The sequence below is a fragment of the Aotus nancymaae genome, unplaced genomic scaffold (assembly GCF_030222135.1).
Source record: "Aotus nancymaae isolate 86718 unplaced genomic scaffold, 86718_ANA_hifiasm-v0.15.2.pri h1tg000019l, whole genome shotgun sequence".
Taxonomy (NCBI): Eukaryota; Metazoa; Chordata; class Mammalia; order Primates; family Aotidae; genus Aotus; species Aotus nancymaae.
The window spans coordinates 29,786,974-29,858,033 of record NW_026988431.1 but is presented as its reverse complement, the minus strand read 5'-3'; the positions used below and the strand labels follow the sequence as shown (position 1 = coordinate 29,858,033).

The 71,060-nt window shown below is 48.4% G+C and overlaps 1 protein-coding gene across 3 annotated transcripts; it reads left to right on the top strand.

Moving 5' to 3' along the window:
- Positions 1-14,339: 14,339 nt before the first annotated feature.
- KY (kyphoscoliosis peptidase) lies at positions 14,340-69,965 on the top strand. 3 transcript variants are annotated; one of them, XM_021666632.2, is made up of 11 exons: positions 14,340-14,537; positions 18,064-18,126; positions 22,214-22,276; positions 40,097-40,171; positions 41,933-41,995; positions 44,591-44,673; positions 48,824-48,932; positions 50,403-50,520; positions 59,474-59,662; positions 61,024-61,214; positions 65,414-69,965. In XM_021666632.2, exons 1-11 carry the CDS (start codon positions 14,402-14,404, stop codon positions 66,307-66,309), a joined length of 1,986 nt encoding a protein of 661 aa, XP_021522307.2. In that variant the 5' UTR covers positions 14,340-14,401; the 3' UTR covers positions 66,310-69,965. The 3 variants fall into 3 exon arrangements, with proteins under 3 accessions (XP_021522307.2, XP_012306598.2, XP_012306599.2); XM_012451175.2 differs by lacking the exon at positions 22,214-22,276 and having other exon boundaries at positions 14,344-14,537; XM_012451176.2 differs by lacking the exons at positions 14,340-14,537; positions 18,064-18,126; positions 22,214-22,276 and adding an exon at positions 27,999-28,324.
- The last annotated feature ends 1,095 nt before the right edge of the window (positions 69,966-71,060 follow it).

Sequence of the window (71,060 nt, the reverse complement as noted above, 5' to 3'; positions counted from 1 at the left end):
GTGAGGGGAGCCTTGCTTGCAGTAGGCTTTTCCCAGGTCCAAGGGCAGCACCAGGAGACAGGGGTCCCCCATGGACCTCAGGCCAGTCCTGACCTTTCTCACTGACAGGAAGTGGTCATAGCAGTTTAGATGCCCCAGACCCATTCCCCCAGCCCAGTCCCCTTCATACCAGGAGATGGGGAGAAGAAGCCAGTCTGGAGTGCCCTGAAGCCCCCAACCTGACTTCTCCCAGACCTACTAGATAGCACCAGAAGTGGCCTTATGTAGCTGACCTGAGGGTGGCCCTGCCCACCTCAGTCTGCAGAGCGTGCAAGTGTCTGCTGAGAAGCCTAGGATCCCTGCCCCTGTTACCCTCACCATTCCTTTCCCTTCTTTCCTGGGTCAGACCCCAAAGCAACTCAAGAAACATCTCTGCACTGGTGGATATGGGAAACAGATGTCAAGGAACCCTTTACTTACTGCAGGCCATGTAGTGGGCCAGTGCTGAATTCAGAGCAGCGCTTTAGGCAGGAATCAGTATACCCATTATTCAGATGAGAAAACCAGGGCCCAAAAAAGTGAAAAGACTCTTCCAACATCCTATGGCACTAGTAGGATGGTTAAAGTTTGAATGGCCAGGTTACACACATGCACACACGCAGGCGCTCGCACGTGGAATTGCTTAAAGGAACACCTGTCATGTGCCAGGAGGTAGGCTGTTCTAGGAAAACACAAACAAATGGCCCCATTCTTGCCGTAGACAGCAGCCCCACACAAATTCCTGTGCATACGTCACCACCCTGATGATTCTGAGATCCCAGAGTGAGGGGCATGTACAGGGGGCTATCTCTGTCCTTGCTCTTCCCATCCAGTGTTCCAGAGAAACCCCCGAGTGTGAGGTCGGCCGCCAGGCTGCATGTCTGCGGCTGTGTCTGGTTCAGGTTTGGGCTGGTGCTGCTTTCGAGCAGTCGCCACTGTGTGCCTGGGTGTGTGCTGAGGGCACACTCTGCATTGCCTCATTTTACCTTCCACCCTGGGCAGTGGGCATGATTGCTACTGGGGTACAGGTAAGGAGGCTGAGGCTCTGACTCTCCTGAGAATGCTGGGACTTCAATTCCCTGGCTCCTAGACGGCCTTTTTAGGATGAAAATAAAAATACCCAGCAGGGGCTCTCCAAGACACAGGGAAGCAAAGGGTAGGCAGCAAATGGAAACAGCCTAACAGGTGTCCAGATGCCAGAGGAGGCCAGAGCAGCCCCTAGGCGCCGGCTCCAGAGGGAAGGCCTGAGTCTTGTGGTTCCCACGCCCCCGCCCCCTGCCAAGCCGCCCAGCACCATAGCAGCCCAGCAGCAGCAGCTAGGCCTAGAAGCTCTCCCCAAGCCCTGCCCTTCCCTGTCCCCACCCTGCCCTCCCCTCCCTTCTGGCTGTAGGGAGGACAGGATGGCAGGATGCAGCGGGAGAAGGCCTGGCTCAGGTTTCCCTCCCCTCTTCCTGGCAGGGATTACATGGTGAGCAAGGAGGACAGCTGAGCTGGCCAGTGGGCGGCCCCACCGTGCCAAGAGGAAAGCTGGGGAGGAAGGACGGCTGAGGTAACTCAAGCCTGGGGCAGCCACTCTCCCCATCCCCATATCCCTCCTTCCTGGCCCCTCTCAGGCCCTGCATGCCAGGGACTGATCCACGGGACTCCGAAGCAGGACTTGAGAACCTGCACTCCCTTCCCCCAAACTCTGCTCTCTGGAATTGGCAAAGGCAAAGCCAAATAGGTTTCTGAACAGACAGACTGACTTCGGAGAACAGGAGGCCCCTGGGGTTTGTGGGCAGCAGCAGGGCTCACGTGAATGAGAGCTCTATCATTCTAGAATAGCGAATTAGCACTGACACTCTCCCCCAGCCTCTGCCATATCCTTACTCCACAGGCTCTGCAGCAGTGAGAAGGCATCTGTCTAGTGAACTGCTGGTCTGCCTCCCCGCAACCAAGCCCTTCACCCTGGGATGTCACTAGAGCTCTTGGTCACTTGAGCCGCCTACCTCACCATTTGGGAGCACTCCAGCCATGGGACAGCAATTGTCAATCAATAGTCCTCAGAGACTCTTAGAATGCTCAGGAACAGTTTGGTGGTGCCAAGCAATGAGCACGGGGTGTGGATCTAGAAAGTGCCAGGAATTATGTACCTGCAGAAAACTGTGCACATAACTGGGTACCAGGGGCCTGTATCTGGGGTGCATGGAGCCCTGGCTGAAGCACTAGCAGTGGGAGGCAAAGCTCCTCTCCTCTCTGGGGTTCTGCTCTACCTCCGCCCCATCCCCAAGAGGAGATCCTGGACCAGAACAGCGAAGCTGGACATTAAACTGGCTGTGTGAATGCCCATGGATCTGGCCTGAGGGTACCTGGCAAATTCTAACCAGAAAGCCCAGGGTCAGGAATCTTCCAGTAGGACCCTGGATCTGATATAGCTACCAAGGGATGTTCTAATTCCCTGTCAAACAGGTACAGCCTGGCATCACTCCAACAGCTGTGCATGCCCACCACCTCCTTCTCACTGGGCAACAGACTTTGTGGTTCCTGACCATGTGCACCTTCAGGCAGCTCAGTCCAGAAGCTATCTGTCAAGTAGCGTGCTTTCCATTGTCCTGGACATGTTTGCTTCAAACTCCATTCTGATGCTCTGTATTAGCAAAAATATTTGAACTACCCTGCTGTTTGTGTTTTATTCATGCTGAACAGCTGCCTTTTCTGAGCCTAGTTCCTCATCTCTAAAATAAAGGTAACTAACCACCTCAAAATGTTGTTGGGATGATTAAGATTGTGAAGGCACCTAGCATAGGACCCAGCATAGAGTGAGTCCTTCTTTCCCGCGGTCTTAGTTCATTTGGGCTGCTATAACAAAATACCATAAACTGGGTGGCTTATAGACAACAGAAATTTATTTCTCACAGCCCTGGACACTGGGAAGTCCAAGAAGAAGATGCCAGCAAATACAGTGCCTCTTGAGAGCACACTTCCTGGTTCAAAGATGGCAACTTTTTTTTTTTTTGAGATGGAGTCTCCCTCTGTCTGCCAGGCTGGAGTACAGTGGCATGATCTTGGCTCACGCAATCTCTGCCTCCTGGGTTCAAGCAATTCTCCCACCTCAGCCTCCCAGGTTGCTGTGATTACAGGCACGCACCACCACACTCAGCTAATTTTTGTATTTTTAGTAGAGACAGGGTTTGCCATGTTAGCCAGGCTGGTCTCAAACTTCTGACTTCAGGCGATCCACCCCCGTCAGCCTCCCAAAGTGCTGGGATTACAGGTGTGAGCCACCATGCCCGGCCGGCACCTTCTTGCTATGTTCTCACACGGTGGAAGGGACAAAGGAGGTTTTTTGAACAGCTTTTACAAGGACACTAATTGCATTTATGAGGGCTCCAGCCTATGACTTAATCACTTTCCAAAGGCTCCACCTCTTGATATTATCACTTTAAGGGTTAGGATCTCAATATATGAATTGGGGAGGACACAAATATTCAGCCCAAAGCACCCTCATTCCCTACTTCTTCCTTCCTTCCCTTCATCCTTCTTTCCTTCCTCCCTTCCTCCCTTCCTTCCTGCCTTCCTGCCTTCCTGCCTTCCTTCCCTTTTTCCCTTTTATCTCCTCTCTCTCTCTCTCTCTCTCTCTGTCTTTCTTTTCATAGTATCTTCCCAGAAAGGAGAGTGCCAAACATTTCAATTGCTCCTCTTTCAGCTCTCTCTTCCTCTTTAGCCAGATTCTTTGTGTTGCTTCTCTTAGGACCCTCTTCAATTCCACTGTTATCTTCATAAGTGGATCTATACACTATCTTATAGGTCAACTACGAGAGAGAGATGTGTTCATCTGTGTATCCCCACAACACCAGACACAGGCCTAGAACACAGTATCGGTTACAGATGGAATGAAGGAATCGTAATTGGATGGGAATGGGGGGAGGGGGTAAGTGAATGAATAAAGAATGGGTGAATGGACAAAGCATATTAGATGGAAGGAATAGAAGGGTGGGATTGGCTGGTGGTTTGCCATGTTGGCCAGACTGGTCTCGAACTCCTGACTTCAGGTGATTCACCCGTCTCGGCTGTGTCTAGGTTGCGATGGGAGGCATAGCTAAGTGGGATGGATGAGAGTGTGAATGGATGGGTGGATAGATGGAGTGGATGGATGGATATGAAAGAGCATGTGCTCAGGTATGTGGCGCAGTGGAGGGATAAATAGATGGGCAGAAGCACATGCCATGGCTGGCTTTGGGCTGGGCAAGAAGGCTGCAAGAAACTAAAATGCTTTCACTCCAAATCACAATTTTCATTCTCTCTCCCGTTGCTCTCAAACCATAAAGATGGGGTTAGTGAGGAAGAGGGTAGCCGACAACAACCAGGCCCGGGTGCTACCTGCATTCCAGCCTTGCCCACATCCTTGCTAAGGGAGTCGTGCCACAGACCGCCACAGCCACAGGGCCCAGAAAAGGGCTGAGGACTTACTTGCCCCTTCCTAGCCCTCTCTCCAGTCTCACCCTCAGGAGAGGGTGTACAGAGGGAAAATAGATGGTACTAGTGGACTGTACGAGACTGTACTAGCCTTGACCGCCCTCACACTCGATACCAAAGGTTGGAAAGCTGCCGATTTCACTTCCCAGTCTGCTTTTCCCACAGGGCAAGCTTTCACACTCATTGCACCAAAGTCCAGCTGAGAGTGGACTCTATGTTGCCCTCACTAATCGAGAGCTCCTCGAGAGCAGGAATTGTATCATCCTCACTGCCCCATTCCAGTGATAGAGTTCCTGATACAGAGTTGGCATAGAAAAAAGAAAGATGTTCCTGAGTTAAGTAAAATGAACAGTGAGTCTTACACACAACTGCCTGTCGTTGGGGGCACATAATGGTACACCTTGGTCTAGGACACTAGACGTGAATCCTAGCTCTGCCGCTTCTGAACTGTGTGGCCTTACCAAGTCCCGCACCTTGCTGAGCCTCTATTTCCTCATCTGTGAACTCAGGTTAATAGCTGATACCATTCAACTATCCCCTGTGGCTTTCAGCATCATGTTAGGAATTGGTTTCTAATCTAGTCCTTTTCGAAGCGCTCTCCTCCACCCCTGGAGCCTTGACAGCCAAGCCCTAAAGCTGCTCATCCCTTCATCCCAACTTCCTTGCCTGGAGGGCAGAGCAGAGCCCTGTAGGGAGGAGGCCCACAGCCCATAGGACCTGAACATGCCCCACTTTCAGGGTTCTGCAACTGGGCCTGTGCGTAATCACCCTGACCTCAATACTTCTCTGTGAATTACGGAAAGAGAGTTTTCTGAAAATGAAACGTGTAAAAAGTTCCACCAGGCTCCCCCTCCTCCCCTCATTTCATCCTTCCCAACTTAATAAGGACCAAGGCTTATTAGCTGTTCCTGTCCAGCTCGCCTTGCCCTGTGCCTGCACATGTGAGACTAAAAATACCCACGGCTCCTATTAGAAGCTCTGCCCTGGGGACAGGCAAGCCTGGAGTCTGCGCTGACACTGACAACTGGCTCCCACATGTCCCCTGGGATCCAGGCCACTGGGCACGTCCTGCTTGGGACCATGAACACCAACATCCTCCTGCCAGGCCCCTAGTGGTCCACAGTCCTAATCAAAACACTGCTCTTAGTTCATTCGTGGTTTTGTTCAGATCCTCCACAGCCCTTTTCTGTGTTCCTGCTCACAACCTGATCAGACAATCTTGAACCACCAGAAGAGATTCTCTCTCAGGGGGCTCCCACTGCTAGGAGTCTTGCCTGGGCTCTGAGAGTGGCTGGCCCACATTGCAGCCTGCTCCCAGAAGAGATGCCTTTTCACTGAAACGTGCAGAATGGCAAGCACATTAGGCTTGATGGGAGGACTGGGCCCATCCAGAAGCTACTGGAGAACTGTGTGAACTGATTTCTCAATCCTCTGTTTCTCTGTCAATAAAATGGGCATAAAGGCAACAGCCCAGCTTTGGGCTATTGTGAAGACTATGTCAGTTCATGGAAATGGAAATGCAGAATTCTGCACAGAAGGAGGTGACCAGTATGGAGCAGATTCTGAAGCAGAGACCTGCAGAGGACACCCTGTTTATGTCAGAGAGTGGGGCGGATCGAGGAATATGCAAGGGGCATTTCAATAGCTGGGAAATCAGCACTTGGCTAGGTTGAAGAGGTAATCTCTCCATGCACTCTCATATGCCACTGGATACCTCTCTTGGCATTGCCCAAGAGATTTTGAAAGTGGTGGTGAGAGACAAATTGATCTTCATCATTTCCCTCCCCAGCAAAGGGCCAAGAATGCCAGAGTGTAAAGACTCCAAACTTCAAAGTACCCGAAATTTGGAATGCAGAGCTTCGCACACTTGCACATCATTATATGCAAGAAGATGGGATTTTAATGAGCTCTGGACAGAAAAATATGGAAAGTCAATTAAGGTGTCATGAGCAGAAATACTTTGAGAAAGGGAGTGGCCGACAAACTGATCAGGAAGAGACAGACCAGAAAGGTTAAGAATGGAAATTGCTCCTAACAGCATGAATCATGGCTTATGACTTCTGATCAGGGCAGGGGTCAGGGCTGGTGCCTGTGTGGGACTGAGCAGCACTGTCTCAGAACCAAGCTCTCGCCAAACTCATTAGGTTCTGTCAATGTGGAGGACAGTCCCTTCAGAGCTGCCTGTCCTCGTTTAACCTTCTTCTTCGTTCCCTGCAGGTCTGTGAAAGAAACATAGAAGAGCAAATGCTACATATCTCTGGAAGGCTCAATTCTACCTCCAGGCTAAAGGGAGAAGTCTCAGCTTGCTGGGAGCCATTAATTCTGTCCAATTTGATTCAAACATTTGTTGAGCACTTTCTGCGTGCAACACACATTGGCACAAAGTGTTGGGGGATGAGGGGGATTTAGGACTGAGTAAGACCATGACCTGGCCCTCAAAGAGCTTCAAGTGGTCAGAGCGATGGCCACGGCTCTGCTGTAGACTTTGCTATGAAATACAACAGCTCTGAGGTAGGTTGGAAGAGTATTTTTTTTCCAACTGACATTTAAATATTTGTGCCATTAAAGTAGGAAAAAGGAACTAAGGACATGAATTTTAAAACACAAATACATGCACCCACACACACAGGTAATTTTTTTTTTTTTTTTTTTTTTTGAGACGGAGTTTTGCTCTTTGTTTTCCAGGCTGGAGTGCAATGACGTAATCTCGACTCACCGCAACCTCCGCCTCCCAGGTTCAAGCGATTCTCCTGACTCAGCACCCCCTGAGTAGCTGGGATTACAGGCATGTGCCACCATGTCCGACCCGACTAATTTTGTATTTTTAGTAGAGATGGGGTTTCTCCATGTTGGTCAGGCTGGTCTTGAACTCCTGACCTCAGGTGATCTACCTGCCTTGGCCTCCTAAAGTGCTGGGATTACAGGCGTGAGCCACCACGCCTGGCCCACATAAGATAAATTTATGCTTAAAAATTGTTCAATCTCCATGGTAATAAAAATGAAAATTAGAAAGGGTTACCATGTATCAATTATCATAATGGCAAAGGTTGATGTACCGATAGTTTTCAATGCTTGTGATGGTGTATGGAAAGGCTGACATACACAGCTAGCGTGTGTAAATAGGCACAGTCTTACTGGAAGATAATTTGTATATATATATATATATATATATATATCAATTCTTAAAATAGTCACAGCTTTTGACTCAGTAATTCCACTTCCAAGAATCTATTCTAAGGAAATAACCAGATATGTAGTCAAAGATATTTATTGTCATATTATTTATAAAAGTAAACAATGCAAAACAAACTGAAAGTCCACCAATAAGAAAATAGAAAAATGGATTGTGGCACGTCAGTATAACAAGGGACTAGGCAATCTCTTCAATTGGGTTTTGAAGGGTTTGTAGTAAACTCTTCACTATATTTTGAGCAAAACTAAATCATACCAAACTATATATGATGCAATACCAATTATAGTTTTTAAAAATATATATTCATTTTTATTTTACACCTATTGATATGGTTTGGCTGCGTCCCCACTGAAATCTCAAGTTGAATTGTATCTCCCAGAATTCCCACATGTTTTGGGAGGGACCCAGGGGGAGGTAATTGAATCATGGAGGCTGATCTTTCTCATGCTATTCTCCTGATAGTGAATAAGTCTCACGAGATCTGATGGGTTTATCAGGGGTTTCCGCTTTTGCTTCTTCCTCATTTTCTCCTGCTGCCACTATGTAAGAAGTGCCTCTTGCCTCCTGCCATGATTCTGAGGCCTCCCCAGCCATGTGGAACTCTAAATCCAATTAAACCTCTTTTTCTTCCCAGTCTCGGGTATGTGTTTGTCAGCAGCATGAAAACGGGCTGTAACAAATATTCATTTATTATACTCTATGTTGTAGTAGTAATGAAAGGGAGTAGTAAATAACAAAATGTTTAGAAGTGATTATCTCTAGATGGTGGAATGATGGGATTTAGGTGGCTTTATTTTCTTCTTTATATAGTTCCTGTACTTTCTAACATTATTATATTGTTAATAATGAGCCTGAATTTGACAGAGCATCTTGTCTCCTGATGCCCTGTGGGACTTTATGACCCAGCTCACTCAGAGGGGTCGCCTGAGCCTGAGGACTGAGCTGGGGCCTGGCCCTTCAGCTTGGGTGGAGGCTCTGTGTCTCCCCTGCCTGTTTTCTCCATCTGAGCCTAGTTCCCCACCTCACCCAGGCCCCTCACTCTGCCCCACGCTCCCAGATCCTCCTTTTCTTACACAGCATCTGTATGTGGTGCTTGACTGTCTCTTCATACCATCACCACCCTTGCCTTGCATCTTCTCCAGAAAGCCAGTCTCAGGTGGCAGTGGTTTTGATCATGCCTAAGGCAACTGTAGGACCTGTACCCTCACCCTTGTGAATATCCTCTGCTCTCCCATCCCTGCTGACCAGGACCAGTGTCGCCACTCAGATAGGCAGCTGAAGCTTCACCACAGACTGGCCCTGGCTGCTCTTCTGCTCCCCTCAAACCTCTTCCCCTGCACCATAGCACCAACCAGACTGCCCTGCTTTCACTTCCTGAGACACACCATTCTCCCTCTCACCTCCAGCACTCCTTCCAGCCCCTCCTATTTCCTGCCCAGGCTCCTCCTTTGCCTGGAAAGCCCTGTCCCTCTCTCCTACTTATTCATCCCTAAGGACAGTGTTTTCCGATGTAGCCTTCTTGGCCCCTCCTCTCTGGGAGGACAGGTGCCCCTCCCCTGTGCTTCCTCTTTCATTTTATCCTATGGCATTGCACATAGTGGGGTCTCAAGAACAAGCCGTCATCTGTGCTGGGAAACATCTTCATGGTAAACCTAGTAGAAGTGGAATGCTGTCTTTACAGTGTAACCATCCTCACCCCAGAATGGTATGGAACTATCGCAACACAAAATTTCTTTTGCTGTCTACAAAAATGGCAGTCTTCTGCCTTCCTCTCCATCCCTGGCAGGGCTACCTCACTACTCCTGAAGACTGCTGAATGCTCCCAGCCACCAACTTTTCCCTACTGCCACTGCCACAGTTTCCGCCCCACCCAAAACAACTGAAGCCACAGAGCCTGTAAAATCTGTCCCCAAAGGCCCAGCTCATGGTTTGAGCTCAAATAATTTTTCCAAGGACCTCAAAAGAGGTCTTGAAACCCCAGGTCAAGATGTATTCCTCACGATTGTTAAGAACATGCTTTCCACAAGCTGACAGCTGATCTTTTCCTTGGCCTGGGCACTATGCAGCCTCAGCTCATGGGCATGTTATGGTCATACAGGGCAGGGGTGGGCAGGTGTCAGTCAGCACATGAGTACGCAGAGTTAGATGGGGTGTCAAGCGTTGGGTGTCCCCTGCTATCTGTGAGATACATGTGAGACCCTGAATAGGTCACCTTAGGTTTCTAAGCCTCTGTTTTCTCATCTATAACACGGAGATAATGCAAAGGTGCATCCTACTGAATGCACAGAGAGAGTTCACAAGTGCCATCGGGGTGGGAAGGAAGCAGAACTGTGCCGTGCCATAACTCCTGCCAAACAGGCTGCAGCCACACAGATCTGATGTCAGTTCAAGGAATGGATTTTGTGGCTCACTGAGTTTCTCTGTGATGGTAGAACAGTGGCCACAGAGCAGTGATACAGGAAGGAAGGCAACATGGGAGGTCAGGGATGCCTCTAGTTCCTTCTACACCCACTCTCCAACTGTGAAACTACATCCATGAGAACTTCCCCAGAGCAGGACCCAGCAGGGGGTCTGACAGAAAGTTGCCATAGCTATAACTACCCATAGCTAAGTACTTTATCTCATTTAATCCCATCAACACCCTCACCCACTTGATGGATGAGGAAAACTGAGGCTCAGAGAGAGGTTAAGTACATTGTTCAATATCACCCTGCTAGGAGACAGTGTCTGGAAACAGGTTTGCCTGGCATAACTGCTCCAGAGGGGATTGATATGTTTTCCAAATTTGGTGGGTGTGGGACAAGAGCAGAGGTGAGCTTCCAAATTAACTATCGGGATTGTAAAAAGAGGCACCACAGAGAACTGGCATTCCCCAGGAGCTCCAAGGACTGGGGTATCCAGGAAAGCTTCAAGGTAGAGAGGAGGGAATGGCTCCAGTTCCTTCTATCCCCGCCCTCCAACTCTGAAACCACAGCCATGAGACCCTCCCCACAGGGTCTGGAAGGATGCCTAGACTGTACTTGCCAGGGAAGTCCAAAGGGATTTTCCAGGCAGAAGTCATAGCAATAGCAAAGGCTCAGAAGCAGAAGCAAGCTAAGCCAGGCCGGTCAAGAGGCCATGAGAAGCCTACACTGGCTGCGGAAAGGTTTCTGGGAAAAGTATCCAGTAATCCAGTACCCGGTGTAAAGATTCACCCATCTCAGGGGAGGCTGAGGGAGTTATAAGACTGGGACTTGGTCTGTTACTCTTCGCCAAGCCATGCCACTCTCTGTGTGCCTCTTCTCCATGGCATCAGTGGAGAAAATTCCCTGCCAAAAGCCTTTCTTGCATTGACTTACTTACACTACCTCTATAGAGAAAAGAGAAACTTGCCTCTTGGAATCTCAGGAGTGGTAAAACAGCCGTGACTGATGGTCCCTGCAAAACTACTACTTCTGAGGGAAAACTGAGAGTCAAAACACACTCCTCTCTGGTGACGGTTTCAACTGCCAGGAGTAAGCACTGCCCTGGGGAACACTCCTCGTCTCCAAGATAGCAGAACCAACTCAGGTCCCAGAACCACTCAGACAACTGACAAATCTCACCTTCCAGCAAAGGAGTGGATGCAGGGTTGCTGACAGCTGGATGTATGTGTGTTAAATTTGACGAAGGTGACAATACAGCTATTTTGACTGCTCTTTGTCTTTCTGTATCCCGGAATTTCCCACTCATTGTGATTAAAATAAAGTTTTGCTCAAGAATGGAGAAAGTCTCTGATTTGTCAGATGCTAAGACAAGGATACAGATTTTATTTATTTACATCAGAATACAGAGAGCCTTGCATCTTTTTTATTCAAGATAGTGGCAGGATGGAGGGGCTAGTGTGGTGTGTTTGGGGTGTGGAGTGCATGGCTTTGGCTGAAGCACGCATGGATTTGGTAGGGAAAAGGGAAGAGATGGGTGCAGGGATTTGCAGGCTGTGGGGTTCTGTCATTTGTCCTGTTGATAGGGTGAGCAGCTGGAGGAAGGGTTTGAGCAGAAGGGATACAGCCTCTGCCTGAATGATATCCCAGCCACCTCAGTCTTCCCTTGTCTCTCCTTCTGCTTTTCTGATACATCCAAATGCCCTCAGCCACATCACTTTCCCCGTGGTGTCTCCCTCTCAGCCCAGGAATGGATAGTGGGGAAGAGGGAAAGCAGCTAGGTCAACCCAGGTCAAGGATGGGACTAGAGTTGGCATTAAGAAGAGCATCTCAGCTATGCTCCTGGCAGGCCCCAGAAGCCAGGCTGTTGGACTGATGGCCCTGGGCAAACCTCTGGGGAGAGGGTCTAGGTGTCAGGCAGCATCAGGAGCCAGGGTCAACGGCATCTCCCGGAGCAGCCGAGACGACTCCAATTTCAGGAGTTTGCTCCAAAGCATTGTTCACACTGCAGTTCTTCCCAAAGGAAACACTGGTCAGCGTCTGGAGACAGTCTAAGTTGTCACAATCGGTAAGTGAATGTGATGGGCATCTAACAGGTAGAGGCCAGGGATGCTGCTAAACATCCCACTGTGCACAGGACAGTCCCACAAAAGCGAATTATCTGGCCCAAAATGTCAATAGTGCCAAGGATGAGAGACCCTGCTCTGAGGCTGTCTTCATACACAGCAGAGAGACAGGAGGGCTCCACACCATCTCCCCAGAACCCTGGCAGCACATTCCCAGATCAGAATACCCTTCTCCAGAGGCAGTTCTGGGAGGGGACACCAGAGTTGGCAAGTTCCTAGGCGTGACACTTTCTAGCAGGAGAGCAAGTGTTGGGAGATGGGAACGCAAGTGTAAGGAAAGGGGCCTTCAGCTCCCACCACCACCAGCACTCAGACCCACCCAGCAACCAGGAGTGCTGCATGTGGGCTTCTAGTTGGTTTCAGCACTTCAGATAACCTGACACTTGAAGGGGTTAGGCAACACTGACTGGCCCAGGGCAGTTGGAGGGGCTATGGGACCTGAAATCTGCCTCAGCAATCTCCAACGCCCCAAGAGCTTTGCATAATTCATAGTTCTTACTTCCCCAGTCACATAGAGAGCAGTGTTAGCCAGCCTCCCAGGTAGGGGTGTGTGTGTGTGTGCCTGCACATGTGCAGATGGGACAAGACTCACTTTAGCAGAAGGAAACCTGCCTTAGGAGCCACCCATCTCCACTTGTCTGCCTATGGGCTCAGCTCTCTAGGGACTCCAGTTCAACATTGCTGGAAGCTAACAACCTCTCCTTTCATCAGATGCCCAGTGGGTGATGGGGGGAGTGGCAATGCAATCAGATGACAGCCTTTACATAGGACCAAATTCTGAGCCACTGTCATTGGGGGAGGACCTTCAGAATCTTAGGGTGTGGCTATGACACCTTTCCTGCTCCCCGACTCCATCAGTAACTCGTCACTCCATCTGTCCCTTTCCTCACCCTTAAAATGAAGTAAGAATGACAGCTACCATTTGAAGACCACTTTCTATACACCAGGTGCCGTACATTCACGCCATTCTCACAGCAGCCATGTGATAAATTTTTATTAACCCAGTGAGAAGGTGGCAGGAAATGGCTGGTCAAAGCCCACACTGCCAGGAAGTGGTGGAGTAGGTACTGGAATGCAGTCTGTGTGACACAGGCTGCTCCAAGGAGGATCTGGGAACTCTCAGGACCATGCTATAAGGTGGGGGGCACACACTCCAATGCGGGGAGGGCTCCCAGAGCACAGGCCTCCATGTGCAGGGCATTTATTAACAGTAGAAACCCGAATTAGAGGAGCGCCCCGAGCAGGGTGAGCCCATAGTGCCCAGAGGTACCAGGCAGAAGCCTCTGTAAACACTCCTGAGACCTGCAGCCAAACCCCTGCTGCTGTTGGCTGGGCAGGCCAGGCCCGGCTAAAAATAGAAGGCTTCTCAGGTCCAGCTCCCTGTGCCCCAGCCTCCTCCTCTCCACCTCCCACCTTCCCCACAGGGCAGGAGCCAGGCTTCTAGAAGGAATAGAGATTTTAAGTCTTTGCTTTCAGACCAAAGAGGATCGTTAGCTTGATACTCAGTGGGCATGCTCCAAGTTCTGGAGGGGCTGTAATCGGTGGGGAGCTCCTGACTCCAACACCCCACCCAATTGTCTCCTAGGGAGAGAGCTGTCAACCTCCAAAACCCACCCAGGGAATGAGTGAGGTCGAAGCCAAAACTTGGTCAATTTCTGCACATCTTGCAATTCAATCTGGATCCCTTTGTTGCCTTTCCTTTTCCTGAACCAACTCTCAGTGTTGACAGCACTGTGCGATTTCTGTATTTGCCAGTGGCTTCTCGTGGGAGGTCGGCTCTGGGCCCTCTGGGGAAACCCCCAGAGACCGTGGGGATGAGGCAGCACTCATCCCGCGGAGAAGTCCTGGAGCTCAGGACCAGCGCTCCAAGTGCACCGGGCAGGAGGCAGGGGCGAGGGGCGGGAGACCCTGGACTGGCGGGCCTCTGCCGACTGTAGCCCCGGTGCAGGTCAAGGCTTGGCCCCGGGATTTCCTTTCAAAGGTGACTTAGAGCCGCTTCATTAGGGTAGCGCCCTCCCAGGCAGGCCCTAATGGCGTGTTTGGCAGAGTCAGCGAAACGCGGAGCCCGGCGGCTCCAGCGGTGGGGGAGCGCCCTCTCCCGCGCCCTCGCCCTCTCCCGAGTTGGGCAGCGGCGCGCAGGGGGCCATTTGCAGTGCAAGCAGCCTAGCGTGCGGCCGCGGCGCCCAGGTCGGAAGGGAGGCGGCACCATGGAGCTGAAGAAGGACATCAACACCGTGTCTATCGACATGCTGCTGATCGTGCACTCGGAGAAGCGCCGCGCCGCACAGGGCACGCACTCAGACCAGCAGGCGGACCCGAGCGCACTGCTGCAGCGCCGAGGAGGTAACGCGCGCCCGACCCACGTCCCTGCGTCCCCCGGCACCTCGGTCTCCTCGCCACAGGGGCCCGCCCGCCGGGGGGCGCCCATTGCTCCCCTGAACGAGGTCAGCGAGCCCGACCCTCTCCCCCAAGGCTGCCATCGCTTCCCCGCGGTGTCACCAGTGTCCCGTGGCAACGCGCAGTCCCGTGGCAACGCGCAGCCCCGTGATTGCCCCAGTTTGACTCCCTGTGCAGGCCTGTGGGTGCTTCCGTCACCCCAGGGAGTCTTTTTCCTCCGAGCCACTCCCTGACGGGTATAGAGCAGAATTGGAAGATACCGTGGAGGAAGGGGGCCAGAGCCTCAGGCCTGACTCATGGGTAGCAGAGGCCTGCTCCCCCTACAGCACACTGCAGGGCACACCCGACGCAGGGAAACCTTTGTGCTGAGTCAGACTTTGAGACGGGGAGCTCCCTGTGTGGCCTTGCACGATTTACAGCCTCAGTTTCTCCTTTCTTGAGACTTTCTCGCAGCCTCCTATAGATGGAAGGTATGAAAGGCGTAAAAGGAACGCAGGTTGGGATAGGGTAAGATTTGAAACCTGCTGTCTCCACTTGAACTTATCCATCAAGTTTACTTGTCCTACATACTTTCTGGGTAAATTTGCAAATTGTAGATTGGTAAACTGACTGTTTATAGAGTGATTGTGGAAAGCAGGATCCAGGCCTCTCTGTTCTCCCGACGACAGAACACAATGTGAATAGAGTGCAATGGAGGTTAAATAAGCCCCTGAGAAACCAGAGAACTTCAGGGTCCTGGATCACAAGCTGTCTCGGAGGCTGGTGTGAGGATGCACCAGGTGGACTGTGAGCCAGTTCTTTAGGAGTTAGGCCTGGCAGCCATGCAGGAGGATGATTTCTGCCTCCCTCCTCTCCTCCAGCTCTGGAGCTCCTTGGAATTCCTGCTCCTGCTCTGCCCCTGGTTCTTCTGTTCCCAGAGCCTCTGTGCACATTGAGGATCCACGTTCCACCTGCCTTGCTAAAGCAGTGGTGCTGTGATGTCCTTGCCACTACCAGACACATAGGCTGGAGCTGCGCCCAGAGCCCTGGGGACCTCTTGGGAAGGCAGGCAGGGGAAAGAAACAGATTCTGAAGGGCTGAGTATACTGACCAGCACTCTAGGACTGATTCCTGACTGAAGCAGGAGTTGTTTGGATTGGTTGACTTTTTAGTTCTCAGACTTGCTGTTGGGAGAAGAGGAAATGGCCCGCCCAGGGTATTTGTAGTTAGAAAATCAGCAGAGGTCATCAACTTTTCGATAGAAATGAGACTGCTCTGAATACACACACCACTGTCCAAAAGGCCTTCTCCAGTGTGTGGTGAGGCCTAGTTCCAGGTCGGCCCAGGAGTCCCCTACTCCCAATCCTCTCTGATCACATCTCTTGAAAGGCTCTGACACTAGAGAGGACAAAGAATGCAGAGAAGCCCCAGAAATACCAGGCATCAGGACTGCCCTGAGAGGTGCCCAACACCTAGCGCCAGTTCCCCATGACTCCAGACTAATGTACTCACTCTCATGACTATGGTAGAGAAAAAAAGATCCCTAATTGCTGGGCCCTTTCTGCTGATCTTTTTCTCCAAATATTTTTCTGACAGCGGTTTCTCACAGATGCTTTGAAGGATAGTGTAGAGAGCTGTATCACTTATTCACAACCAGAGCAGAGAAGAGGGAAAGTGCATGGTTTTCGATGCCTGGTGGGCAGCAATGATATTCCGGAGACCCCAGGCTAAGCCAGCTTGCAGACCCACTCCTTGAAACACAGCCTAAGGGAGGAAAATGCCCAAGGCCTCCCTTGGGTGCAAAGATCTAAAACAAACCCATGCTCACTTCCAGATATCTCCTCCTTTCCCCTCCACACTCCAGGTCCTCCACTGGAGAGTGGATTTTCCTTGGCTATGTAAAAGAGGGCCTAGGCTCCATGTCAGAAAAGATAAGAGCTCAGTTATTGTTGCAAAACAGAGGATGGAGTAATCTGTAACCAGTGGCTCTTCTGCTGGTGACCTTGTGGAAGCAAAGAGTCGGGGGGACAAGAAGGCACGGAGAGTGTGGACAGGCTAGGTCACTAGGAATTCAGGCTGCAGAGCCAGCAGATGTTCCCTCCCATTTCTTGAAGGCACTAACATCCTCCCAGTCATTTCCCTAGAAAAATGCTTCTCCAAAATGTTCCTGAAGTCCCTCAACTCCTATCAGAAAGTAGAGTGCATATACTCTTGCGGCGGTAGAGGATATAACCTACAGCTGCTTGCAGCAAGACCCAACGAGCTTTGAAGTCTTAGGTCTTTTTTTTTTTTTTTGAGACAGAGTTTCGCTCTTGTTACCCAGGCTGGAGTGCAATGGCGCGATCTCGGCTCACCACAACCTCCACCTCCTGGGTTCAGGCAATTCTCCTGCCTCAGCCTCCTGAGTAGCTGGGATTACAGGCACGCGCCACCATGCCCAGCTAATTTTTTGTATTTTTAGTAGAGACGGGGTTTCACCATGTTGACCAGGATGGTCTCGATCTCTTGACCTCGTGATCCACCTGCCTTGGCCTCCCAATGAAGTCTTAGGTCTTATCCCAAAAGTCTACATGATTTGTGTATTCTACTCCATAGGTGGGTCATGAGGATTCCAAGTGATAAGCCACTGGCACTGGCTATGGGGAACTCTGCAGAAAAAAAAGGTGTTAAGAAGGGAGTGGCAGCCCCTGAGTGGTTGAGAGGGCTGGAGAATAAGACTCAAGGCTGAGCTTCCAGGAACAGTGCCATAAGCAGCACCACAGAGCTGGTCTGCTGAGGAAACCTCCTCGGCCACCAAGGAGCACTGGATACTCCTTCCGTGCCAGGATCTCAATTTTATTGCAGCAGCTCCTGCTGCCAGAACGTATCCCCATGCTGTGCCAGGAACTCGACCTTGCGGCTACCACTTCCAGCCGCAGCCAGAGTGAGAGCTTTCCTTCCCTTCCCTGTTGCATCACCAGGTCCCAAGGCAGAGTGGAACACAGGTTCTTCTGATTGGCCATGGCTAGACCATACGTGTGCACCCTCTAGCTGCAAGGGAGGCCAAGAGAACAGGCAACCGTCATTTTCAGTTCCCATTGGATTGACGGTCTTTGCCCAATTCCCCCCACTTTATATCAAGACTCTAAAAGTGGGTGATTCAGCACATACAGAAATAGGCAGGCAACATGGATAGCAAGTGACTTCTAAAATAATGCTTTCATATGTGTGCAGTGGAGAGGTGGGAGTGGAAACGGGCATCTGTACTACAGAAATTCTCCCCAAATGAACCTGATAACCAACCCCACTGCCCGTGAAAACTGTTTTGACTTTTAATGGTTTGAATTTTGAGAGTTGCATTCATTCCTTCAAGTGCATCTTATTCATGGGCAGCCTCTCTCAGATTCCAAGAGAGCCAAAATCCACCTCCTCTACCAGAACCAAGATAAGTCTGCAACTGGTACATCACTCTTGCCCTGGGTCTCCCGCCTCAGAGAAACTTGTTATTTTGCAGGATTCCAAGGCGTTGGAAATGGAGTCCGAAGATGGCAGAAGTTAGAAGGGAATGACCTGCATGGTAAATTCTCTTTTTTCTGTCAACCTATAGGATTTAATACATTGAATAATAACTGGAAGCATTGGGTTTCACTTGTTTGAAGACTGGCCCTAGACATCCAACCACTGAACAGATAGTGGCCGCTCCTGAGCCAGCCAGGCCTCTAGGGCTACTGTGACTGTGGGAAATGTTCCCTGGTGTCAGGTACCCTGCTGTCCTGGAGCCTGTAGCTGAAGAGCAGTGCCAGGAACTTGAGCACCCATTTGTTTGCTGGCTGAGCTGTAGGGGAGGACTTAACGTCCCTTGGGATGGTGAGGTTTGAGTGCTCCCGTGAGAGGCAAGGCTGCTTATGTGGTGCAAGCCATCCATCGTTTGAAAATGTTTCCCAACAGAGAGTACAGTGGTCTGCCTTAGGTCAGTATGACTTGAAGCATGAGAAGATGCCACTCAAGGGGTGTATATTAGCTCCCTGCTGGCCTAGGACCCTAAATACAATAAGAAGTCAGCATCCAACGCCTCTTTTTTCTGGTGCCAGGCATCTGCTGCCCTAGGCCGAGGATCTTTCTGGGAACACTAAGGGGCCAACTATAATGGGCTTTATTCTGTTCCCTTTAGAGTTTATTAGCCCAGCCTCCAGGGACAAACATCAGGGACATTGCACAGTGGGCACGTGAGGATTCCAATAGGGGTCAAACCTCTGCTCCCAGAGCCCCAGTAGAAAACTCCATCAGCCCCCAGCTATGTGGGCCTGGGAATCAGATGACTGGCTTATCAAATGCAGTCTGAAGGAACCACTCTCAATGACACAAATGTGGAAATAGGATTGCAAATTATTAGGACTAAATTGCTATGTTCTACCATCCTTCTGACAATAATGAAAGGGAAAGATGAAGTTCTACAAGTGAATTCATTCACTCATTCTGTCTACAAATGCCTATAGTGCTTACTTTGTGCCAGACCTGATTCTAAGTATTGGAAATGAAACAGTCAACAAGGCAACCAAGAACCCTGCCCTCAGGGGGCTACATTAAAATGACTGGAATCATAATACACTGCGGGTGAGTCCTAACACCCTGGAGGTGAAGAGTCTTCCTGTGTCCCCTGCCTTTGGTAAAAGTCCTTGAGACACCCGCCCTGCCATACCACTGCCAGGGAGGCACCCCTCTGTGTCCTAACTGATAGGCACGCATGGGTGCAACGGCTTCCCCAACCTTGCTAGATGGGCCATCAGCTGGTAGACGTGCCAGCTTTAGCTCTACTAAAGTAGACACCAGAGCTAACAGAACTCTGCTGTGGGCTATTGAGAATTTTAATAAGAATCAGACCCTGTTAGCCACAGAAATGGCCATCCAGGGCATGCAAAGCAGGCTTGCTAGGCCATGTGTGAGTGGGTGAGTGGGCAAGCAAGCCACAGGTGGAACCAAAGAAGCACAGCGTCCTTGTTGGCTGCAGCTGTCTTATACCTTGCCTGAGTTGTCTGAAACTCATCTTAGGGCTTCTCAGGCATGTTATTACATCAGGAGAGGATTGAAATATACTGAAATCATTCTATTTTTACTGTCTTCTGGGTTTCTGATTTGGGAGAAGGTTAGTGGGAAAATATCACAAAACACAAAGTGACACATTGACTATTACAAGACCATTATAAGACTCTAGTAAAAGACATGAAGTGGATCTTAGCACTGTGTGTCAGCTGATAGAGGATGATTAAAATAGTTCTTGCAAAACCACCATGAGAACTAGGAGTTTCAGGTAAATGCAGGGCTGGAGAGAAGCTCCACAGAGGCCCTGAGCCCAGAAAAAAATGACGCTTCCACCACTCCACCAACATATGAAAACAAAATTTCATTTATTTTTCAAATGGTATGCTTGCATGCATGCAGAAATTAAAATTAGTTTCTTTCTGTGTTTTCTGATGTTGAGATGCTGGGCGCAGGTATTGAAGCTGACCTTTTCTTATACCTTCCTTACTCGTGCCCAAGGCACCCAGCCCTGGGAACCAGCAGGCCGCCCAGCCCTGGTAACTGGATGGCTTCCCTCTGAGAAGGAAGCGGCTGATGGCATGTGCTGGTGGCATGCACACAGACACTGCTGAGCACAGGGTTGATCCAGAAGGGCACATTTTCCCCCTCTTGCTACCCTGCGCACTGCTTGGGCTGGGGCATTGGCAGGGTGTTGGGGAGACTAGAGAGCTCCAAACTTTTCCAAGCAGCAGGTGTTTGGGTCCAGCCACCTCCTCACCCCCGCCACCCCACCCCAATAGCTTGCCCAGCAACGGGCTTCCCCTGCTGTGATTGGCTGCTTTCCTTGGTCCTGGCTGAAGTCTGCCTAGCAGCACAGGGACTGACGCTCCACAGCTAAAGGGAAACCAATTGTGCAGCCCTGACTATAAATACCCCACAGCAGCTATGCCAGCCAATCACCCTCCTTGAGGATTCCCTTCCCAGATCTTGTTTCCTCCCTCAGCCAGCCGAGGCACTGCCAGCTGTGCCTACAGGAGGTGGCCCTGGCCTCCCTGGCCTCGCCTGAGTCTGGTCTGGGGCTCCAGTCCCGCATGCCACCTCACCCTGTATTGGAATACACAGTGGACCTGGCCCTCAGCTGACTAGTGTGGGGCTTAGGGACCTAGCTGGGCCTGTTCATAGGAGAATGCTGAAGCAGGCAGCCTTTCCAGGGCAAGACCCTGCCAGGTGGATCATAAATCCAGCCTGGCTCAGTACCTCACCCCCTACCTTGATTGGCTTCTGTGTAAGCCCAGGCATGGGAAGCACTGAGTGGCTGATCTGCACAAGAAGAATCATCTAAATGGACCTGTTCAGGCTAAGGCCCCAGAGGCATACTTGTTTCCAGACAGAGGCACTGGTCCCAGAGGTCACTTCCAGTGACAAGCCCACTGCAGGCCAGCAGGAAGCTATAGAGAGAAGATGGCAGGCCAGGCTGGTAGTGGTGAGGGAACCCCCAGCTGCCACAATCCTCCCCTTGCCCACAGCCTCTCCTCCTGCCCTTCTGAAGCAGAGGCTCAAGGGCAGCCTCAGTCAGAGCAGGCCATGGCAGCAGCTGTAAAGAAGGGAGGAACGGTCATGCTTCCTGTAGGAGGGCAAGTAAGCCTGTGAGCTCCCTCTTCCCGGCCTATGGCAGGAATCAGGCATCGCTCCACGGCAGCCTGACCCCACTAGGCTCTGAGGACAACTCTGTCTCAGGGACAGAAATATCCCAGCGATTGGAGAGAATGTGCATAGAGTTCATACCCTGCAAATGTTTGTGAAACAGAAACAAACTACATATCATCCCAACTGCTAGGCTGGAGTAGGAGGCAGGCTGGCCCCGCTGTTCTCATTAAGAAGCAGGAGGCCGGGCGCGGTGGCTCACGCCTGTGATCTCAGCAAGTTGGGAAGCTGAGGTGGGTGGATCACCTGAGGTCAGGAGTTCGAGACCAGCCTGGCCAACAGGGTGAAACCCCATCTCTACTAAAAATACAAACATTAGCCGGGCGTGGTGGCATGCACCTGTAATCACAGCTACTTGGGAGGCTGAGGCAGGAGAATCGCTTGAACCCTAAAGGTGGAGGTTGCAGAGAACCGAGATCATGCCGCCATTGCACTCCAGCCTGGTGGACAAGAGTGAGACTGAATCTTAAAAAAAAAAAAAAAAAGGAGGAGGAGGCTCAACTGGGAGTCAGAAGACCTGGGGTCCAAGTCCCAGGTCAGAACCTCCAAGCCTGCTCCATAGAAAGGTGTGAAGATCAACAAGCCATCTGTGTATGGGACAGGGCTTTGAAACTGTGCCTGGTGACACCAGAGTTGGGAGTTATGGCTACAAAGACCATGGAATACTGGTAGCCTGTTCCAGAAGAAACCCAGTCTGTGCTAGCACCAGCTAAGAAGTGCAAGGGATGTGTGCACATGGGCTTCCAGGCATTTGCCTCCATGCACAGTGTCATTGTGCTGGTTTGCGCATGTGCACACTGTGAGGGTGTGCACACATTTAGGCCTGGGGATGTGCTTGGTACCCACCAGCTCACCTGTCTTGCAAACACATACAGCTCTCTGCTCTGCCTGAGGAAAATTCCCCAGTGGTCACTGCAGGCCTCTCTGTCTTCCTTAAATAGAAAACTTGGTGGAGAAGCAGCACCCTCAGCAGCCCCAGGTCATCACTTCCTACGACAGCCAAGGTAAGTGATTCGCCACTAGCTGTGAGCTCCCCTGCAGATGTGTGCCCAGACCTGATGCTCCAGCCAGCAACAGCCCAGGATGTGGAGCTCAGACTATGGGGAGCAGGGTCCTCTCTGCTCCCATGGATGTTGGAAAACCCTTTTCCTCTACCTGAGTCTCACAGGAAGCAGCAAGAGGCTGCACAGTCTGAGGCTTCCCCTCACCCTGAGATCAAGAAATAAAGCCCGTGGGCCTCAGAGCCCACTGCTGTCATCGTCATACTATCATCATTATTCAACATTCAACATTTGTTGAATGCTAACCATGTGCCAGACACCCTGCCAAGCCACTTACACGCTTATTCTCATGAAAATTAAGCTTCACAGCAATCCTGACCATCCTCATATTATAGATGAGGAAACTGAGGCTTGGAAAGGCTGTCATGTGTCCAAGCTCACATGGCCAGCAAGAGTACCAGCCGGGCAGTCTGACCCCCAACAAGACCTCAGCTGTTAACCTTCACACATCTCTCCTTCCTCATCTCCCCTAGAAACCAGCCTCCCCCTGCTGGCTCATGGCATACAAGCCCTCCCTTGTCCCAAGCTGTAGCGGTTCTTCAGCCTCTCCTGCTGAGACTGAGCCTTCCCAGGGCCTCCCACCCAGTGAGTTTGCCACAGCAAGGCAGAGTGAGAGGCCCCTTCCTGGGGAGTCCTCATTTTTGGGGGACAGGCTCTGGGGACTCAGGGAAGGCAGGCAAGGGCATCACTGACTCTACAGTTGACGGATCTGAGCACATGGCAAGAGAGAGACAGGAGGGCCCCACAGCCGTGGTGATGGGAGGCCATTTAGAGACTCCCGCACCACCTTAGTGAACTGCTCTGCATTAAATACTGGGCCCTGGTGTCTGAGTGCTCTCACAGCCTCAGCCATAAGAGTTCACCATGCTTGCTCTGAGAGCTGATGTCCTAACCTGTAAGGAAATTATCTGATCCAATTCAGAGGCAGCGCCCTCCCCCATGCACCACATGAAACAGGAGGACTCTGGAGGCCCTGGAGGTTTGGAACCTCTCAGGGAGTTGATCTCTGAAATACAGGTGGACCAGCTCCTCTATAGAAAGGCACTGGCAGGTAGTGATGAAAGGCCAGCCAACTGGGGTTACCAGCATGGGGGAGCTGGCTCTCCTCACAGTACAGGCCAGGGTCCTGTTAGGCCAGAATTCCTGGGAATGCAGCTCAGGACAGGCCTTAGAAACCTCTGGGGGCCCAGCAGGACCTGCCACCAGCCCTGAGCACCACAAGGACAAGCCCACACCCTGTGGCTTCTCTAAAATGAGCTCCACTGTACACAGCTCAACACTAAAAGACTCAGAGATATCTGGCTATAATGAGAGTGGATTAGCACCAGTTGGTGAAGAAGACAGATGAAGGCTCCTGTCCTTGTGGAGCTGGCATCCTAGAGAGGGGACACAGACAATCCTAACAAGTCAAGCGCCCTGAGCCAAATAAGGCTGGAGGGGGAAGTAAAGCAGAAAGGATGATACGGGGTGTGTGCGGGTATGGGGGGCTGGGGGTGCGCAGGGTTGTATATTCATTTCCTATAGCAGCTATAGGAAATTTCCACAAATGAGGTGGCTTAAAATACCGCAGATTTATTCTCTTACACTTCTGGAGACCAGAAGTCCAAAATCAGTTTCGTGGGGCTAAGGTCAATGTGTCAGTCAGGCCTGCTTTTTTTGGAGGCTCTAGGGGTGCATTCGTTCCTTGCCTCTTCCTGCTGCTAGAGGCTGCAGGCCCACCTTCGCTTGTGGCTGCCTCACTCCAATCTCTGCTTCCATTGTCACATGGCCTTCTCTGCTTATAGATAGTTGAATCTCCCTGTGACTCCCTTGTATAAGGATATGTGTGATTGTACTCAGGGCCAGCCAGATAATCAGGACAGTCTCTCTATCTCGAAATCCTGAATTCAATCACATCGCATAGTCCTCTTTACCGCATAAGACAACATTCACAGGTTCCAGGGATTCTGGCATGGATATCTTTAAAGACCATTCTTCAGCCTATCCCAGGGGACAATTTAAAGTAGAGTTGGTGAGAAAGGCCTCACTGATAAAGTGACACCTAAGCCAGGAAAGGGGTGAAGGCGTAAAAGACATGGGTATGTGGGGAAGAGCTTCCAGAAGAGGGAGCAGTGAGCATGATGGGCCCCAGGCAGGAGCATGCTGGGTGTTCAGGGAGCAGGCAACTGTGCTGCGGGGGTGGGGGGACATGGGCAAGGTTGTGGGAGCAGGAGATGAGCCAGAGAGGACACAGGGCAGAGTTGGCAGGGCCTGGGAGGCTTCTAATCTGAGTGCGATTGAAAACCATTAGATGGTTGTAGACGTGACAGCCTCCGATGGATAGAGAATAAATAGAGGGGGCAAGGCTGAAGCAAGACAATCCCTTGAGAGGCATCATGATAATCCAGCAAGAGAGGTTTCCCCAAGGTGTGTATTTGGGGTATAAGAGAAAGAGAGGAGTCAAGGCTTGGGACCTGAGCAATGGGGAGGATGAAGGTGAGGGAGATGCAGGAAGAGCAGGAAGAGAAGAAAAAAACATGAATTCAAATTTGGCCTTGCTGAGGTTGGTGCTGGCACCTGCCATTTTGGAAAGCAGTGGCCAGGGAATCATCACTCCGTGTGCCACTTTCCTATCCATCTCATGAGTTTTGACAACCTTTGGGCTCTGTTCTGTGAACCACACCAGCCCCCAGAGAAGCCTTCTTGGAACTTCTATCACAGTAACAGCAGTGACCAGAGGTGGGACACTTGGTGTGTGCCAGAAATCAAGCTAAGCCCCTCTCACGGCTCACCTCATTTAATCTCCACAACCACCTTCTGTGAAAGGTTATCATCCTCATTTTACAGATAGGGAAACTGAAGCTCAGAGAGATTTAGGTAACTTGCCTGAAGTCTCACAGTTAGCACGTAACAGACCCAGAAGTTGAACCATGTCTGTGTGCTCTCGAAACCAGTGGGCTTAACTACTCCACCATACTGTCTCCTCCGTATGGGACAGGAACCAATCTGGTGGTGTGGATTTGGCTGCAGCACCCCGCCCAATCCCCACCCTCAACGTGCAGTCTAAGATTTCAGTCCAAACTTGTTGCTAAGAATGGTTCAACTTTTTCCCTCCTCCTCAGCCTCTTTCAGTGGTAGACTTTATGCAACAGGTGGCAAAGGAACGTTGGAATCTTGGGTCATGGGAAGGGGCTTTGGAGATGATCTATAGATGTGTAGGTTGAATGGACGGAGAGTAATCACAAGGAACCGCTGCAAAGGACATTCTCTTTTTTTGCTGTTTTTTTTAGACAAGATCTCACTCTGTGGCCCAGGCTGGAGTACAGAGGTGTGATCACAGCTCACTCCAGCCTCAAACTCCTGGGCTCAAGCAATCCTCCTTCCTCAGCCTCCTGAGTAGCTGGGACCACAAGCGAATGCCACCACACATGGCTAATTTTTTTATTTTTTGTAGAAACGGGGTCTCACTATGTTGTCCAGAATGGTCTTAAACCCCTGGGCTCAAGTAATCCTCCTGTCTCAGCTTCCCAAAGTGCTGGGATTACAGGCGTAAGTCACCATGCTTGGCCCCAAAGGACATTCTTGAGGAGTCAATTTTCTGTTGGGGCTTCTGTCCTTCAAGGTCATCAGCCCTTATCCCCATGCAAACGCTCTGTGGGGTAGCCTTCTTTGATCATGTGTGCACTGGGGTCAAAGTGCCATGTTTCCAGACCTCAGACCTCCCTTTGGAGCTCCAGCCCATAGAAGGAATCATGAATGGTCGTGTGTTTTCAGATCCTAATGGCAGCCAGGGGCAGTCAGGGCTGCCATCAATGCCCTGCATCATGCACATCAGCCAATGCCCAAACAGTCTCAGCCCTGAGCTCTGGAACACTAGGTTGTCATCTCATAATCAGAGCTGCTGAACGGGGTTTTCATGCTGTGTCTGGCAGTACCCCCTAAGGGTGGTGCTCCATCATGTTCTACAAAGCTAGACAGTCCCTGTCACCATCTAGCATGCTCATCTCTGGGATGTCACTGCTCTCCACTTCCTGATTACTGCATCCTGGGTGGAACCACAGCATGTTTCTACTGAATACCTAACCAGGGACTATTTAAAACTACCAGTGCTTTAGCTAAGGTTTTCCTGACTCTAAGCTACTGCAGGGGAAAAAAAAAAACCTCCAAGGTAGAAAAACAAAGCTGTAAATGTGCCAACCTGTTATAGAAAACGTTAACAAACACCTTAAACCAATGATGGCAAATATTTCACATGAATCCCACGACCTCTACACACACATATACACCCACATGCATGTGCACAGGCACGTGCGCACGTGCACACACACACACACACACTTGACAGTCTTTGTTAATTGATCACTTCAGGCAGCCACTTCCAATCAGTCAGAGTTAATGAAAAACATGAAACCTGTTTGCCATCCTGCGTTAGGTGTTCTGAGCCAATTGGGCCTTTAGGTAAATCCTGATTGAAACCTGAAGAGATCTGGAGAGCAGCTGTCAGGTAGGAGAAACCTGCCTGGGTGAAAGGCAGGCCCAGGGCAGTAAGCATGCGGACATGCTTGTGCTTGCCTGTGTGCTGTTTCTGAGAGGGCGGGGAAGAGCAAGGAGAGCCGGCAGGGTCTAGGAAAGGCGCCAGGGAGCCACTTCTTAGGATTAACTGAAAATAATCACTAACATGCTCTTAACTCAGATGGCCAAAGCTGCAGCTTCAGAAATGTGATTTTGTCGACCACTGGTGGAGCTGGGGAGGGGTGCATGAGAGAGGCCAGCCAACCAGCCTGGAATCCCAGGGAGGGCCTCCTGTAGGTTTGGTTGTGATGGTTAATAGTCAAGATTAGAATATGTACTGTACTGTACTTAAGCTGTACTTAGGTTTAGATCTGACTGTGAATTTTGCCCCAAATGATGATCTACTCTCTGTTAGCGATTGGCCAAATTAATATTTTTTCTTAAATTAAAAGTTTTGCTTGATACAGGAGTGTCATAGCCAGCAAACTCTCTCCACCCCATGCCTCAAGGAAGCATAAAGCTCTATTGTGAATGCTCTTCCCCTTGAGACAGCCTGTCCAGCCCAAGCCCAGTCCCTGGAGCCAGCAAAGCCTCCCAATGGTGCCTTCACACACCTGTAAGTGAGAACAGGAATCACACTCCCACACAGATCAGCAAGGCTGAGAAAGTTGCTGTTTTCCTTGAGGGAATGCTAAGCAGCAGCACAGCTTTGGGGGAGAACCAGGAAGTGAGATTCAGGAGAATGTTGGACATCGACCCCTGTCCCAGAGGGAAGAGGAACTGCAGAAAGGAGAGACGGGATTAGGAATAGTGATGGCTGGAGCTTCTGGGCCAGGGCCGTGCTGCGAAAGTGAGCCCACCTCAACACCCTGCCCTGGAGGGGCTTTAATAAGCAATTTGTTTTTCATTTTGATCACTCTTTCATAAAGAGACATAGCTGAACTGGGAGTACTTGGAAGTACCTGGGCATTATGAGAAGTTTGGGGAAAAGATTTGTTGTTGAACCCTATGCCAGCAAGCTGTTCACTTTCGCAGTTTCTCTAAGCTTATGGAGATTGTTCCAGTTCAGCATTTTCTAAATTGTGTTTGACAAAATAGTACTGGGTCAAACAGAGTTCTTTACTACAGAACTACTCAGTTTGTTGTGTATTGTGACCTACGAGAGGGGAGAGAGTGAGCATGTTTCTCAATTCATTTTTCACAAGGCATCTTGAAGTCAAGTACCACTTAGCACTCATTTTAAAAGACATCTCCGAGGGTTTGAGGTGGAGAAAGTGAAAAGGTGAAGGAGAACAGGCCGGTGCCTCACACAACATGGGAAGACACACAGGAAGTACTTGCTGCTGATGGTGACAGCATCTGATCCTACGACCAGAACAGAATTATGCTGTGAATGCTGAAATGCTTAATGTTTTAGTTATAAACTCAAAAGGCTGATTTTCTCTCAACATTGAATATGCTAGAAACTACACTTCAAAATGAATGTGAACCCCTTCAAAGGTATGCTTTGTGGAGGCCACGTTGTATCTTTTCAAATTGTTTGAGAATGACCCTCTTTGGCATGCAGAGCAAGTTTATGAGCTACACAAAAAAGACAGTATTGTTATTCTATGAAAAAATAATTGCAATGCATTTAGCAAGCAAAAGGTTAGTAAAAGGAGGTTTTACAAAACCAATAAGGAAAAAACAATACAGCAATAGGAAAATAGCCAAGTCACAAAATAAGAATTTAAAATGGCAAGTAAATATGTGCCAAGAATACCACAGTAAAACTAAAGAAATATACAAAGCAACCAGGTATTATTATTCATTGATAAAAATTTAAAGGGTTGATAAAACCAAACATCAGTGAGTGTATATGTGATCTATTTTTGCATTACAAACCACCACAAAACTTATCAGCTTTAAACAATAAGCATTTACTAGCTCACAAATCTGTAGGTTGGCTGGGAATTCTCATTGCAGCCATACCCAGGTGATCTTGGATCTCGGCTGGACTTGCTCATGTGTTTGTGGTCAGCTGGTGGGTTGGCTGGAGACCAGCTGGTCTAGGATAGCCTCACCTGAGAGGCTATGCTTTGTTCCATGTAGTTTCTCATCTACAGCCTGGCTCATTCACATGGCAGTTATGGCTGGGATCCCAAGAATGAGAATGGATGACTTCAAAGTCTCTAGAAGCATAGGATCAGAATTTGTACAACATCACTTCTGCCATGTGCTAATTGGCCAAACCAAGTGAAAAGGCCAGCCCAAATTCAAGGGGTGGAACACAAGACCTCTCATTGGGAGGAAGTGCAAAGTATTGCACTTTTTGACCAATTTTGCAATCAATCACAGGAAGAATGTGCCAAATGAGTATTCTCTTGCATTGCTGATGAGATCATAAACCAATAAAATCATTCATAGGAAACTTTTGCCAATATCTAACAAAAATCTTTAAAATCTCCATATTATTTGATCATACTTAGGAATTTATCCAAAGGATCTGATTTGCAAAATGTGCAAATCACTTTACATACATACAAAGATGTATGTATCAGAGTGTTCTTCGCATCATTTCTAATAGCAAAACATTTGTGAAAAGCTAAATATTCAACAAAAAACGATTGCTTATATGGATTATAAACCATCTACAAAATAGAATACTATACATACAGCCATTTGAAATGATAACATATGGCTATGCTCACTGATATGTAAAGACTTAAATGAAGAAAGCAGGTTATGAAAAATATGTTTACTATAATTCTGCTTTGGATTTTTAAATGTAGAAATGAAGTCTCAACGGATTTTCACTTTCTACTTTATATCTTTCTGTACCATCCAAGTTTTTGTTTTAATTCTGCTTGGGTTTTTTTGTGTGGTTGATATTTTTGCTCTAATTTTTATTTTAAATTAATATACTTTTGTAGTGTATAGTACTCATGGTTAACATATGCATAGATTCATGTAACCACCACCATGATCAGGATATACAGCAGTTCTATTGTCCTCTTAAAATTATATTGTGTGGACTCTAATCCTCCCATCATTCTTAAGAGTTCCTTTATATTGTTGAGAAGTTGGTTTTTTGTTTGTTTGTTTTTTCTTTTGAGTCAGAGTCTCTCTCTGCTGTCCAGGCTGAAGTGCAGTGGCACGATCTCGGCTCACTGCAACCTCCACCTCCCAGGTTCAAGCGATTCTCCTGCCTCGGCCTCCTGAGTAGCTGGGGTTATAGATGCTTGCCACCACGCCAGTTAATCTTTGTATTTTTAGTAGAGATGGGGTTTCACCATGTTGGCCAGGCTGGTCTCAAACTCCTGACCTCAAGTGACCCACATACCTTGGCCTCCCAAAGTGCTGGGATCATAGGCATGAGCCGTAACACCCAGCTAAGAACTATTTCTAGATATGGATGTACCACAGGTTGTTTATTCATTCACTTGTTGAAGGAGATTTAAGTTGTTTCCAGTTTGGGGTGATTATGAATAGAGCTGCTATATAAACATTTGTGTACAGGTTTTTGTGTGAACATAAGTTTTCATTTCTCTGGGATAAATGCCCAACAGGGCAATTTTTAGGTTGTATGGTAAGTACATGTTTTGTTTTATAAGAAACTGCCAAACTATTTTCCAGAGTGACTGTTCTATTTTACAATCCCACTAGCAATATATGAGATCCTGTTTCTCTGCATCCTTGTCAGCATATGATATTATCACTATTTTTAAATTACAGTCACCCCTCAGTATACATGGGGGATTGGTTCCAGGACCACCCACGTATAACCAAATGTGGACATAATCAAGTCCCACAGTTGTCCCTGCAGAAACCCCATATAGGAAAAGTTGGCCCTCTCTATGTGAGTTTTGCATCCTGCAAACAGTACTTTCCATCTGCATTTAGTAGGAAAAAACACAGCATATTAGTGGACTCATGCAGTTCAAACCCATGTTGTTCAAGGGTCAGTTGTATATTATTGCTCTTCTAATAGATGTGATGTCTCATTTTGGTTTTAACTTGCCTTTTCCAAATGGGTGATGATGCTGAACATATTTTCATGTGCTTATTTTCCATCCGTAATCTCTTTTATGGTAGAATATTTGTTCTTTTGCCCTTTTTCCAACTGAATTGCCTTTGCACTTTTGTAAAAATTCCTTTTGCCATGTTGGTGTGAATCTATTTTTTTATTGTTTTGTTTTATTGATCTGTTTATCTATGCTTTAGCCAATATCACACTGTTGTAATTACAGCAGCTTCATTAATACATCTTAAAATCAGAGTGGGAGTCCTCCAACCACTAATTAACCTTCAAAATTAGTTTAGTTAATCCAGTTCCTGTGCCTTGACATCTAAATTTTATAATTATGTATCTGCACAATTTCCCCAAAGTGTTTGGCTGAACTTGCATTTAATCTATAGATCAATTTTGAGAGAATGGCCCACTTGACAATTTTAAGTCTTCCAATCCTGAAATATGGTATGTCTCCACATCTATTTAAGTCCTATTGTTTAATTTGTTTGATCATATTTTGGAGTTTTTAGTCTGCGATTATTGCACGTTTAGCATTTTTGTTTCTTTTAGATTTATACCTAATATTTTAATTTTGGAACTATGGGAAATTGTTATTTTTAAATTCCATCTCCAGTTGTGTATGGCCGATATAGAGAAATACAACTGATGTTTGTGTGTTAACTTTGTATACTATGACAATGCCAAACTAACTTATTAGTTCTAGGAGCTTTTTCGTGTACATTACTTGGGACTTTCTATGTAGACAGACATATCAAGTGTGAATAAGGACAGTTTTAGTTCTTCCTTGCCAATCTGTATGCCTTTTATTTCTCTTTCTTGTAGGTTTTCTTCTAGGGTTTTTACGATGTTAGGTCTTATGTTTAAGCCTTTAATCCATCTGGAGTTAATTTTTGTATAAGGTGTAAGAAAGGGGTCCAGTTTCTGCTTTCTGCACATGGCTAGCCAGTTTTCCCAACACCATTTATTAAACAGGGAATCCTTTCCCCATTGCTTGTTTTTGTCAAGTTTGTCAAAGATCAGATGGTTGTAGACGTGTGGCATTGCCTTCAAGGCATCTTTTCTGTTCCATTGGTCTGTATCTCTGTTTTGGTACCAGTACCATGCTGTTTTGATTACTGTAGCCTAGTAGTATAGTTTGAAGTCAGGTATCATGATGCCTCCAGCTTTGTTCTTTTTGCTTAGAATTGACTTGGCTATGTGGGCTCTCTTTTGGTTCCATATGAAGTTTAAGGTGTTTTTTTCCAGTTCTGTGAAGAAGGTCATAGGTAGCATGATGGGGATAGTGTTGAATCTATAAATTACTTTGGGCAGTATGGCCATTTTCACAAGATTAAGTCTTCCTAACCCTGAGCATGGAATGTTTTTCCATCCGTTTGTGTCCTCTCTTATTCCTTGAGCAGTGGTTTGTAGCTCACCTTGAAGAGGTCCTTTACATCCTTTGTTAGTTGTATTCTTAGGTATTTTATTCTCTTTGTAGCAATTGTAAATGACAGTTTGTTCTTGATTTGGCTCTCTTTGGGTCTGTTATTGGTGTATAGGAATGCTTGTGATTTCTGCACATTAATTTTGTATCTGAGACTTTGCTGAAGTTGCTTATCAGTTTCAGGAGATTTTGGGCTGAGACGATGGTCTTCTAAATATGCAATCATGTTGTCTTCAAATGGAGACAATTTGACTTCCTCCTTTCCTAACTGAATACCCTTTATTTTTCTTGCCTGATTGCTCTGGCTACAACTTCCAATAGTATATTGAATAGGAGTGGTAAGAGAGGGTATCCTTGTCTAGTGCCAGATTTCAAAGGGAATGCTTCCAGTTTTTGCCCATTTAGTATGATATTGGCTGTGAGTTTGTCGTAAATTGCTCTTATTATTTTGAGATATGTTCCATTGATAACTAGTTTATTGAGAGTTTTTAGCATAAAGGGCTGTTGAATTTTGTTGAAGGCCTTGTCTGCATCTATTGAGATAATCGTGTGGTTTTTGTCTTTGGTTCTGTTTATGTGGTGAATTACGTTTATAGACTTGCATATGTTGAACCAGCCTTGTATCCCCAGAATGAAGCCTACTTGATCATGATGGATAAGCTTTTTGATGTGCTGTTGCAATTGGTTTGCCAGTAGTTTATTGAAGATTTTTGCATCTATGTTCATCACGGATATTGGCCTGAAGTTTTCTTTTCTTGTTGAATCTCTGCCAGGTTTTAGTATCAGGATGATGTTGGTCTCATAAAATGATTTGGGAAGGATTCCCTCTTTTTGGATTGCTTGGAATAGTTTCAGAAGGAGTGGTACCAGCTCCTCTTTGTATGTCTGGTAGAATTCAGCTGTGAACCCATCTGGACCTGGGCTTTTTTTGGTTGGTAGGCTATTAATTGCTGCCTCAACTTCAGCCTTTGTTATTGGTCTATTCAGGGTTTCAACTTCTTCCTGGTTTAGGCTTGGGAGGGTGCAAATGTCCAGGAATTTATCCATTTCTTCCAGGTTTACTGGTTTATGTGCATAGAGTGGTTTTTAGTAATCTCTGATGGTAGTTTGTATTTCTGTGGAATCGGTGGTGATATCCCTTTGATCATTTTTTATTGCATCTATTTGATTCTTCTCTTTTTTCTTTTTTATTAATCTGGCTAGTGGTCTATTTTGTTGATCTTTTCAAAAAAAACAGCTCCTGGATTTATTAATTTTTTGAAGGGTTTTCTGTCTCTATCTCCTTCAGTTCTGCTATGATCTTAGTTATTTCTTGTCTTCTGTTGGCTTTTGAGTTTTTTTGATCTTGCTCCTCTAGCTCTTTCAATTTTGATGATAAGGTGTCAATTTTAGATCTTTCCTTGCTTCTCATGTGGGCATTTATTGCTGTAAATTTTCCTCTAGGCACTGCTTTAAATATGTCCCAGAGATTCTGGTATATTGTGTCTTCATTCTTGTTGGTTTTGAAGAACATCTTTATTTCTGCCTTCATTTCATTGTTTATCCAGTCAACATTCAAGAGCCAGTTGTTCAGTTTCCATGAAGGTATGCGGTTCTGAGTTAGTTTCTTAATCCTGAGTTCTAATTTGATTGCACTGTGGTCTGAGAGACTGTTTGTTATGGTTTCTGTTCTTTTGCATTTGCTCAGGAGTGATTTACTTCCAATCATGTGGTCAATTTTAGAGTAGGTGTGATGTGGTGCTGAGAAGAATGTATATTCTGTGGATTTGGGGTGGAGAGTTCTGTAGATGTCTATTAGGTTTGCTTGGTCCAGATCCATGTTCAAGTCCTGGATATCCTTGTTAATTTTCTGTCTTGTTGATCTAATATTGACAGTGGAGTGTTAAAGTCTCCCACTATTATTGTGTGGGAATGTAAGTCTCTTTGTAGGTCGTTAAGAACTTGCTTTATGTATCTGGGTGCTCCTGTATTGGGTGCGTACATATTTAGGATTGTTAGGTCTTCTTGTTGCATTGATCCTTTTCCATTATGTAATGTCTTTCTTTGTCTCTTTTGATCTTTGTTGGTTTAATGTCTATTTTATCACAGACTAGGATTGCAACTCCTGCATTTTTTTCCTCTCCATTTGCTTGGTAAATCTTCCTCCATCCCTTTATTTTGAGTCTATGTGTATCCTTGCATGTGAGATGTGTTTCCTGGATACAGCACACTGATGAGTTTTGACTTTTTATCCAATTTGCCAGTCTGTGTCTTTTGACTGGGGCATTTAGCCCATTTACATTTAAGGTTAATATTATTTGTGATTTTGATCCTACCATTTTGATGCTAGCTGGTTTTTTTGCCCATTAGTTGACACAGTTTCTTCATTGTGTCGATGCTCTTTACCATTTGGTACATTTTTGGAGTGGCTGGTACTTGTTGTTCCTTTATATATTTAGTGCTTCTTTCAGGAGCTCTTGTAAGGCAGGCCTGATGGTGATGAAATCTCTGAGCAATTGCTTGTTTGTAAAGGATTCTTCTTTGCTTATGAAACTTAGTTTGGCTGGATGTGAAATTCTTCTAGATTGAAAGTTCTTTTCTTTAAGGATGTTGAATATCAGCCCCCACTTTCTTCTGATTTGTAGGGTTTCTGCCAAGAGATCCACTGTGAGTCTGATGGGCTTCCCTTTGTGGGTAACCCAACCTTTCTCTCTGGCTGCCCTTAGCATTTTCTCCTTCATTTCAACCCTGGTGAATCTGACAATTATGTGCCTTGGGGGTGCTCTTCTTGAGGAATATCTTTGTGGTGTTCTCTGTATTTCCTGGACTTGAATATTGGCCTGCCTTGCTAGGTTGGGGAAGTTCTCCTGGATAATATCCTGAAGAGTGTTTTCCAGCTTGGATTCATTCTCTCCATCACATTCAGGTACACCTATCAAATGTAGATTAGGTCTTTTCACATAATCCCATATTTCTTGTAGGCTTTGTTCATTTCTTTTCACTCTTTTTCTCTAATCTTGCCTTCTCATTTTATTTCATCGAGTTGATCTTCAATCTCTGATATCCTTTCTTCTGCTTGGTCAATTAGGCTATTGAAACTTGTGTATGTTTCATGAAGTTCTCATGTTGTGTTTTTCAGTTCCATCAATTCATTTATATTCTTCTGAAGTCTGTTTCTGTCAATTCATCAGACTCATTCTCCAACCAGCCTTGTTCCCTTGCTGGTGAGAAATTGTGATCCTTTGGAGGAGGAGAGGCATTCTGGTTTTGGGTGTTTTCATCCTTTTTGCACTGGTTTCTTCCCATCTTTGTAGATTTATCTACCTGTGGTCTTTGTAGTTGGTGACTTTCAGATGGGGTCTCTGAGTGGACATCCTTTTTGTTGATGATGAAGTTATTTCTGTTTTTAGTTTTCCTTCTAACAGTCAGGCCCCTCTGCTGTAGGACTGCTGAAGGTCCACTCCAGACCCTGCTTGCCTGGGGATCACCTGCAGTGGCTGCAGAACAGTTAGGGTTGCTGCCAGTTTCTTCTTCTGCTATCTTTGTCCCAGAAGGATACCTGCCACATGTCAGCCTGAGCTCTCCCTTATCAAGTGTCTCTTTAGATATACGGGGATCAGGAGCTGCTTGAGGACACAGTCTGTCCCTTATAGGAGCTCAAGTGCTGAGCTGTAAGCTCCATTGTTCCGTTCAGAGCTGCTGGGCAGGTATGTTTAAGTCTGCTGCAGCGGAACACATAACTCCTTTTTTTTCCCAGGTGCTCTGTCCTGGGAAGTTTGGGCTTTATTTATAAGTTCCTGATATGCTGCTGTCTTTTTTCAGAGATGCCCTGCCCAGCGAGGAGGTAGCCTAGTCACAGTCTGTCAGCAGAGGCATTGCTGAGCTGCCATGGGCTCTGCCCAGCTGCTGTATGAACTTCCTTGCAGTTTTGTTTACAGAGGTATAGTTAGAACTGCCTCGGTAATGGCGGTCTGCCTCAGTAATGGTGGACTGTCTCTGTAATGGCGGACTGCCTCGATAATGGAGGACTGCCTCCGTAGTGGTGGATGCCCTTTCCCCCACAGAGCTGGACCATCCCAGGTCCAGTTGTGCTTTCCGTGAAACTCTCAATCCAGAGCGTTTCAGATTGCTGGTCTTTGTAGGGGTGGGACCTGCCAAGCCGGATCACCTGGCTCCCTGTTTCAGCCCCCTTTTCTTCAGTTGAATCGGCGAGTCTGTCTCCCAGGTGTTCCGGGCACCAGTTGAAATGGCCGCCCAGATTTGTGTGAGTTTTTGTGTGGAAACTGGCCGCACTGGCTGAAAAAGCCATACTGGCAACTCGTGGCACTTTTCCTTCTGGGAATCTCCTGGTCTTTGGGCAGTAAAAATTCGTTTGGAGATGTGATGATCACTCACCCTCTTCATTCTCACTAGGAACTGCACTCCAGAGCTGTTCCTATTTGGCCCTCTTGGATCCAACCGTATTTCTATTTTCAATGTATTTTCTAATTTTCCTTGAGACTTCTTCTTTGATCTATGTGTGATTTGAAAGTATGTTACTTAATTTTTAATATTTGGAAATTTTCCAGCTACTTTGTGTTTTACTTCTAGTTTAATGCATTATGGTCAGAGAAGAGTATTGTATAATTTCAATTCTCTTCAACTTTTTAAAGTTTGTTTTGTGACCAAGGATATAGTCCATCTTAGTGAATAGTCAATGGGCATTTGAAATGATTGTGCATTGTGCTGTGATTAGATGGAATATTTTATAAACATCAAATAAATCTTATTGTGTAGTTCAGTTCTTCTATATATTTGCTGATTTTCTTTCAATTAATTCTCTCAATTACTAAAAGAGTAGTGCTAAAATCTTCAACTATAATTGTTGATTTGTCTATTCCTCCTTTCAGTTTTATCAGTTCTTGTTTCATGTATTTTAAAACTTTGCTGTTTGACATGTGTATATTGAAGGTTGTTACGTCTTCTTGCTAATATTCCTCGATCCCTGATATTTTCCTTTCTCTGACGTCTGCTTTTTCCAATATTAATAGCAACTCCAGATTTCTTTTGCCTTTTCATTTAACCAAACTATTTCACAGTAGTTAAAGTTGGATCCTTGGAAACCGAATATAGTTTAATTTTATGTATATACCCTTTCTGACAATCTCTATTTTTTAATTTGTGTGTTTAGACCATTTATACTTAATGTAATTATTGATACATTTGGATTTAGGTTTTCTACTTTATTATGTGTTGTGTTTGTGCCTCTGTTGCCCCTTTCCTGCTTTCCTTGCCTTTCAGAATTACATTTAAATTTGACTATTAAGTTTTTTGTAGCATTTCTCCACATACCTATTTTTGTATGTATTATATGTACTTTTTATAATCTAATTATAATTAATATTAACATTTCAAGTGGAATGAGGAAATCTTACCTCCATATAGGTACATTCACTCTCCTACTCTATGTTGTAGTTGTCATATATTTTACATCTAATATATCAAAAACCTATCAGGTGTTATAATTATTGATTTTAATTATTATTTACATTGTCAAGAACTTGAGAGGGGAACACACTATTATCTTTATCTAGATATTTACCATTTCTATCCCTCTTCCAAGTTTTCCTCTGGTATGATTTCTCTTCCATTTGAAGAACTTCCATTAGCATTTCTTTTGGAGCAAATCTGTTGGTACCAAATTCTCTTGACTTTATTTAAGAATTTCTATATTTAACCTTCACTCTTGAATAATACTTTCAATGGAACAGAATTCTGTGTTGACAGTTTATTACCTTTAGTACTATGAAAATGTTGTTCCACATCCTTCAAAAATTGATGCATTACATATAAAATTCTTGAGGATTTCTCAGAAAATCTGAAAGGCAGATTTTCTGAGAAATCTGCAAGAATTTTATATGTAATGCATCACTTTTCACTGGCTACTGTCCATTTTTTTGTCTTTAATAGTTTGGTTATGTGTCTGGACCTGGATTTTCTTACATTTATCCTGTTTAGAATTCACTGAGTTTCTTGAATCAGTGTGGTTTTATGTCTTATAACAGATTTCAGAAGTTTTCATTAATTCCTCAAATATTTTTTCTGCATATTAATTCTCTTTGCCTTCTGAGACTTCAAAGACATAAATGTTAGACTTTTAGGTATTGACTCACAGATCCCTGAGACACTATTCACATTTTCTGTTGTTCACACTGGATAACATCTGTTGATCTAGCTTCAAGTTCTCTTTCTTCTCTGTCATCTTCCTTCTGCTATTGAGTATATCCAGAGAATTTTTAACTATATTCTTTAGTCTAAAATCTTCATTTACTTCTTCTTTATATCTTCTTTTTCATTGCTGATACTTTATATCTTTCCATTTATTTCAAAACTGTTTGCCATTACTTGTTAGAGCAGGTTATTGTGGCTGTTTTCTCATGTGGAGTTGGCATCTGTTTATTATCTTTTCCTTTTCTAATTAAGATTGTCCTGAGTCTTCCTAGCTGAGTAATTTTCAATTGTAGCTTTTGCAATGCAATACAGAAATGCCCTGCATGTGCACCACCCAGTGGTCAGTCTGGAACCTGGGCATTAGTCTACCCCATAGTTTACTTCCTGAAGACTGTGGCATGATGTGTAGAATAAGATCTATGCATGCACATTTCAGAGGTAACCACAGGAGTCCATTTACAACTTTATGGAATTGCCTTCTTGAGCTCCTTATCATGACCTATTTCTCACTTCTCTACCCCAAAAGCTGGAGCTTCAGTTTCCTCACTCTGCCATATAGGTTCCACAACTATATCTGCATCTGGGACAAATCAACAGAAAACAAAGAGGAAAAAAAAACAAGGAATATTTGCCCCCACATTCTTGGGATTATAACTTCTCTGATAGAAGAAAATAGCTATCCTTGCCCCAAAGTTGTAGGTGCCTGCCTGGCCACCAACATCACTGCTGCCATTGCTACCAAAAGAATTACCTGGGGACTGAGTTGGGAAATAACATAATAAAGTGGGGGGAAAACAATAACAAAAGATTTCTTTCACTCTCTCTGACTCTTAGGGGTTCCCTTTCTCACTTTGTAAGCTAGAAAGAGAGGATTTCTCTTGAGTACTTTTTTCTGCATCCACTGTTCCCTTCTGGGTTTAAGAATGCCTTTAAGTCCAGTCTAGATGATACCAGAGGGGGAAAAAGAATGGTAAATTCACTGCCAATTTGCTAATACTTTAAAAATTCTTCTCAGTCTTTCCCCGTTATTCTATTATTTATTTTGCAGGATTCTCTAATAGTTGCCCTTTGCCTTCTGTACAGTGTTTAAGGTTGCATTCAGTGGGAGAGACAGGGCTGAGTGTGCTTTAGTCCATCTTGCCTGATTCTGGAAACTATCTGCTTGGTTTGCTGTTGTTTTGATGTAAAGAAAAAAGCAAAGGGCTGGGCACAGTGGCTCACACCTGTAATCGCAGCACTTTGAGAGGCCAAGGTGGGTGGATCATGAGTCAGGAGTTTGAGACCAGTCTGGCCAACATAGTGAAACCCTGTCTCTATTAAAAATACCAAATAAATAAATAAATTAGCCAGGTGTGGTGGTGTGCACCTGTAATCCCAGCTACTCGGGAGGCTGAGGCAGGAGAACTGCGTGAACCCAGGAGGCGGAGGTTGCAGTGAGCCGAGATCGCACCATTGCACTCCAGCCAGGAAGCCCAGGTGACAGTGCAAGAGTCCAAATCAAAAAAAAAAAAAAAGAAATAAAAAAACAAGGATGACTTTTATGCACAAAAGAAAGTTCTAAAACTGTTGTGTTATTCAATCATCAGTCATGATTGCACCCTTTCCTGGCAGCATCTGGCTGAGAATGTCATCTCCTTTTCCTTTGTAGGAACACAACTGACTGTGGAAGTCCACCCTCGAGATGCCATGCCCCAGCTGCTCAAGAAGTTCTCCTTGGCTAAACGTATGTAGCATGACACAGGTACTCATGGTGGAGGGCTGGCAGAGAGGATTGAAGGTAGCTGGTTGGGCCAGATCCCAGCCCAAGCATCTTCTGAGGGAAGGAGAAGAGTGACATGAGCCTGCAAACTGGGAAAAGGCAGAAGCATGACAGCTTCATCCTGGGAGGCTCTTTTCTCCACACCCAGCTCCCACTGATTTTGCATCTCTGGAATTAGTCATAGGTAACACAAGACATTTAGCTGGAGACACATTGCATCACAAGAGTGTTGTTGCTGTTGTTTTTAGATACCATTGGTTGACTGCCCAAAAAGTGGCATGCAAAATGCTAAGTACTTTAACATTTATCAACTTTTTAACCTTCTGGTGTATACTAGTATCATCCCCACTTTTTAGAACAGCAAAGTGAGGCTCAGAGAGGTGAAGTAACTACCCAAGTCACCCAGCTGGCAAGTGGGTGAGAACCTGTGGTCTTAACCACCATATTTCTCAGCCCTCAGTGCAGTGCACATAGGCTCAGGCCCAGGACCAGGATGTCTCCTCCACTCCCTTCTCAGTCCTCTCCACGCATCTGTCTGCCTAATGGCTAAACAGGGGCCTCAGAAGGAATGCAGGTTAAGGAACAGAAGCTGCAGAACAACTGAGGCTCAAGTCCTCTTCATGTCTATGCAGTGAGCCAAAGTTCTCCAAAACTGTCTGGTCCTATAGTCACAGCAGTCAGGATCTCAAGAGAGCAGTCTAATGTAAAAAGGGCAAGCTCTAGGGTCGACTGACTGGGTTCATGTTTCAGCTGTGTGACCCTGGGCCATTGGCCTAACCCCTCTTTTGAACTCAATTTTCTCATCTATAAAAGGAGGAAAATAAGCAAATCTCCCTCATAAGATTATTATGAGATTAAATGAGAGAGTAAATATAAAGCCAAGCCAGGCATAGTTAAGTATGTAATAAAAGCTAGCTACCATTTTGAACACCTATCATGCTATCAAATATGTAGGTGGAAAAAAATGTAGCTGTGAAATACAAAATGTAAGTGTGTAGGTGTGAGAAATAAAAGGAGCACTGTTTCTCAGAATGACCCGTGTGTGGTTACAACCTTCTTGTGTTATATTTAATAGCCTAAAGTGGCCTTCAGGGGCATAAAACCACCTGCCTTGGCATCCCCACCCTCAACTCCCCCTGATCCCATCAGGGACCCAAATCTTCCTGACCCGGTTCCAGATCAGCAGGAAAAGTTCCTTTCCTTTTGCTCAGGGAGTCTAATAACTATTGGCTACCATTCTGCCTTTACAGTCCACAATGTATAAAATTCAGCTGGCCTTTAATCCTCTCAATGAATCATTTAATTATGACCTGACCTTTCTAGGTTTTGACCTCCTCACAAACTGCTTTCTCCTCCCTGCATCTTTGTTTCCATCCATGGTCTGTTCTCATCCTGGGGTTATCTGGCAGTGGATTCATGAAAGCAGGAAAATCCAAAAGAGGGCAGGAACACCAGGTTCCAGAGCAAATGCTAACTCCAGTTGCATAAGGCAGCTCCCTTTCTTGTCATCCACTTCCTGGTTCTTAGTTTTCCCTCTGCCACACTAGGAAGTTCCTGGCAATTCCAGCAGCAATTCAGTGGTCAGTGGGGTGGGAACATGGAAGCTATGAAAAGGAGAGTAAAGAGGAGGGGTCAAAAGCAAAGACCACCACATGGCGAGTCATCAGTGCTTGCAATTCCGTTTTTTCTGAAGTAATTATACTTCTGATCTTTGGAATACTGCAGGTTTACAAGGTGATAAAAATGGAAACACAAGACCCCGGCAACCTGGAGGGAAAGATGCCCATGGTAAGTTCCAGAGTCTTCCAGGGCAATTCTTAGGAAAGCACATAGGTTTAGCCTTATAGACTAATCTCCAATCAATTGGCAGTCACTTCCTGGGTCTCTGTCCGAGAGGCTGGGGCCACCTTTGGGTTCCGTAGGGGAAGTGTCATGATTGATTAGCATTGTCTGCCATGGACATAGATGGAGAAGGAAAAAGCTCATGCACCAGATGTCATCCCAAAGATAAAGTATAAACCCTACCGATAACAAGGCAGACCATTATAGGAAACATTAAAACCGTAATTCAGGATTATATTAACTTTAAATGGAATGCCAAACGTCTGTAAGGTAGGAGGCATGTGAGTAAGCAGAGTGAGGCAGAGGAAGAAACACTGAGAGGGATGATAGACAGCCTGCATTGGAATCCTGCTTTTGCCCCTCATTTGCCTTCCCTGTGCCTCAGTTTCCCCCTCAGTAGGCCAGATGTTATCCAAGGCTGGGTGCAGCTCCAAACTTCTTCCTATTGTTTTGCTTTATAATCAGAATAATTTGGTTAATGACACTGATATTTTAAATGTATTTATGTAGAATCATATTTAGATCTTATATAATCTGCTTAGAGGTAGAATTAATGAGGCATAAATCATGAGGATTTTTAATGTTCAGATATTGGAAAATGAAACCAAGAAAGGGGAAAACTAGTAATAGGGTTTTCAATACCATTTTAGAAATGCCATTTTTATTCTAAATAGGAGTGCAGGGAGACCTCATTTGCAGAGTTATACTGAGTGGAAATCTGTTCAGTGTGTGAGTCCACTTTGAATGTACTTAAGTCACCTTGATGGCTCTTGTGAGAGAATGGTAGGAACAGATTATGCAGAAGAGGGAAGGCTCAGCAGGAGCCTGTCTGAGTATCCCCCATCTTCTCTGGTTGCACTTGGACCACACAGGGCAGGGGCTGATGACATAAGTCATGGTGGCCAGGCAAGAAACCCCTGAGCCCAGATATTGGTCAGCTCCCCAATAAGTGGGCATTGCCTCTCAAACCATGCTGGCCCAGAAGAGGGTCATGAAGGAGCTGGTTCCAGGTCTAGAGGTGACACACACCCCTTCCCACATTCTCCCTACATCTCTTGGGTCTAATAGCACCAGAGTAAGGGACTCTCACCGATAATGGCAGCCCTGAGGATGTGCAGGCAAATGCACCTGCAGTGCCCCCACCAGGCAGGGAGGCCACATGTCCTTCCCTACATGTACCTGTAGAGAAGCCCCACACCCTCCACCCTCCCAGACGGCAGTGTGACACTAACATCACAACATGATTTACCATCTCATTCATGCTCCCAGGAATCCCACAAATCTGTGCCTGAGGCCAGGTGGCTGGGTCCAGTCCCTCCCAACAAGGTAGAGGTCAGGACCAGACTGGAACCAAGGGAGAAATGCAGCCCCATCGGGTGCTTTCTCACATGGCCCTGTACTTCCCAGACTTCCTACCATACCCTGGGGCCTCTCTAGCACACCTCACCTGCCCAGCACCCAGACGCTCCCAACATGGAGGCTGAGAGGTGGGTGGTGGGTCCACCTGGGTCAGGGGCTCAGTAACTCTTTGACCCCCAACTTCTTCTCACCCCCACCTTGTCTTTATACCCAACTTCCTTGATTTTGATCTGCCTGACTCAGGGACCCTTGGATAAGAAGGGCTCTGCCAGAGCCAAGACTCTCTTCTGGGCTGGGACAGGGATCTGCTGTCCATGCATCTGCTGGTCTGACCATTGGCCAGGCAGCCCTCCCAGCAGCAGCTGATTACGGCTGTCCTGTGTCCAGTGGGAAGCCTGCGTAATTGCTGGCCCTGCATTAGTGTTTGTCTTGAGTTTTCTCTCCTTCCTGTAGCTTTGTCTCAGTGACCTGACTCATGGCTTGGTCTCTGGGAAAAAGGCTCCCTGTGAGTAAGGCTAGGCATAGATGAGTGATTCAAAGGCTCAGCCTTTCTCAAGGCCCTGTTACCAGAACACATGGTTGAGATGCTCAAGTCTCCAGTTGACCATGGGCAAAGAAGGAAGTCTGTCTGGGTGCCAAACACATCTCATCCTGCAGGGCCCAGATGGCCTGGCCTTTCCATGCCCTCCTCCACCCAGGTGTCCTTTGGCACCTCCACCCCAGCACTGTGGCTGTGGCACAGACCTCCCTCCTTGAACTTGTCAATTCGAGCAGCAATGCCTAGACACTCTGAAAGAGCATTCATTCCTGGGAAAAATAACAGGGAATCCACAGAAAACCAAATGATGAGGAAAGGAGATTCCATCATTAATATGTCTGGGAACTGCTGGGTTAACTGAGGTTAAGCCCATTTCCTACTTCTGACTTCTCAGAGTCTGCAGTAGGCATATGCTCCCTGTAGATCTCTAAGAGGACAATGGGAGTTTCCATAGTTCCCAAACTAACTTGATCAGGAGACCCTTCTAGGAGAGTTCCCATATAGCTCTTAGGCTCAATGTTTCAGGCTTTGAAAATTGTGTTCAGGGTTGGACAGTGACAGCTCATCGAAGAGACAGAAGGCCTAGGCCAGGCAGCCCTCCTCAGTGGGTCTCAGCTGCTGACCAAGCTGCCCTGTGTTTCCAGCCTACCCCTGGGATCGATCCAGCCTGAAATCCATGTCCCTGGACCTGCAGCAGTTTGAGAAACTGGATATCTATGCCTCACAGGTAGGAGAGTTGACCCCTCTGACTATGAACCCCGTCAAGGTGGCTTAGAGTTCTAGGGCAGCAAAGCCTCTCCCAGACACCTCCCGAACATATCCTGAGTCACTTGATCGCCCCTAGAATGCCTTTTCATAGCATATGGATGGGGACAGAAGGTGCAAAGCAGCAGCCCCTGCCCAGGGCCAGAGGCCATTCCATCCCCCACCCCACCCACGATCTGGTTGTTCCCACCCCACACTGCACACCCCGGAGCTCTTCATTGGCAGGTTCTGACCTGCCTTCCCCATGTCCCTTTCAGCATTGCTGCTCCTAAGCTATGCCCCCCTCCAGTTCATGGAGGAAGGGAGGGAGATGATGGGAGGACCATGGATGCAGATGGCCAGGACCACTGTGACCACAGCCATGATCACCTCTGAAGGGCATGAGCTGCCAAGCTCTCATGCCTCTGGGCCTGGGCATGTCTCGGGTGCAGGTGGGAGGGGTTGGACAGTGAAGAGCTGAACCACTAGGGACATATGGAAGTCACTGGAGCCAGGCAGGAGCTTCAGCAGAGTCTGACAGGAGGAACAAGGTGCTGAACCCTTTTGTGAAGTCAGGACATTAAGTGGTCTTAGAAAGACCACCTCGTAGATACTTGGGAAACTTGTTTGTTGAAGTGATGAGTGGATGGCTGGGTGCACATATCAACAAAGTCAGATGAAAAGCAAGGACATGAGTTGAAGACATCCACCTGTCCTGGCAGAAGACATGACCTGGATTAAGTGGAGACACTTAGGAAAGAGAGGAATGGAAAGGCCAATCCTGAGTTAGGGGAAGAGGGGAAGAACTCCATCACCAGTTGGTGTGGAGTGGGTGGGAGGTGGGGGAGAGGTGCTCCCAGATGACTGGATGGACTCCTGGAGGGTGGGTCAGTGCCTCACCATGAGGAGCAAAGGAGAAGGAGCAGGTTTTAGGGAATGAGTGTGTGGAGGATATGAGAGGTTCTGGTGTCTGTGGCACATCCAAGGGAAATGCCCCCAGGGCAGCTGAATATACAAGCCTGGAAAGGTCTGGGCTGAAGATACTGATTGGGAGTCATCAGATTTAGTCAAAAGCTGAAGCCATAGGATGGGCATCCTATTGCAGGGGTGGGGAAGCCCATAGGGCCTGGAGCCATCAAAAAGGCCAGGGCAAGGCCAGGAAGGGTCAGAGTTCTGGAAGGTCCATGGAGGGGCTCCCTAGGGCAGGTGTGGTCAACAGTGTGAGCTGTGCTGTCTGCTCAAGTGAGATCAAGACAGACGCATCAAAGTGCACCTTACCTTCAGAGGGGCAGTGCAGAGGGGCTAGAGGCCTCGGGTCTCAGATGGGTGGAAAAGCAAGCAGGAGGTGAGGAGTGTGGAGTGGAGAGAAGACCCCATAGGAGCCTGCAGAGAAGGGGAGGCTAGAAGGGCAGAACTGAGGAGATTGGGAGGGCATCCAAAGGTGGGGGAATAAGGGGGTATGGAGCAGCCAGGAAAGGAAGGGAGGAGGTGAGGACATAGAAGAAGGAGGGCATTCATTGAAGAGGGGAAGTCCCTGCAAAGGCAGAAGACCTGAGACATAGAGATGGCTGAAGCAAGAGGGGAGGATGAGGCTCTTAGTGAGGCAGTCCCACCTGGCCTGTTGAGAAGTAGAAGCCAGGCCATTTCCTGCCATTTCCTGCAGTGGGGTCAGGAGTCTGCAAAGGGCAGGGAATTTTGTAATGGCCATCAGAAGGGATGGGACAGGCTGCTAACCAAACTCAAAAAACAGTGCAAGGAAGCCAGTGGAGGCCAGAGACCCAGCCACAGAGCATGGAGGCACCAGAGCAAACCAGGCCCAGGTGGGACCAGGAGGTGGGACCAAAGGACCAGAAGCCATGGCACTGAAGTACAAGGCTAAGTGAGGACTCCAGGCTGCAGTGCAGACCGGCAATGCTGAGCACCATTTGGGGCCCTGTGAGGGGAATAAGGACAGTCTGCAGAGTTGGAGCTGAACACAGAAGGAAATGAAACAGAAAGCAGTTGAGAGAGTAGAACAGGGGCCCAGAGGTCTCCAGAGGTCAGAGTGCCAGTGTGCTGGGCCAGTGGTCAGCAGGTAGGTCCTGGAGTCCCTTGTGAACAGTGAGATGGTGCCAGCTGAAAACAAGGTCCTGGAGTACCCTCAAGGTGGGGTCTGAGTGGAGCGCAGGCATCTTTGCAGGACCCAGTGCCCCAGCTTCTCTACAGAGATTAAACATGGTCAGGGCCGCCTTTCCAATAACCTCAGCCCTATTTCCCTAAGGGCCCCTGGGAAGAAAGTTAATTTGTCCTTTTTTAATTATGATAAAATAACATAAAATTTGCCATTTTAATAATTTGTATGCATACAATTCACTAGCATTAATTATATTCCCAATGTTGTACACTCATCACCCACAACAGAAACTCTGTACCCATTAAGCAATGAAATACCCATTTCTCCTTCCCCAGCCCTTGGTAATCTCTACTTACTGCATATTAACTTTCCTATTCTAGATTATTTCATGTAAGTGGAATCATACAATATTTGTCATTTTGGGTCTGGCTTATGTCACTTAGCATGTTTTCAAGGTTCATCCATGTTGTAGCACATAGAGAACTTGATTCCTTCTTTTTATAGTTGAATAATATTCCCTTGTATATGTTGTACATACTCTATTTTATTTATCCTTTCATTCATGGATGGATGTTTTGTAACCTTTTGGCTATTGTGAATAGTGCTGCAGTGAACATTGGGAAACAAGTGTCTGTTTGAGTCCCTGCCTTAGGTTTTTTGGGGTGTATACCTCGGAATGAAATTGCTAGATCATAGGATAATTCTACATTTAACTATTTGAGAAACTGTAAAAATGCTGTCCACAGCAGTTGCACCATTTTACATTCCCATCAGCGTCGTACGAGGGTTCCAATTCCTCCATAGTCTTGCCAACACGTTATTTTCTGGTTTCATTTTTCAGTAGCCATTCCAGTAGGTCTGAAGTGGTATCTCATTGTGGTTTTGATTTACGTTTCTCTTGTGACTAAGGATGTTGAGCATTTTTTCATGTGCTTATTGGCCATTTGTGTATCTTCTTTAGAGAAATGTCTGTTCAAACCCTTTGCCCCTTTTTGAATTGGCTTGCTTTTGTTTTTGTGGAGCTGTAGGAGTTCTTTTTATGTTCTGGATATTTAACCCTTATTGGATATATGCTTTGCAATGTTTTCTCTCATTTTGTAAGTTATCTTTTTGCTTTCTCAATAATATCCTTTAATGCACAGAATTTTTTTATTTTCATGAATGCCTTTTTATCTATTTTTTCCTTTGTCACTTGTGCCTTTGGTGCCGCCATATCCAAGAATCCATTGCCAAATCCAAGGTCATGAAAATTAACCCCAGTGCTTTATTCTAAGAGTTTTATGGTTTAAGCTCTTATATTTGAATCATTGATCCATTTTGAGTTGATTTTTGTATATGGCATGAGGTAGATCCAATTTTATTCTTTTGCATGTGAAAACCCAATTGTCCCAGCACCATTTGTAAATGAGACTATTCTTTCGCCACTGAATGGACTTAACAGCTTTGACAAAGATCAACTAACCATAGATATGTGGGTCTATTTCTGGTCTCTCAGTTATATTCCATTTGTCTATATAATCTTTATGGCAGTACTAAACTGTTTTGATTACTGTAGTTCTACAGTAAGTTTTGAAAATGGGGAGTTTGTGTCCTTCAAATATATTCCTTTTTTAAAATTGTTTTAGCTATTTGGAGCCCCTTGGGATCCATAGGAATTTGAGAACTGACTTTTCCATTTTAGCAAAAAAGGCTATTGGAATTTTGATAAGGATTATGTTAAACCTTTAGTACTGACCATGACCAGGGGCTGCTACAGCTGTCCAGATGCCTGCCTGGCTGGCCCCCAGATCTTCAGAGAAAAGCTGTGGTGGCTCTAGGGCCTGTGATTGAGCTGGTCAGCACCACCTGTCCTGTCCAACTTCTCCCACCTCCTCCCAATTTGTCCTCAGCCAGGCTTTGCCCCTGAGAGCCTCTCCTGTAGCTTCTCTGCCTGGAGAAAGAGCAGCACTGGCTGTAGGTGCTGGGCCCCCAACAGCCCCTCCTCAAGTTCCTAATACAGCATGCCCTTCCTGCTCCCCAGGTGACAGCCAAGAGTGGCCTGGATGAACTGGTGAGTGACCTGCTCCAAGAGGCCCACACTGACCTGGAAAGAGTCCGTGCCATCTGGATCTGGATCTGCCATCACATAGGTAGGCCCACCTGTGGCACTGCAGGCTCTATAACCCCTTGCTGCCATTCCCTGCAGGCCCCTGCTCCTATCAGCTTATTCATGTGTGCAAAGTGACATGAAAGGTGGGAGAGAAGTACCCAGAAGACTGGACTGATGAACCAGAGTAACCAAGGAGGATAAAATTCACCATGTGCTATCAGCCTCCATGAAAGTCAAAGGAGAATCCCTTGCAGCCTTCTGCCCACAGCCAGTGCCCAGAGCTGGGACCTTCATCCAGCAGCAGCCTTCCCTCTGTCCCAGCCTTCCCTCTGTCTCATCACCACAGAGATGAGAGCCCAGGACAGCAGGTCATCTCCAAAAAGGATGATCATTGGTAGAGAAAAATTGCAGCTGTTTGAAAAATGATCACAATACCAGAGGGTTTATTAAATACCTGTGCCAGGAAAAGCAGGTTCTCCACTTCCCGCTCCCACCACACTAGCAATATTGGCCACTGGTCCCAGCCCAGTCTCCAGGGTTCCTGCAGCCACCTGAGATACCTCGGCCTATGCAGCTGCTGTCCACAGCTCTCCACAGGATGGCCTTGGGAAGCTCCTGGGTCAAGCAGAGCTGCAGAGGTGATGGCTAAGGGATGCTGCCCCTTGCTGCCTTGCAAACACAAATGAGAGCGGGCAGGGCCAGATCTCGGGGCAGACTCCTAGTCCTTTGACATAAAGACCAGCCAGGCCTTTCTCAACCTGCTGCCACTGGGCTTTTCTTTTGTTCTTCTGGAACAACAGTTGGGAATGCAGCTTAGAGAATGAGCTCACCTGGCACAGGTAGGAGGTCCAAACCGAGGACCTGAGAGACCCCCAGCTCCCATCCCAACTCTACCAGCTGTGCCTGTGCCTTAAAGGGGTAGGTCAGAAATGGAACCTTTATAGGACTTTGTTACTGCTCCTGTCCCCATGCTAACACACACAGACACAGTCCCTTTGGGTCCTCAGTGGGTGCAGAGACTTCTGTCTTAGGGCCTCACCACAGACCTCAGGCTTCTTCACAATGTCTGCATCCCCTCCTTAGTGAAGTGACAGGCTATGGGAGAGCAGCCTTCTCCATTTGGGGATGAGCTCGGAGTGCCCCAGAGGTCAGTGTGAGGCCTTCGGGCTGCAGGACAGGATGAATGATTTCACTGGAACTGTGTGCAGAGCTGTATGGTGGGGATTAATGGAGAGAGCCCCTGCCCCTGCACTGTCCTGGTCCCTTCTCCTGCTAGCCCCTCCTCAGAGGCTTGGGGAGCCAGGTGGCCCCCTCTGCCAAGGCCTTCTCCTCCTCTTACCACTTGCACAAAGAGGTGACAGTTCCCAGATCCCATTTGGGCTGGGGCTGTAGCTCCACTAAGCCCACTGTGGTTTCCCAGGGCTGGTGCTGGCCAGCGCACAGCTGGGGGCGGGGGTGGAACCTTTCACCTCCCAGGCTTAGGTTCCTCATACCCTCCCCTGCCCTGCAGAGTACGACATTGTGGCTACCCAGGAGAAGGACCGCCAAGTCTTCAAACCCACTGACATCCTGAGGACCCAGAAGACCAACTGTGATGGCTACGCTGGCCTCTTTGAGAGAATGTGCAGGTACAAGAGATAAGTCCCCATGCTGACCACTGGACTTGGTCCCTCTCCCTCCTCCAAAGTGCCGTGTGCCTTTGCCCACATGCCAGGCCTGAAACCTGAGTTTGCAAACTCGGCTCCAGAACCCAAGTGAGTCCTGAAAAGGTCAATTTTTCCCTTTTTAACACCAGCATAATGACTTTGTACCATCTGCCGGGCTTCGCGATGCATTAACATAATGGCAGATGAATGCACAGAGATAATTTGGTTATAAAAAGCCCTTTTTCTGCCTTCTCCCATCTCTATGCAGCTGAAGGTTAAAAGAATGGCAGGCCTGGGAGCGGGAGGACAGTGGTTGCAGATGCCAAGGGGACTGTGAAAGGCTGTCCTCAGGGCTGACACAGGGGGCCTCTTTTTGGGGGAAACAAAAGATCTCCCACCTGAAAAGATCTGTCAGTTGGACAGCTGAAGCACTAGGAAGCAGCTTCTCTTGGGGGTCGCTGGGCTCCATTTTCAGCACTCTGGGAGTGGGCATATGGCCAGGTTGCTGGGGTGGGTGACAGCTCTGGCCTGAGCAGGAGAATGGCCCACTGCTGGTTCCCAGTGACTCAAAACAAGCTCAAGATGGGGGGGTGGGGGAGGGGACTGCCACTGACCCCCACAGCTTCCTGAGCTCACTCTCTGAGGTCTGCTGGGTTCCTCCAGAAAACAGTCAGCCAGCCCTGGGGCCATCAAAGAATCCCTCTCCGGGGGCAGATAAACAGCTGCCTACTATCTCTGTAGGCCTCTGAGAGTGAGTCTTCGCAGGCACCCAGATGTCAGCCCACCAGAACTGCAGGTGGCAATTCATTAAGCCAAGCGTAACACTTAGTCCACAGGCAGGCAGTTGTGATGGCCTCAGTGTTGCACGGGTGGCAGCTGCTGGCCACTGGGTGCATGCAACCTATTCCTGGTCCAACCTCCCTGTTGTCCTGCCTCCTGTCCCCCATCACCACTGCCAAGCACAGGCACATACCCGGCTGCTGAGTTGCTCCAACCCTCCTGCTCTGCTCCCTGTTCTTCCCTTTTCTCACTTCCAAGGCCAATACCTGAGAGGTACATACAATACCCCAGAGGCAGCCACGGCCGGTCAGGGTACAGAAGATGCCACCCTGGCTGCTTCCCATCCACTCTTCCTGCCACCCCCTACCCCAGACACAAGCAAACCCCCTACTGCCTGTGGGCTTCTCCAGGAGCCTGGATCCTTGCTGGCCTCTCTGCCTAGGCCCCCCTGGCCCTGGGTTCCTGAACACCACTAAAGGATCACACCGTCCGTCAAAGTCCTCCAAAATCTGACCTCAGCCAACTTTCCAGCTCTGCACTGTGTGACACCAGCTGCCCACCCACTTCTGCATGCACCCCTGCTCCCTCTCCCAGTGCTCCTTCCAGGCCCCTCTCCAGGATGGCCCACCACCTTCCCCTTCTTTGGTGCCCCCAGCCCAGCTACACACCAACTCGTGTGTTGCCTTATGCTTTCAATTAATGACATTTTTAAATTTAAAAATATCATTCATTGTAGATGGTTTATAAAATGTACTAAAGCAAAAAGAAGAAATTGTTACTCTGAACCTCACCACTTAGAGTTAACCCTGCTAACATTTGGTCATATTCCTTTCCAGACTGTGTTCTGTGCATACAAGAATTACCTGTGCTCAGTTCTTGTTATATATCCTACCGGTTGTATACATCTGTATTTGCCTTTATCTCCTCTCTCCTTTTGCCTCCCATGAATCCTACACCCAGTAGGCCTTCAATAGACATGTATAGGAATGACAGGAAATAAAAGGATATTCCTAGCAGACTTGTGTGGAGTGGGGCTTATTCTCTTTTAAATGATGAAACAGCCACGAGTCTTTTAGCTCCACTTGTGCCTAGCATCTTTCAGAACATGGTTATTTTCATCTGATTCTGCAAATCTGAACATGCTTAGTATTTTTTCCAAGTTCCAGGATAAATCCCTCTTTATCCAGTATAAGCTTTCTAGCATACTATAGAAGGAAAGCCAGATTCGAAGCTAGAAACACTAAGGTCCACTGCTTAGAACGGTATTGCCTCCTTTAGAAGGATCGCATCCTTTAGAAGGAGTGCCAAAGTTAAAGCCAGGAAGACCTGGCTCCCAGTTTTTGATTCACCACCTATTAGTTTTGTTCCTTTTGTAAGGCACTTAACCTCCTGCAGCCTCAGTGTTCTCATCAATGTATTGGAGACTAGATTGCCTGCCTGGCAGGGCTATAGGACTCAATGAGACTGCAGTTTGGGGTTTGCCAACCTGATTTGGGGGTGGTTGTTTTTTAACCTATCTTGTCTTTCTTGGGTATTAGAGTGCTTTTGCTCTGTGGAACTTTCCTACAGACTCTGCCAGCCTATAGATTCAGAAAATTGACACTTACCTTGAGTGAACCTGTCAGCTTTTCGGCCTGGTCCAGATACTTAACAATGGCCCTATTCTGGCCTGCAGCTGATCATTAAAACTCTCCCTAACATTTTGCATCATTTAAAGTTAGTTCCAACATGGTGATTACTGTGTGCAAAATTTCTCACACCGCCTGAGACGTGTAACAATAGCTCACAGTCCCCTGAATTCCTTTAACTTTTGCTTTAAAGATCACTAACCTACCCATGCATCCCTCTACTAATTCTCTTTACCTTTAAAATAACTGCCGAAAATTCAGTAAATTAATTAGCTAATTCCTTAATAACCGAGGACATGTAATCCACACTTGCTGATTTATCCCTGCCTGGTTGTCAGGGTGGCTTCTTAGAAAGAGTTGTGCCCACACGGACATCATTACTTCTTGCCAGTCCATTCCAGCTCCCTGAAATTGCCTCACTAAGGACTGATTTAATAAAGTAATTTGGTGGGGAATTCAGGCATTTTCACGACATCATTCATTTCCTTCTGTCTTTCCCAAGTCACTGATGTGGAGTTTTTTGGTTAGTGCTATAGCTTGTAACTGCTGGTCCAGTTTCCTTCCGACTTTCTATCATCCAGCATTAATGTCTCTCTTTTTGCCTCAATTGCCCACTTTCTTAATTGATTCTGCCTAATCACAGGAGCCAAGCTTAATTCCCCAGATTCCTGCCACTGAGTCAACCTCTAATAAATTCCCTTCCCATTAGCACGGCTTTAGCATCACCAGCTAGCAGGGTTTTCGGAGACTTTGGATGAAGCCAGGAGCTTATTAACAGTTTGACACTGAGGGAGCTGGTTGTCACCAATGAGATGTCAGCTAGCTTTCCACCCATCCTCTAGCTATCACCGAGAGCAGGGGGAGGAGTGTGTACAGTCAGGTGGCTGCTTCTGGTTAGCAGTATGATGTTCCCTACAATCATAAAACATCACTTGGTTCCAAAGGCCCCAAAAGATAGGGAGTGGCCATCTAAGCCTTCTGGGAGATTCAGGTTCATTGGATAACCCTAAATTATCACCAAATCCAACACTGGTGTATAAGGCCTCTGAAAGGGACATCCTAACTCCCCCACCCATATAGTCTTTTAGCTCTATTTGTGCTTAGCATCTTTCAGAACATGATTATTTTCATCTGATTTTGCATATTTGAAAATGATTAGCATTTACACCAAAGGATGACACTCACAAAGATGAGTTATGTCACTGGAGCAAACCATCTTGTCATTTCACTCTCTATACCACCTATAAGTGTATAGACCAAAACAAAATCTCGATTTACAAAAGAGCTGGTACAACACGAAGGTTCCTGAACTATGCATCAGGACAACTGCATCTACTGCTGCTTCTGCCACTGCCAGGCCAGGCAGCCTCTCTCTCTAAACAGCTGACTCCTCTCTTACCTGTCAGAGAGGAGACCTCTTAGGTCACGTTTCATGAGGTTTTGCACGGAGCCCCAGAGAGAGAATTATTATCAAGATTACTACTTATTGACCTAGCCACCAGGGTAGTGTGTAAGAAAAGGGAAAAGAGAGCACATGGGAGAAATATAAAGACACTGTCAGATTGTAAGAAATCAAGGCCGGGTGTGGTGGCTCATGCCTATAATCCCAGCACTTTAGGAGGCCGAGGCGGGTGGATCACCTGAGGTCAGGGCTTCGAAATCAGCCTGGTCAACACGGTGAAACCCCATCTCTACTAAAAATTATCTGGGTGTTGTGGTGGGCCCCTGTAATCCCAGCTACTCGGGAGGCTAACGCAGGAGAATCGCTTGAACCTGGGAGGTGGAGGTTGCAGTTAGCAGAGGTCCTGTTATTGCACTCCAGCCTGGGCAACAAGAGCAAAACTCCACCTCAAAAAAAAAAAAAGAAAGAAAAGAAAAGAAAAGAAATCAAGTACATAAATTGTGAAAAATACATCATGGTTTGTTTGTCCTGCTGCAGTATAGAAACCACAGTATTTTCAACAAAATACCAAAAGAAAAGCATGCTTCACTGTCTCTCCTGCAGCCACGGTCCCTCCCTTTTTCCCCCACTTGGCTCAGACATCCTGGGAGAGGCGATCAGATTTGGGAAAGTCTACTGTGGCCAGAGCCCATTGGTTTAGGATGCACCTGCCCACCCAGGCATTTCGGCCACACTGCTGCTGGGGCCTGGCACCGGTGCTGGTGTAGCAGCATCATATAGTTCCTATGGCAGGGCCTGGACCATCTCAGTACAAAATAGTACCAAATTAATACCCTAGGATACACTGCACCAAGCCGGAACACAGAGATCTTTTTAAATAATAAGGATAATGCCTTCATAGAAGACTCAGCAGCTTCAGGGATCATCAAGGGTAACCCAGGTAATGACACTGCCTTCTGCTTGGCTGCTCAGTCTCTTCCCATCAGGCCACATTTGGCAGCCATGTGGTCTTTTGCAGCCCTCAGGGCTTCTCTGATGGAGCCCCTGAGCCCTGACATTTGCTGCAGAGGGGGCTGCAGCTTTCTCCAAATCCTCCAGGGCACTCCATGGAAGCTTGTTCAGGGCATCTTGCATCCACGTTTTCATTGTGGCTTGGGATACATATCAGTCATGAGCTGTGGAGGTGGCACTGAGGTTGTCAATTGTGTAAAGCGGAAGCGAAGATTCTGCAGTCTGAGGTTGTTAAATAAATCTCCTTGGGTGATATTTTAGGCTCTGGGATGGCTGGTTGGAGCTCTTCAGGAGGTGGAAATGTTCCTAGTGCTCTGCCCCTCCTTCAGTGCTCTCTCAGCTCCTGCCTGCAAAGTTAATTCCTCCACCTTTGGGCTCTCCAGGGCTTTGCATATAGACTGGCATTTTATAAGCAAAGTTCTGGAGACTGTTCCGGTGATAGTTCCCATATCCACCCTCCTTCCAACTATCAGCACGTCTAGGGCGGCCACTGAGCCTTATTTTTGGGATATTATATTTTATTATGTTTTTACATTGTGTTTGTTGCATGGTGCCGTGACATGTTATATTATTCCCTGGTGCCTGCTACCGTGCTTTACACACAGTGCGTGAGGTCAGTGTTCGATGACATGAAAGAGTTGTGGTTCATCCTGGCTAGCAACAGTGGCTGGAGACAAAACTCCTATGAATTCCACAATCATCATCTTATACATACAGATTATTTTGCACAAGAATTGTGGAGTATTAACAATCATGCTTTACATTATGACTTTCTTTGTCCCATTCATCTTGCACGTTGCTACCAGGTAATAAAATGTCCTCATATCAGAGTCAAGCATGGCATTAGCTTAGAGCTGAGTTTATGTTTTCATCTTTTTTCTGCCCCAGGCATTCCCCACAGCCTTCCCAGCTTCTCCTCAGCCTGTCAGAAAAGAATCAACCCCTGGAGATCATTTAATGCCAACCTTTCTCTCCGCCCATGATGAGCCTGGCAAGATCACCCTTGAGGTGACCATTAGGGCTGGAAGGTGACCTGATATCCTGGCTCAGGGGCCACCACCCCCACTCAGAGCAGTACAGGTGGACATCCCTGCCCCTCACTTCTTCCTCCTCCTTTCCTTTCCAGGGCTGGGGCAGGCTCTCACTGCTGCTTCCCACTTGGTTCTTAAGATCTTCCCTCCACTTCAACCCCTTGAGGGCAGGATGTCCCCCTGAGCACACAGCCTAGGACATGGCTTCTCCCAGGAGGACACTGATTGCCCACTCTGATTTACTCCACCACCTGGAGGCTGCACAGATGGTAGATTCCTCTCCTTCCTTCCTTGACTCCAGGTGGCTCTGAGCAGAGGACAAGCATCAGTAGGCAGCATGTCTAGAGGTCCACGGCTCCCCTAAATCAGTTCACCTTAATGCAAAACGAGCCATTCTCCAAGCCCCATTGTTCCCAGGACTACCCTTATCCCTCCATATCATCCTAGAAAGTGATATGCACAGACGTTCTAGGCTGGAATGAAAGTAATTTCCTGAAGAATATAATTTAAGTAGTATTTATGGCTTTTTTTTTTCCAATTCTCAAAGTAACACATAATCATTAAAATTTAGAAAATATAGAGAAGTTTCAAGGAAAAAATTAAAATCACCTATAATCTCATTCCCAAGAGATCAGGTGCTTTCTGTGCCATCTCTCCCCTCTCCCTCCCTGCCCCTCCTTCTCTGTGCATGCAGGGACCACACACACACACACACACACACACACACACACACACACACACACAGCATCGGCGTGACATCGCACTGACTGGAGAGATTGACATACTCTTGTCAGTTCACATCGTGTCAGGAGCACTGCTTGGCTCACTAAATATTTTTCACATTTCTTCTCACCCAGTCTCTGAGTAGATGGGGCCCCACCTTCTATCGAAGGCCTATCCCACCCCTACACCTCCACCTATCCCTCTGGCCTTACTTTCCACTGGTCCCTCTCTGCTAGCTGTTACCTCTCAGACTATAAACACATTCAAACTTCCTCACCCTGAGAACAACACCTCAGCCCTGCATCCCTCCAGCACTGCCCACCACCCTCCGCTCTCTGCACTGCAGAGAAATGAGGTACAGGCCCCTCCAGGTATGCAGGAAGCACCTTCTCCCCTTCCTTCCACGGTCTCCTCAGCTACTGCCTTCTGCCCTGGAGTGGCTTATGGCCTTTGCCAGCAGAAAATCACGACACCGGGATCTAGTTTCTCTTGCAGTCTGTCCCCATGCCCCCAAGTACTCCCAGAAGCCTTTCCACAGAGCCCAGCTGGCATGTTCTCATGGGATTCCTTAGAGGGCTTAGGAGGCCTGAACCTCCTTTTGTGAAGCAGCAGGCAGAAGGATGGGGGCTGGAAAACTTCCAAGCCCCTAAAGAACCTCAGCACTAGTGGCCCAGACTTTCCACAGGTGAGCAGAGGTTAAGGCAGACATGATAACACGTCATCACTGCATGTGTGTGAAGGAACACTGATGGCAGGGAAAGTAGACTCTGTTAACCCTCAGGACATCACATTTGATCCCAGTGACTCTCAGCAAGTGATATGTAAGCATAGATCAGTAATATTTAATCCAGCATTTTGCTAATTTTAAGTTACATGTTCATTTTCATAGGGAAAATTCCCCCCATTCCTATAGTAGATGTGTGGCCATTTCACCCCATTACCCTGGGAGGCTCCATAGCCCTCTTGTTTAGAGCAACTGAGCTGCAGCCCTGGTCTGTGGAAGGGCCCAGCCCCCACGGGCCCATCTCACTGAAACAGGCCCCACCGACACCCTGGATTGCGGACTCAGCTCAGCTGAGCAGAGCACAGGGTCAGCACCAAGCTGGGGACTGGGCAGCTTGTGTGGTGCTCAAAGGAGCTGCATCAATGGGGCATCAGGCACATCCTACAGGCTTCACAGGCTGTGTGTCCATGACACCAGTTTCCCATGAGTACAAGGAATAAATGTCTTAAAGAAGGGGAACCTTTTTCTAATTTACACAAAGGCCCTAGAAGGTCAGACTAGCAGTGAAATTGCCTGCACAGTCCATCCCCTTGGCTGTCCTCAGGGGAGCAGGGCTGCTGAGGAGCAAGACCAGCAGGCCATGAAAGGACAACCAGGGGTCTTGCTTTGGCCTTGAGCTGGTCCCCACAGCCCGGGCCTGAGCCTCAGGATTTTAGCTCCAAATGTCTAGTTTTATGTGGTCCCCAAAGGTGACCCATGCCCATCTTCCCATCCAGGTTCCCAGAAAGCGGTGCCAGCTCTACTGTGAGCAGTGGGGGAGCAGAATGTCAAAAAGACCCCAAAGTGCAGGTTGACTGGTCAGCATTTCCATTCCCTGAGGACAGTACCATGGCCAGGGCAGCCAGTCAGCAAATGACGACCTTAATGCACCATGATGGCTCTTGCACCATGTTCACGAAGGACAGACCCGCCAATCAGACCTGAGCAATCTGGCAGCTGGACAGTCCTCCCTGGGCCAGGGCTGGAGACACCCACTTGCCTGCCCCTGGGTTCCCATGCAGGCATCCTTGGGAGGAAGTATCGGGGAGTAGAGCCTGGCTTCTGCACCCTCACGACCAGCAACCCCCACCCCCGACATCTCACCCATGTCACGAGACCCATCTCTTCAGTCACATGTCTAGAAGTGCCCTGGTTCTCCCAGCAGCTGTGCTCACCCCATATATGCAAGTTTTGTTCCAGGAACATTGTCATTTCCCCAGCTCCCATTTTCTTGAGGCCAGCCTCATGCTTGCCCCCATTTTTTCCTCCTGCAAGGGCTGCTTGAGCAGCGTGTCAAGCAGGCTCTAGGGATGAACATTTCAGAAGTGACCTGAATGGTCGTGGTCTCAGGGGAGGAGCAGACAGCGGAGACTGCAGCCAGCCTGTACCAGCAGGACCAGCCAGCACTGCATCTCCCTGTCCCCCACGCCCAGAGATAAAAGCCCTCAAGCTGTTTATATGTGAGTGCAAGAAGCAGGAAAAGGGAAGGACAGGGAGGACTGACGGGCAGCAAACATGCCTGATCCTCAGACCACGGACAGACTGGGGGGTGAGCCGCCGCGGAATCCCCCTCTCAGGCCCCCTGTCCCGCCCCCAGGATCGCTGGAGTGCAGTGTATGACTGTACCTGGCTACTCCAAGGGCTTCGGCTACCGGACAGGGCAGAGCTTCTCCGGGGAGTTTGACCATGCCTGGAATGCCGTGTACCTCGAGGGAAGATGGCACCTGGTGGACAGCACCTGGGGCAGCGGCCTGGTGGACACCACCACCTCCAAATTCACCTTCCTGTAAGTACTTGTCTCCGTACTGCTGGGCGTCTGGCAGGTGGAAGTGGAGGAGGCGTTGGGTTGCATGAAGCAGCAGGTGGAGAAGACCAAGTGGGAGGGGAAGGAGAGCCAGGAGGCCCCGTACGCCCACCCCTCCTGGGCTCTGAAGTGGGCTGGCTCCAGGCCAATTGTGAGGGCCAAGACCCTTTTGTCACCTCACCCTCCACTGACAAACTCCCCTCTCCTACTCCTTATAGCTCCCTCCACCAAAGCACTGAAAGCCTACAGCGTTTGCCCCAGGCCACAGGTGAGGAAAGGCAGGGCTAACAGCCTTCCTTAATTGTTGGCAGGTTTCCTTCCAGACTTTGGCCATTGACCTCATTACTAGGCACAAATGCCAGAATGTTCTCTTACTGCTTTGTCCAGACACCAGGCTCCTTCTCCTCTCTGGTCTGAGTGAGGCTGTATCACATTTCTGAGGAAAGGGCTGTGGTTTTTTGGAAAGGGGTGCTATTGGTGGTGCAGGGGCACTGTGAGGCACAGTGGGCCAGGGCAGCTGGGGTGCAGGGGACTGGAGCATTTCTGTCCTCTGGGGCTCTGGCCAACCCTGGCCTTAACCTAAGGCTACATACAATATTCTTCACGGATCATGATGTCTATCAGCAGCTCAGATCCCTTTTTATCTTTTTATTCAGAAAAATGAGTGTGCTCTCTCTGATTTGCAGCTTAAATCTTGACACTCCCACACATGAGACAAATACAAGCCATGTGCACACACATCCCACACGCAGGGCTCGCGTACTCACAGATACCCTCTTTACCTCCGTTATTCTCAACACTGCTCCTCTCAGGCAGAGCAAAGCCTCCCCCATCTCAGGAAGAGTCTCCCTGTTCTTCTCTCCATCTGTATTACTGACCTCCGGAGAGCCAACACTCCAGTCGGCCCTGGAGAGCCACAGAAGGTCCCACCAGCACAGCTGCACAGCAGAGCAACAAGCTGGGGTAGATGGAGGCAGTGAGTTCAAGCACTCTGTCTCCCTGCCTTCCCCCACCCCCACTGCCTGCTATGCAGGCTATGCCTTTGCCCTCTTCAAAGTTCTGATTGTCTTTGAGCATGAGGGAGTCAGTTTCCCCCATGACAAGCTAGGGCCCTGAGAGCAGGCCACAGATGCAGGCTGTGACCTTTCCTTAGAAGGGAAGACCCTGCCTTGGCTCCAATTTCTGGAAGCATCCACCGAGGAGGAGTCTCCAGTGCCCATGTCAGGGTTGGAGATGGTGCATCTTCCCATCCAGGGTGTCAACAGGACTGCTCCGGTGGGTGTGTTGGGCCCCGGCCTCCCCTGCATGGAGCTGGCTGCTAACCAGCTTGTCCTCTGCTCCAGCTACAATGAGTTCTACTTCCTCACCCACCCTGCACTATTCATTGAGGACCACTTCCCAGACAACAAGAACTGGCAGCTGCTAAAACCTCCTCAATCTCTGAGGCAGTTTGAGAACAACATGTACCACAAGAGTGAATTCTACAACAAAGGGATGCTGAGTGCCCATCCGGAGACCCCCATGATCAGAACAGGTGAGCCTGGAGCAGGTGCTGTTGTGCTAGCAGCAGGGATGGAGCATTTTGCACTGTCCTCCAGCACCCCACCTGAGACCGCGCTTTTGGGGTGTGCCTTCCAGGAGCATGGCCTGTGAGCTGAACACAAAGCCCGTGTGTGTGCATGTGGATGTGTGGGGGCTACTGAGGCAGCTCAGGCCATCAGGGCAAGGAAGGGACATAGGCCACATCAACAGGGACAGAAACAAGCTAGGGTAGATGGAGGCAGTGAGTTCAAGCGCTCTGTCTCCCTGCCTTCCCCTGCCCCCACTGCCTGGCCTGCAGGCTATGTCTTTGCCCCCTTCAAACTTGGTTTGTACTCAAACTAGCATAAACCAAGAAGGGGATGTGTCGGAAGGCTGAAGGTTTCCTAGCACCTGAGGGCTGGACACACAGCCTGGCCTGTCACAGGAGCCAGGGCTAGATGGTTCCTAGCTGGGTGGGTCTCTCTCAGCTCATATAGCAGGGAAATGGACTGCCTCGCCCCGACTACACACAGCCTCAGGAGCTCAGGTGCCCAAAGCTACTGGCCTGCTGTGTTCTCCCCAACTCCTGCTGGAGAGAATGCATGGCCTCAGCAGAGTTGGCATCTGGGTGTTGGTGGTCCAACACCCAGGTCAGGGAGCAGCAGGGGTCTCCCAGAACAGGTAGGGGCAGTCCCACCCAAGACAGGTGGTTGGGGCAGGCTTCCTTAAGGAGGTGGCCACTGAGCTGGGTCTTGGGAGAGGGGAACAGACATAGTAGCTAGACAGAGGTGGACATGTTCTAGGCAGCAGAGGAGAGGAGGGGACACAGTAGGCCCCCAACCTCCACACTCAGGCACCACTAGATGAGGGCTAGGCTCCAGCAGCTCTGCATGGCCAGCTCAGTATCCCTCCCTTCTGGAGGCAGGACCCAGCCATTTCCAGCCCACTCCCCTGGGGCTGGGCAGTGTAAGATGTGCAGCTTAGCCATCTCCAATGGCTGGACTGGGCTGACATTTGCTCCCCAAACCCTCACCATGGAGCCATAGCAGCTGAGTATGTTTGCACCCTCTGAGGCATACAGGGGCTAACTTGGGGGCCAGAACTGGTCACAAAAGAGCAGGGCCTTCTCTGGAAGATTATCTTATGCCTCTCCAAGGCCTTGGCACCTGGTCCAGTGCTGGGCACACAGCCTGGGCACACTGCAGAGCCCCGTTAAGTCTGGTCAACCCAGCCTCCCACACCTCAGCAAAGGACTGCCCGGCAGCACTGCCTCTGCCACTGGGGCCTCCATCTGCCCAGGACAGGAGGCCTGAGCTCACACTGACTATTAGCACGAGGTGCCTGTGGGTGGGCCGAGAGCCCCTGGGGAACTCCAACCCACACTGCAGGGCAAGGGGGCAGGCAGGAGCACAGATGTCCTCAAGTTAGTTCCAACTGCCTTGTCCCTTCCACCACACAGTGGCTTCCTTTGCCAGGTTGCTGAGCTCTTACATACTCTCCCAACTCCAAATACCTGGCAGCTCCCGCAGCCAAAATAACAGCAGGAAGTTGCTCACTTTGCGAATCTGTTTCCTGCACTTACAACAGATGGAGGGCTCGTTCAATGTATCACAGGCCATTGAACCACGGGAAAGAACTGACCAGGCCAAAGCAACACCAAGCTAATGTCACTGAGTGGAGTTTGCCTTTTTAAGAGACATAAAAATATAAACACCAGATTCCTTAACTTAGAGAAATCTAAATCTAAATATGATTCCATACATCTGATACATATTTACAGAGTATTTCGTTGTGGTAGGTAGTTATGTTAAGAGTGGGGATGGGAAGGAAGCAATATAGGGAAACTGAGGTGGGCAGAAAGGAAGAGAAGGAAGAAGGCACCTTGATGGATGGGGGGATGGAAAGCTGCCGGGCTCCAGGAGAGCACCACAACAGGAAAGGGGAGGAGGAGGAGACAGGGAGGAATAGAAGGGCCCTGTGCTTCCACAGGGGTCTGCGGGGGTGGCCAGTCCTTTATTTCAAGTCTTCCCCATCATTAAACACACTTTTGTCAAGATCCCTCTGGGTGAGGCACCGCTACCAGCCACTAAAGCCTGGCAGGAAATGAAACAGGCTAGCCCCTTTGCCACAGAGCTCACAGCCCAGCAAGGAGTTCAGACACTACACAAAGATGCCCATGGATGAACTGCAGCAGTGGAACATTCTCCGAAGGAGAGCCAGGGCTAGGAGAGAGGCTGCCAAGGAACTCAGCCTCAGCTGAGGGGTCTGGGTGGGCTTTTTTGCCTTCAGGACATTTCCACCTTATCCAGGTTTGGGGGAAGTGGTGGGGAGAGAGGAGCAGGAGGGAGGACCCCGAGGCATGAAGGGGTGCGGCCTTGGAGGACCTGAGAGAGTGCTTGATGCTGGGAGGCAGGAAGAGACAGGCTTCTCCATGGGTCTCCAGCTTGAGGGGTCTGACATGAGCCCAGGAGAGCCAGGTGGATGTTTTCAAGGGAGCCCTGAGACTGCTGCATGGGGTGCTGGGTGGTGCTCCACAATAGAAGGTGAATCGCAGGAGGATCTGGGCCTCACTGTGCAGGAAAGACTCAGTTATGAGATGAAACAGGACAGGGGTCATGAGCAGTGAGGAGCTGAGGTAGCTTCTGCCCACGGAGCTGGTTCACAAGAGAGGGGAGAGGAAGGTTTTCACCAAGAGGGGATAACAAGTCTGTTGATGTTGGTCACTTTCCTTTGGAGGTTACTGCAGGACAGATGTGGCATGCAGTGGCTAAAGGCAGTAGAGAAAACATGTAGACAAAGAAAATAGCACTAAAGCACAAAGAGTCACAATTTCAGTGTAACAGAAAGGGAAGCGATGGCATTGGAGTTAAGCAGTGCTCAGAGGGTGAGATGAGGGCCAGGCCTCAAAGAGTGGGGGTCGCAGAGGGAGGAGAGAACTTGCGGGAAGGCGTGGAGGCCAGCAGCCTGGGTCCTCCAAGGTCTGAGAAGCCTCATTATAGGAAGTAACTGGAGTGCCGGAGAGCTGACAGGCAGAGAGGAAACAGAGGCAGTGGGGGATGTGTGGGAGTGAGAGGCAGGTGAGGAGTGGGCAGCATCTGAGAGGGCTGGGACAGCTTTTGAGGTGGAGCAGCCGTGAAGAAGGTAGAGAGGCTGTCTAAGCGGCCACCCCGACATGCTGGCCCATGTGGGCTTCTCCCATTCCTGAAGTGGGAGTTGACATGGAGTGCAGATTCAGTCTATTCAGGCCTCTGTCCTAGAGCCCAGGCACAGTGTTCTGCCTCCCCACCAAGATCCCAGACTAGGAGAAAGTTGCTCATGACATGGATCAGACAGCCTCTGTCCTTCCTTTGCACTCATCTGTGAACAAGGCTGGGGAGGTTACTGGAGCTAGGGGCAGATGACCAACTTCTGAGAGAAGCAAGGCCAGGCTCTAAGAGAAGCCACTGCCCCTCCCTATAGCCCTGGGAAGGGCTATAGTAAGTTCTCATGGGCTGCAAAGACTGGAGAACTGACCACCTGTTCCTGAAAATCAATGACCAGGACAGATGAAGATGAAACCACAGGGCAAGGGGAGAGATGGCGGGTGGGGATGGGGGGGTTGCAAAAGACCCTCCTGTACACACACTGACTCTTCAGGACCCATTCCTGAAACATGGCTAAGACACACCTATGTAAGAATCATGGGGGTAAGGAGGGCTCAGAGAACTGCCCTGCCCCAACCTCCTGTGCACAGTCTCAAGGAGTGAAGCCATTCTCTCTAGGCTTAAGGACAATGTGTTGACATGACACAGATGCTGGAGGGAGCAAGGTGAAAGCTAGACCTGAGACTTGGAGGAGATAGTGCCCCTCCTCCCCCATGACCCTCTCTGGACACAGGCAACCTTTATCTAATGTGAATCAGATGGGCAGGATGCACACGTACAGCTGGGGGCTAATTTTTCTAGAGGCCCCTCAACTTTCATTTCTCTCAAAGAAAACCACCTGAAGGGAATAGGGACCCTTCCAGAGGTATGCTGCTGCTGGCTGATGCCATGCTCAGTGATGTCATACTGGTTCCTTAAAATGGATTGTGGTGAAAGTATTTACACCACAGAAGTGGGTAAGCACTGTAAGTCAGGACGTTTTTCTCCCAGGGAGACAGTTGTGAAACATTTACCAGTATATCAGCACATGCTAGACCCATCTCTCCTGACCCCGACTTTCTCTCCACAGTGAACGGGAAGGCCACGGTCACCATTGAGAGCTGTGCCCCGACGCTGTTCATGTTCATGCTCAACGGCAAGCAGGAGCATGGGCTGCTGAGCCTCAGGAAGAACGGGATGAAGCTGGAGGTGTACCCTCCAACCATGGGCACTCACAAGCTGCAGATCTTCGCCAAGGGCAACTCCGACATCTACAGCTCAGTGCTGGAGTACACGCTCAAGTGCAACTATGTGGACATGGGTGTCCGGCTGCCCGCTGAGCTTCACCAGCCCGTGGGCCCCAGCTGGTTCTCGGAGCAGATGGGCATCATGAAGCCCTCCCACCCTGACCCTATCATCCACACCAGCGATGGGCGCTGCTCCATCAGCTTCAGCGTGGAGGAGGGCATCAGCGTCCTGGCTTCCCTCCATGGGGATGATGGCCCCATCAATGAGGAGACACAGCGGCGCTACATCTTCCAGCTGCACTGGGAGAAGCGGATCGAGCTAAAAGTCCAGCTGCCCCATGCCGGCAAGTTTGCCCTCAAGATCTTTGTCAAGAAGAGGCAGGAACCAGGGAACTACATCTTCGTCTTCAATTACCTCCTATGCTGTGCCAACACCAAGGTGAACTGGCCCATGTTCCCTGAGAGCTTTGGCAACTGGGGGCAGGACAATGAGCTGCTGGAGCCTCTGTCTGGTGTGCTTCCTGCCAACCGGCACATCCCATTCAAATTGAAGCTGCACGGTATTGCCAAAGTCCTGGTAAAGGGGCAGGACACATGGCCCCTGACCCTGAACCATGAGGGCTACTGGGAGGGCAGCTGCAGCACAGCTGGCTGCCAGGAAGTCTATGTCATGGTGCTAGAGAATGCCAACCACAGCTTCTACTCCTACATCCTGAAATACAAAGTGAATGCCCAGTGAGGCCTGTGCCCCTGTCTTCCCATCCCAAAGGGCCAAGGCCAGACCTCCCCAGGGAGGGCTCAAGGGAAGTGCAGGGAGCCCTGGACACCACTGAGTCTGCATGAAATCCCTTCTAGGCCTCTGCCTCAGTCTCCCTCCTCTGCCACAGGAGCTGTGATCTTTGTGTTCTGAAGCCTTCACTCAGTTGTGGCTGTGACCGAGGGGACAGAAGCAGTGGCTCTTTAGAAGAAAAAGGTGCTATGTAAATCCAAGGTATTGTAAACTGTACACCCGCATCCAGATGCCCCTTCTCATAGAGTGCCGCTGCTGCTGCTGTTGTCAGGCTGATGTGGGAAAGCAGGGATATTGCCCAGGCTGACAGCTTTTCCCATGATGCTTCAAGAATTTTCCTCCATGTCCCAGGGGACCTGATTTGCAAGACTGAGTTGTCCTTGAAACACAGAGTCCCTTTCCAGCAACATCACAGTGCCTCTCCACAGCTCTGGCCCCCAGGGGATATTGGACTATCTTCTCCTCCCAGACCTGATCATCTTCTGCATCCCACTGCCTCTTCATTAGCTACTTCTTGTTCTTCAAGAGCCCTAGAAAAAGGGTGTGGTAAGGAAGCTAGCCGACCCACAACTGGCTGGAGGCTGATGGCCTCCACAGTCCCTAAGTATAGTCAGGAATATGACAACCAGAAAGTTGTGAGGAGACTCCAAAGTAAAGAGCAGGCCATGCCCACTGTGGGTGTCCGGGTGGGAGGGACAGCCTGGGTCTGAGGGTGGAAGACCTCCGGCTCTGCTCTGAAAGGAGTGTGCAGGGCAGTCAGTTCAGTCTAAGGCCTGGAGGGCACTCCCAGAGCCTGGGCCTCAGGCCCCTGCCGAGCCTCCACAGGGAGCCTCCAGAGGCAGCCAGGCCCTTCGGGAGCCTTGCGGATAGCCCTGAATAAGGACCGGGCACAGATCAGGTGGGTAGCACAGTGTGGCAGTGCCGAGGAGACTCACATCTTAGCAGGGCTCTGCCTGCCCCCAGCGTCTCTACCAGCAAAGCCAGGCTGGGAAGACCTCCAGCTGCATGGGAGCACCTTTTGTGCTTGTCTCAGAGAAAATGTCCTATCCCATCTCCTTTCCTCCCTTCTCTGAGAAGACACCCCGCTCCAGTCTCACGTTGCATGGGGACAGCTCAAGTCCCCTTGCTTGCTCAGACCCGGCCCAAGAAGCCTCAGCTGCCCAGCTGGCCCTCAGCAGCGCCTCGGGCTGGTGTTGCCATGGCAACGGAGGAACGGCTGGCTTCATTGAGGGCAGCTGAAAGGGAAAGGCGAGAGAGGCCCTGCCTGGCCACTGCAGCACCATCTTGGCACACAGACATGCTCCCTGCCGAACTCCCAGCTTCTCCAGCTCCATGGCCCCTGCCTGTCTCGGTGCCCCCCAACCCCTGAGAGCTGGCACTGCCTGGCACCTCTCCCCACTGAACCTCCACAGGCCTCCAGGCTCAACTACAGCCAGGGCCAGCTGGGACTCTCAAGGCTTCCTCTGTTGCATTCAGCCTCATATCTCTATATCCAACAAACGCTCACAGAGTGCTTTGGTAAGTGCCAAATCTTGGGCTACAGAGGTGAACCAAGGGGGCCTGGCCCCTGCCATCTGGAACACAGGGAGAGAAAACTGCCAGGGAGCAGCAGATTCCCCTGCCCAGTCCTGACTGATGATGCAGGCTCCGGACACTTCTGTTCATCGTCCCCTGGGATCCCTTCCCCAAAAGTCCCCACTGCCACCCAGCAGGAACCTAGCCCAGGGCCAGCTCACAAGGGTGCCCATCATCTAATAGGCCAGGGGCCTCCAGCATGAGGGGTGCCTCCCCTGGAGAGGCTGAACTGCCCTGGCCTGTCCTGCGCCCTCCACAGTCTCTGCCACCGAGGCCACCCAGCCAGCCTCGTGTCACTCACACCTGAAAAATGCACAAAGACCCCAGAGACATAACAGCTATGCACCACCACAGGGAAACAAGGACAGTCTTACACCCTGAAAACAGCCTTTTTTGCACACCTTTGATTTTATGGGCTGAAAGAAATGTGTTTGTTTCATCAAAATAATAAGTGCCTTCGATGGCGCACGTCATTCACTGGACCCCACGCTGGCTGCCTCGCCTAGTCCTGCTCTGCTGGAGACCTTTTAATAAAAGATATACCTTTTGATATGCAGTATAATTAATCAGTACATCCTGGAGTATGCAGAGAATGCCACCCAGCAAAATAGGAGCTGTCCCCAGCACCAGAGAGGGAAGGCCCCGCCTCTCAAAGCACTGCAGGGCATCGGCAAGCCCCTCCCTCCCATTTAACCAGGCACCCCGTTTGCAAAGACAGCTGTAGGCGCAGTCAGAAAATCACCTGCATTTCTTTCCACTGAAGTAAAAATACATGAAAAGAAATCTAATCTTCATGAATTTTTACACGCATGCTGCTCAGGGTAGACATTCGGAGTTGCATTTTGAAGGCTTTTCTTCAAATCCCCATCTTTGTTTCCCGGGCGACGAGTACCAGTCACCGGCGGAAGGGCACGGGCGCCCCCAGGTGTCCAAAATGCGGAGCTGCCGGCGCTGCACACCGCGAGGCTGATCTATCACCAGGCTTTTTAGGGAGAACTTGAAAATGCTGTGGAGGTGTTTATGTTAAAATCACTAGGTGTTTGCTCGTGGCTTCTCAGCACTTCCTCACGTGTACACAGAGGACATCTCTGTCACGCACAAGCTGTGAGGGCATCCTGGGGGACAACCTGGTGTGTTGAAAAGACAAAGGATGTGATGGGACTGTTTTGCCTGGAAATCACTTCTTGAAACAGAAGCACTGGACATAGGACTGGATGGGGCAGCTTTGACTACACTCATTACTATACCAATGAAGGATTGGAACCTGTCAAACTCAGAGAGCATCTCCTTGCAAGTCCCAGGATGGCAGCCCCCAGGCCACACAGGGCAGAAGGGAACCGAGGCTGGAGGAGTGTGAGCAGAGGCACTGCAACCACAAGTGCAGTTCACTTCTTTTCAGCTTGTTCAGAAGTGCCACCAGCTCAGCTGGACTCCATTTTCAATCTGATTATGATCATTGTGAGTTCCCCATATGTTACATTGTCCTATCAGGACAGCCTCCTCACTCCCTGCTGAGATTAAAAGGAAATAAATAGACTAACTGAAGCATGAAGGATTTCAGCTAGACATAAAGAACTATTTCCTGTTGTTAAGCAGGAGGGACAAGTTGCCAAGAAAGTTTGTGAAATCCTCTTCTCAAAGGACTTGAAAAGGAGAAAAGTTTTCCCAGTGGTCTGAGGTTTTAGATGCCATGTTCACTAGGAGGAGTGGGTTCTCTCCTCTCCAAACCAATTAATTCCTGAGATAGTCTGGTCTGCCTACAGCAAACAGAGGGTTAACGGCATCACTACGTCATTTGCTATTGGCAAAATTTTCAAAGATGGTGTGCCTCTCTAGCCCACCTTGGTTTATCTTAGGTCTATAATTTCTTTTCATTTGGAGTAAGTAGTAGGCAATCGAAAGAGGTGATTACTTCTCATAATGTGTGCATTGAGTTGTGTGGGCCGGTGGCTGTTGAGTGTGCTTTCCCCACGTTGTTGCTGGTGTTGTTTTTCAATAAAATTTATATTCATTTTTATCCAACAATGTAATTATCGATTCATTCTTACCATGGATCTCACAAGGTGGGGAGTGGGGAGAAACAGGAAAAACACTTTCATGTTCAAAGAAAGCCCTAGAAAAAAATCAATGTCCCAGCCAGTTGAATGTGACGGTGAGATGCAAATGGAACGTCAGGCAAATAGCTATTTCACATTAAAGAAAACATAATTAGGTTAGCTCCAGCCACTCTGCCTCACATGCCTTTGAAGAACATGAAGGCACTGTTTCTTTCACTGACTCTTGTTTAACTTGAACATTTTAAAGTCAATCCTAATTTCTTTTTATAGGGGGAGAAAAAAAGGGTACCAAAAACACCTATCAGCCTACTTTTCTTTTATTTTGACTGTATGTAAATATATACTTCTTGATATTCATATACATGCAGAAACTTCCCAGCAGGTCACCTAAGCAGATTATTCATAAATTAGACATTTAGAGAAATACAGAAAATGAAAATCCAGACATTTCTGAGAAGCTGCTGTAACCATGGAGACCATTCTCGTAGCTGTAGTGTGAAGGACAAAAAGAACTTGTGTTCCCAAATCTGGCTTCGTCATGTCTCTCGCTGCTAGATCCACAAAAACGAGGCCCAGCATGCTTCTCCTTAGGAAAGAGACCCGACAGCATATTAAGAGGAAGTCAGAAGAAACAGTCTTCCACACAAAAGAAGGAGTAACTCTTGAGTTATTAGAACCGTCTGAAAATGCCATCCCCAACGCTGGAGTGGATGACCTCCAATGTCCCTTCCAGTCCGGAGAGTTTGTGATGTCGTGTCTCTGTGAACAGATGCTGGCAGGCAGTGGGCCCGGGGTTGTCAGTTATAGAACATCTGAAGGGCCCTGCTGTGGAACATCTGAAGGGCCCTGCTGTGTTAAGAGCCTGCCCCTGGAGCCCCCAGCAGACTGCACTGCTGGCTCCTCTCTTGCCTGAGGGCAAGGGGCTGGAGAAAGCCCAGCAGAGGGACCAAAGGAGAAAAACAACCTCTGACAGGATGTTGGTTCTGTCTGATTTTGCAAGCAGAACTAAAGGAGACTGAAAGTTAACTGGGATGTTTTCTTTGGGGTGTCCCAGAGGCACCTCCGAGT

Coding starts and splice junctions, on each gene's coding strand:
- KY (XM_021666632.2), top strand. CDS start 14,402: ATGGAGCTGAAGAAGGACATCAACACCGTGTCTATCGACATGCTGCTG. Junction 14,538..18,063: donor ACTGCTGCAGCGCCGAGGAG/GTAACGCGCGCC, acceptor GTTATTTTGCAG/GATTCCAAGGCGTTGGAAAT. Junction 41,996..44,590: donor TGGAGGGAAAGATGCCCATG/GTAAGTTCCAGA, acceptor CTGTGTTTCCAG/CCTACCCCTGGGATCGATCC.